The sequence below is a fragment of the Rhinatrema bivittatum genome, chromosome 7 (genome assembly GCF_901001135.1).
Source record: "Rhinatrema bivittatum chromosome 7, aRhiBiv1.1, whole genome shotgun sequence".
Classification (NCBI taxonomy): domain Eukaryota; kingdom Metazoa; phylum Chordata; class Amphibia; order Gymnophiona; family Rhinatrematidae; genus Rhinatrema; species Rhinatrema bivittatum.
Genome location: NC_042621.1, coordinates 49,916,525 through 49,988,613, shown reverse-complemented (window position 1 = coordinate 49,988,613; position 72,089 = coordinate 49,916,525). Strand labels below are relative to the sequence as shown.

General features: G+C 46.3%; 1 long non-coding RNA gene across 1 annotated transcript; it reads left to right on the top strand.

The window, feature by feature from the left end:
- Positions 1-32,365: 32,365 nt before the first annotated feature.
- Positions 32,366-57,426, top strand: LOC115095105. The gene is made up of 3 exons (XR_003857690.1): positions 32,366-32,505; positions 50,822-50,885; positions 51,340-57,426. It is a non-coding gene; the product is annotated as an uncharacterized LOC115095105 (long non-coding RNA).
- Positions 57,427-72,089: the final 14,663 nt, after the last annotated feature.

Below are 72,089 nucleotides of genomic sequence, written 5' to 3'. Positions count from 1 at the left end.
GTCATGTGGATGGAGGCTATGCCTTAACCCTTAACTAGCACTGATGTGCCAGGGCAGTTTTAGATTAGCTGGCCCCGTGTTGCAAGCCCATATTACCCCTACTCTGCTCTGCTTACAGGCCATAAATGTTTTACCTCCTATGCTCAGAAACATCCTAGAGAGAGGGCAGGCGTTGAGAATTACTTGCTGAAAACCAGTCCGATGTGTGGGATTTTCCGGTATGGTAAAATTGCTCAAGGGCATGGAAAATCCAGTTTAAGAGACGATTTTTGGCAAATCATTTTCTTAGGCTTAAGTGACCCAACTTTGCAAGTCACCAGGTTATTTTATAAATTAGAAACTTAGAAATAGGATGGCAGAAAAAGACTGTATGGCCTATCTCGTCTACACATCCACCCAATTCCCTTCACTCTTTCAGAGATCCCCTGGGTTTATCCCATGCTCTCTCGAATTCAGAAAGATTTTTGTCTCCACCACCTACACTGGGAGGCTGTTCCATGCATCCACTCCCCTCTCTGTGACAAAATATTTCCTAAAATTAATCCTGAGAACTCCCTTTCACCCTCATCCCATGACCCTTCATACCAGCACCTCCTTTCTGTTGAAAGACTTGACTCCTATGCATGGAAACCCTTGAGATATTTAAACACCATGTCTTGCCTTTTCCTCTAGGGTACTTATGGTTAGATCTTTGTTTATCCCCATATGCTTTAGAACGAAGATCACTGACCATTTTAGTAGCCATTCTCTGAACTGCCTCCAACCGTTTGTATATCCTTTTGAAAGTACGGTATGCAGAAATGCACACAGTATTATTCCAAGGGAGGTCTTACCAGGGACCTCTGCAAGGGCAATATCACCTTCATTTTTCTGCTGACCATTCCTCTTCCTCTGCAGCCAAGCTTCTTTCTGGCTTTTGCCTTCACTTTTATCTGCCTACTTGGCCACCTTAAAATCATCGGATACAAACACCCCCACATCCCACTTTTCTTTCATGCTTAGAAGACTTTCACCCCCAATAGTGTACCTGTCCCTTGGGTTTTTGCAGCCTAAATGCATTACTCTCCATTTTTTAGCATTAAATCTTAGCTGCCAGATCCTAGACCATTCCTCAAGCATCACTAGATCCCTCCTCATGTTTTCCACACCTTCCTGGCTGTGTACCATGTTGCAGATTTTGGTATCATCGGCAAAAAGACACACACTTTTCAGACAATCCTTCACTATGTTGTTTATGAAAATGTTGAAAAGAACTTGTACTTGAGTCACATTGCTAATAATACCACTCCTTTCTCCTTAGGATGAACTCCATTTACCACTGCCCTTTGTCGCCTCCCATTCAGCCAGTTTCTAATCCAGTCAATCACTATAAGACCCATACCAAGGGCACTCAATTTATTTATAAGTCACCGATGAGGAACTGTGTCAAAGACCTTACTGAATTCCAAGTACACTACATCTAGCACTCTCCCATGATCCAACTCCCTTGATCCAGTCAACAAAATTAATCAGATGCATCTGACAAAAGCTACCTCTGGTAAAACCATGCTTCCTCGAATCTTGCAATCCATTGGATTCCAAAAACTGCACTATCCTTTGTTATGGCAGCGATTCCATTAATTTGCTCACCTCAGGTCAGACTAATCAGTCTGTAGTTCTTTGCGTCCTCCTTGCTTCCACTTATATGAATAGGAACCACATCTGAGCGTCTCCAGTCCTCCAGAACTATTCCCGACTGTAAAGAAACTTTCTGGCCGCGCTGGGCCGGCTCCTCGCGGCCCCCGACGTCACACTGTCGTCCTGCCTACCCCCGGACCCTCCGCGCCGCTTTCCTGCTGCCCGGCCTCCATTCCTTCCTAGCCAGGTCTCTGTCGGAGTGCGGGACTCCGCCAGTCTCTCCGCCTGTCGGGTCCTGTCTCTAGGCGCGCGCGGGCGGCTATGGCCTCCAATTAAATGGCCGGCGGCTGGAAATTCCCATGGGACCGCCCGATGACGTCACCACTCTTGGCCTGTTTAGGCCTGCTCCCACTGCACCTCCCCAACTTGGCAACGAGTCTCCTGCCTTGCATTGGTGTTTCTGGTGCCTCTTCTCTTCAGTTCCTGCCCTCCGTTCCTGGATCCGCTCCTGTCCTTGTCTCCAGCTCTGACTCCCTCCTTTCGCTCCTGTCCCGGCTCCTCGCTCTTCGCTCCTTCACCCCTCGGACGGACCGTTTGGCTTTTGACTTCAGATCGGACCTCACGCTGTTTGCTTGTTGCCTGCCCAGGACTTCGGATCAGACCTCACGCTATTTGCTTGCCGCCTGCCCAGGACTTTGGTTTGGACCTCACGCTGTTTGCTTGCCGCCTGCCCAGGACCTCGGATCGGACCTCACGCTGTTTACTTGCTGCCTCCCCAGGACGACAGACCAGGACTTCTTCCTACCTGGCCACGCCACTCCTTGGATCCTGCCTCCGATACTTCATTGGAACTCCCGCACAGGGGCCCACCTAAGTCCAGCCGGTCCCGGCACCCAAGGGCTCAACCTGCGGGGAACGGGATTGGTAGTGGCGAAGCTCCAGCTGGCCCCTGTCTTTCGCCAGCCTCGCCGCCTGTCGTTGGGAACCTGCGGCAGGCCTTCCTCCCAGGTTGCGTCAATCCCAGCACAGGCCAGGGGTCCACATTTCACGTCGAGGTCCCAACAGAATCATTGAATGGTTAATTGGTAGAGGTGCCAGGACTTTTCTAAGCTCGTGTAGTACCCTTGTATATATCCCATCCAGCCCCATCACCTTATCTACTTTAAGATTAAGTAGCTCTTTACGAACACACTGTTCTGAAAATCGATTGAATTTTGTCTCACTTTCAGTCTTATTTGTGTTTGCTTTATGCAGTCCTGTTCCTGGCCCTTCCACAGTGAACACTGAACAGAAATAATTTGTAAAGCAATTTCCTTTTTCCTCCTCAACTTCTACATATTCCTCTCTTTCACTTCTGAGTCTCACAATGCCTCTTTTGCACTTCCTTCTTTCACTAACATTTCTAAAAAAAAAAAAAAGTCTTGTCCTCCCGTTTTACCATATTTGCTATTTTTTCTTCTGTTAGAATTTTTTGCATTCCTGACTACTTTTCCAGCTTTTCTTAGCTTTTCCAGATATTGTCGCCTGTCTTCCTCTTTCTGTGATCTCATAGTTTATGAACGCTAACCTTTTTTCTCCCTTATCTTTTCAGCTACTTCTTTAGAAAAACATAGCGCTGGCTAAGATTTTCTGCCTTCCAGCACTACTGAATCTCATTCAGTAGAGAACAGTCTTCTGCTACCCTGCAACAGCCTCTTATAGGAGATGGATGGGTGAAAGCATTAAAAGTGCATAGTGACGGCTAAATCCTAAATCCGTCCCTGCCATCATTCAGTGGCGACGTGCAGTGGCCAGACTCGAGATATGCAGAAAGTCATTGTTACGAGTGCCGCCTGCGGCGCGGCTCTCTCACCTTCTTGTACAGACTCCAGCTCCTGGTTCCTCTTCACTGGTGGTGCTGGGCCGCTAACTCCGACCTCGGGTTGCTTCCGGTGCCTCCGACTCTGCCATGGCCCCTGGTGTTGCCAGCCAAGATGTCCCTGCTCGTCGGGCCTCTCTGCGTGGCCCACAGAAAAACGCTGCCATTGGCACCGTGCCCCTCCCTAGGCGTGCATGCATCGCTGATTCTTTTAAAGGGCCCAAGGCGGGAACCTGGTCGCGGCCCTGTATGCTGACGTCAGACTCTTCAGCGTATATAAGTTCAGGCCTCGCTCCGTAATGTTGCCTTTGCAACAGGTCTCCTCGTACTCATTGCTGATAGAGAATCATCTCTACGTTGTGTTCCTGTCTTCTGTGGTTCTCGGTTCCTGTACTCCTTGTTCCTGCCCTGTCTATATGTTGGACTGACTCTCTGGATTTCGACTCAGCTTTGTTTGACTAGTCTTCAGCCTCCAACCCTGGATCTTCGCTATGTTTGACCACATCTGCCTTCTCCATGCCCTGACCATTGCCTTGATTGACTACGCCTGCCTTCTCCGTGCTCTGACCATTGCCTTGATTGACTACGCCTGCCTTCTCCGTGCTCTGACCATTGCCTTGATCAACTACGCTACAGATTACTCTGCATCCAGAGTTCTTCATTAGTTGCCACGACCTCCGCTTGTCGCCAGCCTTGACTCTAGCCTGTCAGTGACGCCTCCTCCAGCCTACTTCCTGGACGTGGACTTACAAGGCTTCGGCCTTCCTTTGCTCAGGCGCCTCCAGTTACCTCCTGATCCATTGCTACCTGACTTCCCGTACCGAACCCAGTCCAGGGTAGGACTACACCACCTATCGACTGCTGTCAATCACCTTACTTCATGAACCAACCTCAAGGCCCACCTATGTCCTGCCGGCCCCGGCACCCAAAGACTCAATCCGCGGGGAACGAGGGCTGGTATAGGTGAAGCTTCAGCAGCTATCTTCAGCCCACTCGACCTGCTGATGGTGGGGACCCGAAGGTCCCTACCTACGGGTTGCATTAACCCCACCTCGGCCCAAGGGTCTACCTCCGACGCAATAGTCATGGTCTGGGGCCCCTGGCCAATGAGCATCACTGCAATGGCTGGGTTCAGTTGGGTGGCAGATATAAAAACAGAGAAAAAAATCCCTAGGTAGTTGCTAATGAAGTTTTATAGCACCAAAGCCCAATAGAGGTGAAGTTCAATTGGCCTGAAAGCCCAAAACAGGAGGAAGTAAGTAAAAAATAATTTTACAAAAATTCAGATGATTTACATTAACTTCAAATTCCCATTAATGTCCATTTCATTACAAATCTTGTACTATCCATTCATTTTCTTGCCAAGCCATGCTTCTTTCCATCTTATCTATTCCCATCACTAGGGACGTGCATTCATTTTTTTGCTGAAAGAAAAAAATGAGATAAAATGCCCGCATTTCATTTTGTTTAAAAACAGAATGGAAGAAAAAAAATCCCTCTGGATTTTTTTCATTGACATTTGTTTCAGAAAGTTAACAATAACAAAAAACTGAGAGCTTACCCTGTCTCCCTGTAGGCCTTCCCCATAAGCCCCTTCCCCTCCTCTCTGAGGTCTCTCGTCCCCCAATGCTTTTTTCTAATCAGAACATGGCAGGGCAAGAGCAACTGGAGATCACTCCTGCCTCTTTCTACTTAGCAAACCCCAGCAAGAGAGAAAGAAACCTCTTTGGTGGGGAAGGGAGGATTTTGCAGTTTATCCTCTGGGAAGGAGCCAGGTCTTTTTTTTTCTTTTAATAATTAAATGTTCATTTAGGTTCAGTAAAGGAAACAAACCGAAGTAAACATTATACATTAAACAACCGAAGTAAACATGAAACAAACTCAATAATAAATATACCCTTCCCCTAAAATAAAAAAAACCCAAAAACATTTTCCCTGCACACCCCCATCCATCATTACTTCAACATGTGCTTCTCAGGTTATTAGAATAGGAAAAGGCATAGGTCTTCTTGTTGGATGTCTGTTCGTGTGCATAAACATTTCCTGCCTGGGGAGGGATCCCACGTGAAGAGAAGGCTATAAAGTCAAGTTTTGGTGCCATATGAGAACTTTCAAACTTTTATTTGTCTAAACTAGGAATTATCGTGGATAACCAGTGTCTTACTTCAGTTGCGTCCACCCATCAGTGCCCGTCCATGCATCCGTGAGAAAGAAGTTTCTGCTTCGCATTAGTGTTATTTCCCAGTAAACTTTGTTGATGAAAGATTAGATGGACTTCCATTTTTGGAACAAGATTAATTTGCTTGAATGAGCATACTGTTGTGCTCCTGCTATTTATATTGTTTGTTTACTGAGTACTGTCGACATATATGAGAATGGAAATAAAAAACAAAAGTTATACCAGATGTGTAAAAGAGAACATTAATAGGAACTTGGTGTCTACACCTGTTTGTTTTTCGTGCTATCCACAATGAGGCAAATATGTTTTTCTGGCTCCACTGTAAAGCATAAATAGAAACAAAAGAAAAAGACCAGTGGCATCCATGTTAACTGTCCAACAGGTAAAGCCAACAAAAAAAAAAATACAATAAGTTTAATATCTACAAATTCAGCATATTGGGCCACAGGTTGTCTGAGTAAGTTAGGTGCTATATTTAGTGGAGAAGGCAAACCCAAAGTTATCTGGTTCTGGTTATTCGGATTACTTTAGGACTGTATCTCAGGACATCTAAAGTTTATCTGGCTAACTTATCTGAATGACTTTGAATATCCGAGTTATGCGGCTAAGTACCTGATTTACTAAGGGTTTTTCCCATAGACACAAAATGGGAAAAAAGCCTTAATGAATCTGGCCCTAAGTTAGCTGATAACTTTGACTTACCCACCAATGCACCCTGCCCAATCCAGATAAATCTTGCTCGGGAGGTGACTTACCTGTTTAAAAACGGCACCAGAACACCGGGCGCCCGCGCTCAGGGAAGCCACCCACCACCACCATCAGGCGCCCTGCAACACCCACAGCCATGAGAAAATAAGAAAAAGAAAGTAAAGAATTCACCTGGAACTGAGAAGGGAAGGGCCATGTAAGATCCCCGAGCGGGAGACCCGCCCCTCCCTGACGTCACTGATGACAACGCTGGACTGTTAAATGGCGCCAGAACACCAGGCATCACACGCCAAAGGGGCACCCCCATTTGTGCACCCCTTCGTGCAATCTGTAGTGCTAGTTCTAGTTAATATCTTTGTAATCGGAGTTCTCTCATGTGTGTTTAATATGCATCCTATTATACTTTTTACTCAATTGTTAAAAGTATTGCAAGTTGAACCTTGTAAACTGTTATGATGGCTTTACCGAATTACGGTATATAAAACTCAACAAACAAATAAATAAATAAAAATGTATCCAGTTAAAGGGACTGGAATTTAAAACTGGATAACTCGAAAAATAACCCAAACAAACCCCTTTGAATTTTTATGATTTTTTTTTTTTTTTTTTGCAGGTCCGTAGTGCACTTCTATTAGCTGAATTGGTCCCAGAGAAAACTGGAGTCTTGGTACTTTGTGATGCCTTTTGAAGGACCAACGAACAAAATACAGAAGCACATGAGCCCTGAAAACTACACAGGTCCTTTCTTTGGACAGCAAGTTGTATTTATGTGCTACAAGTATCGCTGTTAAAAATATGCTATTGAAGGGATTTGCTTGCTGGTTTAATTGCACTTATTTTTCCTTCTTCCCCGTCAGCCGTGTGATGCTTGTTGTTTATTATTTCTAACATGGGAACGCCAGAGCAGGATGGAGAAACAGATGGGGAAAAAAAAATCGCAAAACACCCAGAAGGATTACAGCATGCCACATGAGAAGATAACGCGTCATCTGGAGCCCAAAGGCCTTTGCTGTTCAAGCCCCCTGGTTATGATTTTCATTATCAGAACGAGATGCAAGATATTCGGTGTCAAGCAGAAGCAGAAAATTCATCCTTAAGTGTTATAATGGTGATACTTTCACAATGCTATTTTCCTTTTCGTTCTACAAATGTTATCTTTGAGCTAGATGAGCACTTTGAAATTTATATATATATATATATATATATATATATATACATATACACACAAAAGGCAAAAAAAAAAATTCAATATGTTCCCTACTATATACAGTATAAAACACTTCCAATAAATTGAGAACATCAAAATTTAGTACTACAAAAACATTTGTAACTACATGCAAAACAAATGTATGGCTCATATACACTTTTATAATTTAAAGCAAAGGCTGAAAAAGCCAGTTCACAGCTTGATTTAAAGCCACCCTTCAGAAATCAGTATATGACTGACTGCTCCTTGGGCAGATATTGTCTGATAATGACGCCATGTTTCCCTGCTGAGTCTCCCTAGGAACGTGTGTACACTCCGTCGCACCTCTTAAGGACTCCGTGGTGGGAATCCCAGACGCTGGCGCCCTCTGATAATGTCAGCACCGCCCGTATTTAAACCTGGTGCAGATTCCCCACAGATGCCTCAGCAATGGGTCCTTTGCCTTGTGGTTCATATTGCTCCAGCACAGCCCAACCTCGCTTCATCTTGCCTTCCAGCTCTGTCAAGTCTTGGCCTAACTGCTAGCCCAGTTCAGCCTCATTCAGCCTTTCCTCTCCTTGCCTTGTCTTATTCCTGCTCCTGCCCCTGCCTTTGTTGATCCACCTTGTCTCCCTGCCTTGCCCTTGCCTTTGTCCTCTGGTCTTGTCATGCCTTGCCGTGTCCGTCTTGTCCTGTCTTGTTTCTTTGTTCCTTGTCTGTCTTGGCCTGTCTCTCTGGTTCTGATCTCAGCTTTGGATTTAGACCTATCGCTTGCTTGCCTGCCACCAGGACCTGACGTTTGCCTTGAACCTTGACTACATCTTGTTCACCGCCATCCCCCACTCTTGGTCCTCTTGGTTTGTCTCTGGACTCTGTCTTAGTTCCCTCAAACCACCTAAGTCCTGCCGGTTGCCGGAACTCAAGGGCTCAACCTGTGGGGGAGGTGGCTGGTACAGGTGAAGCTCTAGCCTGGCCCGTGTCAAAGCATGTTCTTCAGCTGCCAGTGTAGGTCTCATGGGCTCGCCCACAAGACGGCATTAACCTCGCTGCGACAAAAGGGGATCACAAGCACTCTGCTCCTTCAGGAGTTCTACAGGAAGTTTGGGTATTGTCTACTTATCTGTTGACATATGCAAACCATTTTTTTTTAACTAGTTCACCTTCTGACATCCCTAAGTTCCCAGCCCAGTTCAATCTTGACCAACCTTGCTCTCTGGCATTCATGGTGGGGATATCTGAAGCTCAGACAACAAAGGCTTTCATTCCTGGTAATCAGTGGTTTTATATTACTACCACTATTTATCATTTCTAAAGCAGGACTAGACAGTTGTACAGATGCACATAAGAGACTGTCCTCTTCCAAGGAGCTTACAATCTAGTTAAGAAAAACTTAACTGAAAGGGGGACAATAAGTAAATCTACAGCTGTAGCACTAAACTTTCAAAAAGGAGACTTTGATAAAATAAGGAACGTAGAAAAAAAAACTGAAAGATGCAGCTACAAAGGTCAAGAGTGTATAACATGAGAGGTCACATGATGTGATGGGCTGAGGAAGATGTGCTTTCTTGAGCTCTGAGCAGCTTTTATCCGCTGAAATGAGTCCCAGGAAAGCATGCTGCGGACTGAGGGGATAGTACAGACCTGGCCCCATCGCAGGCCACCCTGGATGCTCTTCAGAGAAAGTTACGCTAGCAGTAGTGGCGGCATTGGATGCTAGGTTTGACAACCTCTCCTCTCAGATATCCACGGTGCAAAATTTGCTGGAAGAATTACCTCTACGCCTGGAAGTATTAGAGGGCCGCATAGCAACCTTTGAGGATGACTCTTAACACCTCTTGCCAGGCAGCTAGCGACCCTGGAGACCCAAATTAAATCATGCAAGGAAAAGCTGGACGACCTGGAGAACAGATTCCGACGAAATAACCTGCGCTTCACAGGTCTCCCAGAATCTATCACAGAGGCTAATTTAGCCAGCGTTTTGGAGAAATGGCCACCTGAGGCACTAGAGATTCCATCACTTGCCACCTCTTACAGATAGGGAGAGCCCACAGACCGGGAATCAGAAAACCTGAGGATTCCAGACCCAGAACCACCATTACCAGATTTCTTAACGGAGCTCACAAGCAGGAAATATTGAGAATTTACAGACAACGTCGGGAGCTCAAGTACCAGGGAGCTCAGGTACGTCTTTTTCAAGATTACTCAGCGACTGTCTCACGAAGCCGCAAACTCTTTACTCCAATCTGCTCTACACTCGTGGCCAAACAGATCACATTTTCGCTCCAATTTCCAGCCAAACTGAAAATCTGGCATGCCAAATCTACGCACCTTTTTGAGGACGCCAGCCAGGCACAGACATTCCTCAAGGGCTTAGCGTAACCTGGGGCACCGGCGAAGGAGAGGCTCAGCAAGGACACGTTCCTCCTCTCAATTCGGAACTGAATAGTCATAAGCGCAAAGTTGTTTGCGCTTATGACTATTTTTCTCTTTGCGCTTATGACTATTTTTCTCTTTGCGCTTATGACTATTTTTCTCTTTTTTTTATCGCTGAGTTGCGTTGACTTTAGCCTCAGTAAGCAGTTGTTAATTTATATGTTAACTGGCTTTTCAATAAAGCTCATTTAAAGGCCACGAGCTACCTCTTCTGCTCAGGTGTCACGAAACCTTTGGATAACCTCGCCAGTCCCTTCTACGGGGGGGAGGCGCGGCCACATCCTCCCCCCAACCGTATCAGTACTGTGCGAGGCCGGGCCCGTGCCTGCCACCTCAACCGGAGCCTCCATTAAAGAGATCTAACATAGCCGCCCGAATCCAACTGACTGAACTACCTTACCGCGTTCCTACTTTCTGGCGTGCAGGGCAGACCTCCCCAATGTCCACAGTCACCCGGAAGAGACAGAGCTTTCAGTTTGGTGAGCCGCGGTGCAAACTGGTCACATTCTCCAGGGTGACCAGGTTCCAAGGGATGCGGTCTGGCGGCCCCGGGGTCGTTTTGCAGCCTCGGTGGTATCCTCCAAACTATAGCAGGGAAGCCAGGACATTTTCATTCTCAATTTTTCAAAGACTGTGGTATTGGACTTGGGGGTCGGTGGGGGGGGGGGGGGGGGGGCGCAGGTGACTCTGCCCTTTTCGGACTTTCTGTCCCTGTCCAGCACGGGAGTGTTCTGATTTCCTCCCTGCTGGGGGAATGGATAGTGACCGGGGGCACACAGTAAGAGGTGGTTGGACTTTATTAAAAGGAAAGAAAAATATATATATATATAAAAAGCAATCGCAACTCCGGTTCCTGATTTAGGCTTCCTTGGTTACATTTTTGGTGTGCTGGTGCTCACACATCAGTTAAGGTACCTCCAATTCCTATGTGCTTTTTACAGCACAAAAGGAAGTAACACATGGGGGAGGGGAGGGTGGGTAGGGATTATGTTACTCTGTTTCATTATGGTTTTTCAAGCAAGGGATCAATCTTAAACGTTTTAGGTTATTTTCTGCTGTCTATCCGCAGCAAGGGGGCGACACAATGGGTCCAAACTTCACCATAACCCCTGGGCTCAGGCTGGGAGGCTCAGGGTTCTACTATCTCCTGTCAGCTGTCTAGTCCGCTAGTCTTGGCTGGCATGCATGCCTGACACTATTAGATTGGCATCCCTAAATGTTAACGGCCTAGGCTGCCCAATTAAGAGAGCCAAAATACTACAGTTTCTAAAAAGGCACAACGTTAAAATAGCTTGCCTACAGGAAACCCATCTTTCCGAAACAGAACATAAAAAACTGCAAAGGGATTGGGTAGGCTCCTGGTTTTTTTTCTAATGCCCACGACAAAAAAGCGGGTGTAGCCATCCTTATCCACAAATCAATTTCCTTCTCCATAACCCGAGAGATTAAAGACCCTGCAGGACGTTTTATAATTCTAACGGGTTCCATTAAAGATCGAAAGATAACCATTTGCAATCTCTATGGACCTAATAACGACCAGCACACATTTTTTTAAAAATTGGGTCAAATTTTGTTACTTAACCAGCAAGGCTGGCTCTTTGTAGCTGGCGACTTTAACTGCGTAGCTGATCCCCTCCTAGATAGACTCCCTCCCCAAAAATCTCCACAACCTTCAAACTCTTCAAAGGGCATATCCTTTATGTGTGAACATCTTCACGTTCTTGATTATTGGCGAACTCTGCACCCGACAGCCAAAGACTTTACCCACACTTCTTGGGCACACACCTCTTTATCAAGGATGATTACATTCTTGGATCTCGTCGCTTTCCCCCGCCCCCCACGGCATCAGAGCTGACATAGGTCCCATGGCCATATCAGACCACTCTCTTATCTGGATTGATCTATATCTCTCAAACGCGACAATCATTAAGATTATGGAGATTCCCTGCCTCTCTTTGTGACGACAAAACCCTGCAGAAATTCTTAACTGAGAAATGGGAAACCTATTCTTGTCATAATAAAGAGCATGCCCACAATCTCTCTCTCTTTTGGCACACCAGCAAAGCTGTGCTCAGAGGAGAAATTATTGCATTTGTCAGAACTAGGCATGCCAAGTTAAATAAAGCTATTCTTGATTTATTTATTTATTTATTTATTTATTTATTTATTTAACGCTTTTTATATACCGGCATTCGTAGGACACATCATGTCGGTTTACAGGTAACTATGAAAGGAAATTACAATGAACGATCATAGAAGGTTAACTAGATAATATACGAAAGTACAGAAATAGGGAGTCAACGAGCAGAAATACAACTTTGTTGAACAAAATGGATTTTGATTATCCATATTAAAATAAGATATGCATATGAACTTATAAATAGTGTTAAGGAAGCATGTGCACTTGTGAACTTAGCATATGAACTTATAAACAATATAAAGGAGGCATGTGCACTTATGTACAATTAAATACAGGGGCGGGGGTGCAGGGAGGGCGGGAGCGAGGAGGGAAAAAGCAAGGGGGGGGGTGGGGAAGGGTGCGGGGGAAGAAAGTGGGGCAAGGGGAACAAGGGTACTTTAGAGCAAAGGTATTTTCAAGGAAAAGATGCTAGGGGGTGAAAAGGGCGGTGTGGGGGGGAGGCTACGGGGTGCTGGGGAGGGTGAGGGGGAAGGGGGCAGGGAGGGTCTTAACTTTGCAGGGATGAGGGTGTGGGGAATGGATTTAGTGGCCTGCATTTGAGATTTAGAATCTCAAATGCAGGCCACTAAACTCAAAATGATCCAATCCTTAACAGAAGAGTCCAGAGCAACATATCTTTCCATTCTCACCTCTCTAAATATTTACCTGCATCAAAGAGCACAATATGCCCTAAGAACTCAAGAAATTCTCAAAAGATTTTAACGATGCCCATATTACAGTTTTGCCAAAACCTGGAAAAGACCCAACTCTCCCAGCATCATATAGGCCAATATCTCTTCTGAACTGTGATCTTAAAATATTCGCTAAGGTACTAGCAAATAGACTGAACCTTTTTCTCCCATCCATTATTTCTCCCCACCAAGTAGGATTCCTCAAGGGCAGATCAGCTGGTTCCCACATTATCAAACTTATGGCCATGCAATATTGTGTAAAAACAGGCCTCCCGGCAATGGCCGTGAGTTTCGATTCAGAAAAAGTATTCAATGAGTTTCCTGGCCTTATTTATTCTCAGTCCTTGGTCGATTTGGGTTCTCGGGTGATTTTCTAAATAAGGTAGCCCTACTTTACAATAGCCCAACCTCTTACATTTTAGCCAATGGTGGCAAATCTGATCCCTTCCCCTAGGTCGTGGGGTGCATCAGGGCTGCCTCCTTTCTCCTTTACTATATCTTCTCTCAATCGACCCGCTTCTTCGGAAAATCACGGAGGATACTTCTATTACAGGGCTCGAACGGGGTAGCACCTCCTTTAAGGTAGCCGCCTTTGCGGTTGATATGCTAATTTTCTTAACATCCCCATCCCTTTCCCTTCCTAAACTCTTCACACTTAAACACCAATTTGGCAGGTTTGCTGGTTTAAAAATAAACCAGGACAAATCAGAAGCTTCTAGCCGGGCTCATTCCCTCCTTTTGGACCGGAGCGGCGGCTGTCAGTGAGTTTGACAGTCGACGCTCAATTTTGCCTGCGTCGATTCTCGAGCCCCCTGACAGCCATGGGCTCGGAAACTGGACGCCGGCAAAATTGAGCGTCCGGTTTTCGACCCGACAGCCGCGGACCGACTTCAAATTTTTTTTCTTTTTTTTTTACTTTTTTTACCCTTCGGGACCTCCGACTTAATATCGCCATGATATTAAGTCGGAGGGTACACAGAAAAGCAGTTTTTACTGCTTTTCTGTGCACTTTCCCGGTGCCCGAAGAAATTAGCGCCTACCTTTGGGTAGCCACTAATTTCTGAAAGCAAAATGTGCGGCTTGGCTGCACATTTTGTTTTCTGAATCGCGCGGGAATACCTAATAGGGCCCTCAACATGCATTTGCATGTTGAGGGCGCTATAAGGTTCGGGGGATTGGACGCGCGTTTTTGGCCCCTTACTGAATAAGGGGTAATGCTAGCGCGTCGAAAACGCGCGTCCAATGGTGGGTTAACAGTGCGCTCCGATTGAGATGGGTAGTTTCTGACATGAAATACCTTGGAATTCATATCACAATTCCACACGGTTAATGTCCACCCACTTATACGGTCCCTTCGAAAGAATATCCAAAAATGGATAAACCTCCCGCTTTTGCTATTCGGCAGAATCCGTCTTCTAAAAATGATTGAACTCCCTAAGTGGCTCTACCTGTTACAAATGGCTCCCATGTAGCTCTTGAAGAAAGACATTCGAGAAGTCAAAAAAGAATTCTCCCGCTTCCTGTAGCAAGGGAAAAAAGCAAAACTCCCTTTAACCATTCTTCAATCCCTGGGAGCCAATGGGGGACTCAAATGTCCAGACCTTCGTCATTACAATTTGGCTTCCATGTTCCTTATCATCAATGATTGGCTACATGCCTCTTCTTTATTTTCCCCCCACAATCTGCTAAGAATGTGGCTACGTGGGTTTGCTCTCTCTGCCCTACTCCAATGCCCAGCTAAATCTGTACCACCTTTATTTTCTGCCTGTCGCAAGGCAAGGTCCGCCTTTTGTTCGAAAATGGGACTCAGAAGCATCACTATGGCCCTCACAGAAATTAGTGCAAACTCGGATTTTCCTCCTGGTACCACACTAGGAGTTTTCCAGCGATGGCAGAGGCAAGGTCTTCAGTATATTTCACAGTTGTTTTTGCCCTCTTCGAAAACTCTAATTTGTGTCCTGGATCTACAAAAGTCATTCCACCTTCCCCATACTGATTTTTTTTGCATATTTACAAATTTGCTATTATATCAATTCTCTCCTAACGGAAAACCCCAACCTAGGTCATTATGATAAATTAATAATGTTCTTTTATTTCATTAAAAATCAAAAACCCTCTTGTGCCTCCTTGGCGAAGTGCTTGGAGATACCCTCCCCTTCATTTCTTACGATATTACTCGCTGGTCTCGGTGGCCCGAAATATCTCTTCCATTACCTGATATGCAAACATATTTCTCCCAACTTCTGAAAATGCAATATTATGTGAACTGCAAAACAGATTTATTTGGCAATTACACATTTCACAAGCGGCGGCCTTTACGTTTAAATGTTGCCCTTCTCCAATTTGTGAAAAGTGTAAAGAGACTACAAACGATTATTTCCACAGTTTTTGGGCTTGCTCAAAGGTCCAGAGTTTATGGGACTCCATCTGCCAAAAGTCCTCCAATATAGCCCAGGTTCCTCTCCCACTGGATTTACGTTTCTGGTTATTTGGGCGCACCACATCTCTTCCCCATCCCTTAACTAAAAGCACTAAACTGTTTTTAGATAGAGCCAGCCTTGCTGCCAAACAAACTATATTAACTTGCTGGATTGGTCCAAACCCCCCCTCTCATTCAATTTGGGAAAGAAAAATGGTCAAAATGTATGCTATGGAAGCCATCTCGGCATCATTGTATTCTGCTAAGAAGAAGGAGTTGACCCGCACTCACTGATTGCCCTTTCTCCTACATCTTCCTACTGAGATCTCAGCAAGCCTTCCCCAGGTCTAATCACCCCAATCCATCTTATCCGTCTCATTAGTGTTGGGAGTCTGGGACAGGGATATCCAGTCTGGCCATGCATTGAGCTGTAGGCCCCACTCTCAACTGTCTCCTATATGTATTTTAAGAGTCTGTACCAGAGTGGCTCCCACAGTAATTTACTTTAATATAGGAACAGAGGTGTCCATCTGGCTCAACTCAAAAACTATTACTGTCTCTATATAACACTTCACTGTTATATATTTTGTTATATTCTTCAGCTGATGTATGTGTGAAAATATCTTAATAAAAATTATATATATATATATATATATATATAAAGAGTGTATAACAAGCCTGAACATTATTTAAAAGTTCCATTTTAGAAGCGTATTCTAGATGTATTCCACACATTAAAAAAGGTGGAAGGAAGGACAAATGACTGCTAGCATGGATAAAAGGCGGGGTGAAAGAGGCTAGTGTAGCCAAAAATACTTTCTTCAAAAATTGGAAGAGGGATCATTCTGAAGAAAATAGGAAAAAGTATAAGCATTGGCAAATTAAAGGTAAAAAAAACTAATAAGACAGGCTAAGAGAGAATTTGAAAATAATTTGGCCTTAGAATCAAAAACTCTTAATAAAAACTTTAAAAAATATATCTGACGAAGGAAGTCTGAGAGGGAGTCGGTTGGACCGTTAGGTGATTGAGGGGGTAAAAGGGGCACTTAGAGAATAGAAGGCCATCACGGAAAGACTAAATGAATTCTTTTCTTTGGTGTTTACTAATGAGTATGTTGGGGGCTACCTGTTCCAGAAACTTTTCAAGGGTGATGATTCAGATAAAGTGAACCAAATTATAGTGAACTAGGAATATGTAGTAGGCCAGATTGACAAACTGAAGAGTAGCAAATTGCCTGGACCAGATGGTATACACCCCAGAGTTTTTAAAGAACTCACAAGTTACATTTCAGATCAATTACTAGTAATTTGTAATTTATCATTAAAATCGTCCAGTGTACCTGAAGACTAGTGGGTGGCCAATGTAACCCTGATATTTAAAAAGGGCTCCATGGGTAATCCGTGAAAATATGGACCGGTGAGTTTGACTTCAGTATTGGGAAACATCGTAGAAACTATTCTAAATAACAAAATCACAGAACATACAGATAGATATGCTTTAATGGGACTCAGCCAGCATAGATTTTCCCAAGGGAAGTCTTGCCTCACAAATCTGCTACATCTTTTTAAGTTTAATATATATGTGGATAAAGGTGAACCAGTAGATTTAGGGGTAGATTTTTAAAAACTATGCCCGCGAGTACCGGCGCAAACAAAAGTATGCCGGATTTTAATAGATATGCGCGTAGCCGCGTGTATCTTTTAAAATCCGGGGTTGGCGCGCAGCCCGCCTCCCCCCACCTTCCCCTCCCTTCCCCTACCTAACCCACCCCCCCGGCCTAACTAATTCCCCTCCCACCTTTATTCCAAAAGTTACGCCTGCCTAAGGCAGGCGTAACTTGCGCGCGGCAGGCCAGCTGCTGGCGTGCCATGTTCTGGTCCGGGGGCTGGTCCGGAGGCCGTGGCCACGCCCCCGCCTGGAACCATGCCTGCGTCCCCCGCCCCTGGAATGCCCCCGATGATGCGCCGGCTGCGACACGCCCCCGACACGCCCCCCCAGGAAAGCCCCGAAACTTATGCGCGTCTCGGGGCTTTGCGCGTGCCAGCAGCCTATGCAACATAGGTTCGGCGTGCGCAGGGGGAGCTTGGGGCAGGTTTTCAGGGGGTATGCGCGTATCCCTTTGAAAATCTGCTCCTTAGTATATTTGGATTTTCAGAAGGCGTTTGAGAAAACTGAGAAAATTTCAAAGTCATGGGATAGGAGGTAATGTCCCTTTGTAGATTGAAAACTGGCTAAAAGACAAGAAACAGAAAGTACAATTAAATGGTCTGTTTTCACAGTGGAAAAAAGTAAACAGTGGAGTGCCTCAGGGATCTGTACTAGAATTGGTGCTTTTAAGGTATTTATATATGATCTGGAAAGGGGAATGATGGGTGAGGTGATCAAATTTGCAGATGACACAAAATTATTTGGAGTTGTTAAATCACAAGCGGATTGTGATAAATTGCAGGAGGACCTTGCGAGACTGGAAGACTGGGCATCCAAATGGCAGATGAAATTTAATGTGGACAAGTGCAAAGTGATGCACAGAGGGAAAAGTAACCCACATTGTAATTACACGATGTTAAGTTCCATATTGGGAGTTACTATCCAGGAAAAACAGCTGGCTGTCATAGTGAACAGTACATTGAAATCATCAGCTCAGTGTGCTGCAGCAGTCAAAAAAGCAAACAATGCTAGGAAATATTAGGAAAGAAATGGTGAATAAAGCAGAGAATGTCATAGTATCTCTGTATCGCTCCATGATAAGTACTGTGTGCAATTCTGGTCACCACATCTCAAAAAAGATATAGTTGCACTAGAAAAGGTTCAGATAAGGGTGACCAAAATTATTAAGAGGATAGAACAGGTCCCCTATGAGACAGGCTAAAGAGGTTAGGGCTGTTCAGCTTGGAGAAAAGACGGCTGAAGGGGGGATATGATGGAAGTCTAAAAATCATGAGAAGGTCGATATTCAGCCACGGAGCGCCTAGTTAAGTTAGCCGGATATAGCTATCTGGCTAATTTAACATGGATATTTAGAAACGTGCCACGCTTCTGAATATCCTCGGCTATCTTAGTTAGCTGCTTATGTCAAACTGGCTAACTTTAGAACAGCCCTATGGGCCGACCAGAGTTAGATGCATAGGTTAAGCAGCTAACTCCAAATATTGGAGTTAGCCACATAACTTATGCTGCTAAATCTGGCCCACCCCAAAATGCCTCCCGTCTGACCCCCAGAATGAGTTATGGGGCTAGAATTTAGCCGCATATGGCTCTCAATATAGCCGGGTAGCCATTTAGACGGATAACTTTTCAGTTATCCATCTAAATGGTTTCTGAAAGCCTCGAGAGAACTAGAATGTGTAAATGTGAATTAGTTATTTATTCTTTTTGATAATACAAGGACTAGGGGGCACCTCATGAAGTTAGCAAGTAGCACATTTAAAATAAATCTGTTGGTAACAGAATGCTGGGCTTGATGGACCCGTGGTCTGATCCAGTATGGCAACTTCTTATATTCTTATGCATGACAAAATGAATCTATGGGAAGCTAAGTTATTGTTGAGAAGTGGTTAGGATTTAAAAGTGGCCTCAAAAAATACATTTTTAGACTGGATTTGAATAGGGCTAGAGAGAAAGCATGACACACAGACTCAGGAAGCTTGTGCATATGGCATAGCCAGGTGGAAAGGATGGACTTGGGAGTTGGCAGTGGAGGAGAAGGGGACAGATAAGAACAATTGGTGAGGAAGTTCATGAGGAAGGGTGTAGGGAGAGAGAATTAAGGAGGGATGATGACTGAGTGTATTTGTAGGTGAGTAAGAAAGTTTGAACTATATGTGTAAGTAAACAAGGAACCAATTTAGCAACTTGAACAGTTATATGGTCATAGTGATGGTTAAGGAAGTTGTGCAGCCAAGCTTTGAATAGATTGCAGTGGAGAACGTTGCTTCAGCAGGAGGCCCATAAAAGCCAAGTTGTAGTGGTCTAAGTGGGAGGTGATAAGAGAATGGATGAGCATTGTGGTAGCTCACTCAGAAAGGAAGGGATAAAGTTTAGTAATATCTTAGAAAAAATGACACAATTTAGCAATGATTTGGATGGCAAGGAGAAGGATAGAGAGGCATCAAAGATGACCCAAGTTCATGGGCAGAGGAAATCGGGAGGATGAGCATGCCATCCATAGAGACAGAAGAAGGCTAAAGGGAATAAGCCTTTTTTTTTGGTGGGGGTGAGGTAGTGAACAAGAAAATCTGTCTTGCTCATGCTAAATTTAAGGTGGTAACGGGATATCCAACTGGCAATGTCAGGCAGCAGGCTGAGATTTGGGACTGGATTCTTGGTGACATTTCTGGAGAGGTAGAACTGGGAATGATCAGCATAAAAGTACTGAAAGCCGAGGGAGGAGATCAGAGCACCAGGAGAAGAAGTGTAGTGAGAAAAGAGAAGAGGAGCCAGGACTGAGCCTTGAGGCACACCAACTGATGGTGGAATAGTGATGAAGGAAGAGCCACCAGAGGATACAGTAAAAGTGCAATGGGAAAGGAAAGAAGAAAAAACAGATTTTCTCCAGTGAAGACCCACCCCCCTCCCCCTAACTCACAGGGACAGTCCTCGCTAGGAGGCCTCAAATGGCAATTCACTTCAGCATCAAGTATGCATTTACAGCTTGAATTCCACCCATAGATTTTCCTGGGATTCCCACCCCACGGGGGCTGCGAGTGTTGCCTTTCCACAGCTTTTGAAAACTCTTTCAAACACGGAAAGTGAATTGATCAGAGACTCAGGATCACGCCTTTTCCCATGGTGCTTTTAATTGTAAAGTAAACTACTTAAGGCTGAGTATAAGTGGTGCTGACTGTTGAATGCTAGTTCTTAGTGGGTTACAGACAGGAGCTTTTTATGTGCATGGGTGACAATATATCAAACATAATTTAACAATTTTTATTGGTAGTTGATATGCTTCTTGTTGGTCCATTTTCCCTGAATGGGGTGCTCCCATATCTGTCTGTCTTGTTGAAAATTGTTAGTACCATTTACTTATTACTACAACAGAATATGAATGATAACGACAAGTTATCTAGTTAATTTAACCTGTTTTCACTAGCTGTAAGAAGAATCTATTAGGGTTACTACTTTTTTTTTACAACAGCAGTCACGAGAGATGAATGGCAGCAAATCTTAGTGGTTATAATATATATTCATCAAATCTTTTCAAAAACTGAATTTCATTCCCCTCCTGCCACTCTCCAGGTGACCATTAGCAAATCACTTACCCTCCATGTGCTGAAACACAGATGGACATTTCTTTACAGAAAGGAACTTAAAAGCATGTAATTGATCCTTTATGGTGCCGTGTACATTGTTGGTGCTCCATAAAAAATAAATGCTTTATTTCTCTATTGCCATGGTTTTCAACTTTTTCTGTTGAGACACACCTGACAGATGGTTCTCACATGCATGATATACTGAACACATGACCATCACGGGGCTATATGTAAACATATTCTGTTCTGCAACCCAACAATGGGTGCCAAGCAGAACTAGGACATTCCCCGTGCAACTCAAAAAAGATATTCTGATTCTGGTGTCATCTCAGTAACAGCAACATCAACTTCCTCTTCTACCAGGTGCTATAGCCCTTCTTATGAAAAGGCAGCAGTTCACCAACAATGCATGTCCTATTGAGAAAACACAACAAATAAGATTGGTACAAATGCCTACATGCTAGTAAAATACCTCACCTTGGTCACACACACAGAACTGACCTTCACCAAATATACAAAGACCACATATTAGAAATATGGAGATAGAAACTGGAATGGAAACCCAAAAATTTAACTCTGCATGCAGTGTAAAACTGGAGAAATGGAAACAGAAATATAGCACCTAACATACTCTCAGGATCTGTAATAATGCACACAAACAAATCCATACAAAGTTATACCTGCATTATGGAACGCACTCAAACAGTAACAACCCTACCTATGAAAAGGCAATGATACAAACATTACACCAGGCTCTAAACACTAATGCACCTCCTCTAAAGAAAACAGAACAAGTCAAGCTGCTATATATCCCTACACAGAAACTATAAGGGGCAGATTTTCAAAGACCTACGCGCACCGGGCCTATTTTCAAAAGGGACATACTCGCGTCCTGGGGCTTTTCTGAAAGGGCGAGCAGGGGGCGGGATAAGGGCGGGGCAGACAGTCCGGGAGCATGGTGTGGCGGTCCAGGGGTGTGGTGGGGCGGTCCAGCGGCGTGACTGGGTGCTCCAGGAGGCATGGTCGAGAACTCCAGCACAGGGGGATCGTGCACCGGCAGTTGGCCGGTGCGCGCAAGTTATGCCTGCCTCTGGCAGGCATAACTTCCAAAACAAAGGTATGGGGGGTGTTTCTTTAGGACTGGAGAGGTGGGACAGGGAGGGGAAGGGAGGGGAATGTTGGGGAGGAGGAAAGTTTGGAGGGAACAGGGAAAGCCAATGGGGCTCCCTGAGGGCTCGGCATGCGCAATTTGCACTAGTGTGCACTCCCTTGTGCGCGCCGACCCGATTTTATAACATGCACCCAGCTGCGAGCGCATGTTATAAAATCGGGCATACATTTGTGCGCGCCGGGTTGCATGCATATGTTTTAAAATCTGCCCTTAAGCTTGCAGAATACTCTTATCTTGGTCACAAATGCAGAACACAGATTAATCCTCACCAAAGACAGAATAAAATGACCATACATTTAATGTTTTTGTTTTTCCATTGTTGCACTGCATACAGAATATGGCTTCTTGCTAATTCCAATTTAATTTTTGTCTGCACATTTATTTATACATTCCTCATACAACATCAAACAATAAATTCAAGAAATATAAAACAATTATAATTGTAAAACTATATTAATGAACAGAACAAATGTTTCAAATCAGCTGATGAATAGAATAACATCCAATAATTAAAAACTCATAAAAATAAACATTTTCCAAACACCAATAAAATATTTCAAAATAGCAGACACTTCACATAATACGCAATAATTAAAATGGCAATCAATCAAGAAAAATAAATTTTAAAAAAGGGACCTTTACTTACCCTCTCCAGCAACTCTCCTACTTCTTTCCCTTGCAGGCCAGTAGCACACATACCAGAAGCAGCAGTGGCTACTGAAGCTCTGTCCTCATGGTCTTCTTCCTTAGGGCCCATGACCAGTATCTCTGTCTCTCTCTCTCTCACACACACACACACCAGTCACCTCTTTGACCAGTCTTTTTCTCTCACCCAAGTCACCTCTCCAACTGGCCTCTCTCTCTCTATATATATATCTCATACACACATGCACACCAGTCTTTCTCTCTCACACACCAGTCACCTCCCTGACCAGTCTTTCTCTCTCACACACACACATACCAGTCACCTCCCCAACCGGCCCCTCTCTCTTTCTCAGTCACTTCCCCAGTTTCTCTCTCTCTCTCTCTCCTTCTCTCACATACCAGTCACCCCCCAGTTTCTCTCTCTCACTTACACATACCAGTCACCTCCCTAACCAGTCTCTCTCTCATGTACACACACACACACACACACACACAGGCTTCCCACTCCCATGTTCTCTCTCACACATACACAAAGGCTTCTCAGTCCCATAATTACTCTATCTCTCTCTCACAGACAGCTTCTCAGTCCCATGCTCTCTCTTGCTTTCTCACACACACATTGGCTCCTATATTTTCTCTCTCTCTCTCACATACACACACACACACACACACACACACATTCTCACTCCCATGCTTTCTCACACACAGGCTTCTCACACTCATGCTCTCTCTCTCAGACACTCACACAAGCTTCTCACTCCCATGCTCTCTCTCTCTCACACACACACACACTCATCACCTCCCCAACTAGTCTCTCTCTCAATCACACACATGCTTTTTCTCTTTTACTTACACACATGCTCTCAATCACATACATGCTCGCTCTCTCACACTTAACACCATGCTCTCAATCACACACACACACATGCTCTCTCACATTTATTTAAAATATTTCTATACCATCAATCACCATTTTATTTATTTATTTACTTATTTAAAGACTTTTCTATACCGATATTAGTGGGGACATCATATCGGTTTACAGCAGAACTAAAGAATGGAAAATTATAATGAACAAGTATCGGGGAGTGGATCAAATAATAACAAATAAATAGCCAAGAATAAAGTGGATGAATACAAGGAAATAAAGAATACAGTCGCATGGGGCTGCTCAGGTACAATTGAGAGCCAAGAAACAGCAAAATAGTAATGTAACACTTGAGACTAACAAACTTTGTACAAGCGTTCAGTTAAATACTTCACAGGACGTTTACGTCCTGTGAAGTATTTACATCCTGTCAAGTATACGTTCAGTTAAATACTTGACAGGACGTTTATCCTTTATCCTTACCCCTGATAAGACAGGACGCCTATCCTATCCTTAGTTAGGGCCTCTCTTCTGATGACTGGCCCGGACACGCACGAGCTCTTATCTTTCAAATATGCTGTTACTCACTAGTATAATCTTCATCCTCTTTCCTTCCTCCCACGTGGCCCCGCCCTCCCATCCCCAGAAAAAAAACCATTTCTATTACCAGAATTATAGCAACCGCTAAGGCCCTGGTTGCAATCTGCTTGTAATCCGTTGTAATCTGCTTATTATCTGTTTGTTATCTTATCCATTAGCTCACCCTCTTGCTGTAACCCTCATGCCTACCTCTTTATCTTTCCCCTTCCCTCTCTCCTTCTCCCCCCCCCCCCCACCATAGAATTAACTCTGTATTCATCAGTGACGATGGGGCCCTCTCTGTTCCTTTTTACCAGTACACTTTATTTAAACAATTCTTTTGCTACCAGTTTACATGTTATCAGTTTAACTTATTAATCAGTTCATATTTAGTACCCTATTACAAAATAGTTATATCGCTGTAAACCAATGTTGATGTTTCGCTGTAAACCGATGTGATATCTATTTTTACATGAATGTCGGTATAAAAAAGTTCTAAATAAATAAATAAATAAATAAATACTAGCATGATGATGATGAAGGGGGGGCGGGGTTATTGAGGGTAGGTTTGTTTGAAGAGCCAAGTTTTTAAATTAGCTCTGAATTTAGACGTGCATGTCTCAAGCTGGAGGTTGAGAGGTAAAGAGTTCCAATGTGTAGGTCCAGTAATGGAGAGGACATGATCCCTCGTGGAAGCGAGGTGTGCCTTTTTTTAAGGAAGGCACGTGAAGGGTCTCATTGTTGGAGGCTCTGGTGGGTTGGTTGGAGCGTATGGGGCGGAATGGCTCATCTAGCCAGTTAGAGTTGTGAGTGTGTATGGCTTTGTGGATGATGGTGAGGGTTTTAAATAGGATGCGAGAAGGGATCGGGAGCCAGTGCAGGTTTTTAAGGATAGGGGTGATGTGGTCATATTTGCGGGCGTTAGAGATGGTTCTCGGAGGTTGAGGAGCCGAGAACAGCGAAAGGAGAGAGAGAAAACAACCAGGGCTTACCGGGGGTGAGGACTGCTATCCCGGCCCCGACGGCGTCCCTGACACCTCCCCCTCTGACGTCACTGGACTGGTGGGGTTTTTAAAACCGGGTCCATTTTCTACTTTCTCGAGGTTGAGGAGCCGAGAGCAGCGAAAGGAGAGAGAGAAAACAACCAGGGCTTACCGGGGGTGAGGACTGCTATCCCGGCCCCGACGGCGTCCCTGACACCTCCCCCTCTGACGTCACTGGACTGGCGGGGTTTTTAAACCGGGTCCATTTTCTACTTTCTCGAGGTTGAGGAGCCGAGAGCAGCGAAAGGAGAGAGAGAAAACAACCAGGGCTTACCGGGGGTGAGGACTGCTATCCCGGCCCCGACGGCGTCCCTGACACCTCCCCCTCTGATGTCACTGGACTGGCGGGGTTTTTAAACCGGGTCCATTTTCTACTTTCTCGAGGTTGAGGAGCCGAGAGCAGCGAAAGGAGAGAGAGAAAACAACCAGGGCTTACCGGGGGTGAGGACTGCTATCCCGGCCCCGACGGCGTCCCTGACACCTCCCCCTCTGACGTCACTGGAGTGGCGGGGTTTTAAACCGGGTCCATTTTCTACTTTCTCGAGGTTGAGGAGCCGAGAGCAGCGAAAGGAGAGAGAGAAAACAACCAGGGCTTACCGGGGGTGAGGACTGCTATCCCGGCCCCGACGGCGTCCCTGACACCTCCCCCTCTGACGTCACTGGACTGGCGGGGTTTTTAAAACCGGGTCCATTTTCTACTTTCTCGAGGTTGAGGAGCCAAGAGCAGCGAAAGGAGAGAGAGAAAACAACCAGGGCTTACCGGGGGTGAGGACTGCTATCCCGGCCCCGACGGCGTCCCTGACACCTCCCCCTCTGACGTCACTGGACCATTGGCCCTTTAAATTTGGTCTTTAAGCGGCGCGTCGCGTCCGCCGGCGCGTCGCTAAAGGCGCGTGCGACTTTGCTTCAACTTCGCTTCAGACTTCGGTGAAGGCTTTGAAAATAAAATGTTGTCAAGCTCTGAAACCTCCGTTTAAAAGGATACCAATTGTATATAGGAGAGGCCGGTTTAAATACCTTCATTTGTGATTTGATTTTTGCGATTGGAAATGCCTCATACGAAGCGTAAGGGACGACTTCGTTTGGAATCCTCTGTTCCTTCGATAGTAGTTCGTTCACAGCCTTTGATTGAAGGATATTTTACACCGGTAGCTGTTTCATCCCCGGGAGAATCCGCAGAGAGGTTAGGTATGGAGCATAACCAGCCTCTCATGGAAGAACCATCTTTGAGTCCCGGGGCTCCTGTAACACCTTCACCCCCGTTCCATACCAATTCTCAGAATCCAGTTCGGGACTTCTCACCAATGGTAGGAGAAAGAATGAACTCAGAGGAGGGCCTTGGGACTGAGGTGAATGGGGAAGTACTGAGGGGGGAAGGTGATCCTGCATTAGAAATCAGTAAGATTTCAGGAATATGTCGGGAGGGAGGGATAAATGTTGACCTCACAATGCCAAAATTGATAAAACCAGATAAAATAACTTTAGATACTATATGGAATGCATTGGTAATATTGGAGGGTTCCATTTCTTCGTTAACAAATGTAGTGAATAATTCACAGAAAATGATAACGGGATCTCTATCAGGGGTTAATAAATGTGAGGAAAAGATAAAAGAAGTTTCAGATCAGTTAAAGGCTGTCCAACAGGTCGAAGTCAATTTGATCTGCTCTGATAAATTAATGAGAAGGAAAGTAGAAAATTTAGAGAATAACAAGCATTACTTAAATTTGAGAATATTAAATTTTCCAAGTATAAAATTGATATCACCGAAAGAACAACTTAAGAAATACTTAATGGAAATACTGTTAATATCTGCAGAAAAAATACCATTAACAACTAAGGTTTATTATGCCCCAACACTAAAAGATACTTCAAAGTTAGCAGATGGGGGCTTAAATGTAAATATCGAATCAGATTTAACGGCCTTCTTAGAAACACCAAGTGTGGAACAAATAGATTTTAGGGGAACGTTACTAGTATCATTTGTTAACCCCATAGATAGGGATACGGTGTTAAGATTATTCCTAAGAAATCGGAATAAATTGTATTGTGGGCAGAAGGTATGGATTTACCCCGATATAATGAAAGAGACCCAAAATCGAAGAAAATTATTTGTTGGAATGATCCAAGAAGCTAAATCATTGGGTGCTATTATAAAGATAAGGTATCCTTGTAAATGCATTCTTCAATATAAAAAGAATAGTTATATTTTTTATGAGCCATTAGAATTGAAGAATTTTCTAGGAAATTGCAAAAGTGAAGTTAAACTACCTGATCCTAACAGGAGTTAGAATTAAGATTCAGAATTGATATCCTCCTAGTGAAGTCTTTAAGATATAGAGAAGTAGTTATTATGCTCAAATGTGTTTGGTATCACTTTTATCTTTCTTTATGACTTGGAATGGAAACATATGTTTGTTTATGTATTTCTTCTTCTATTGTATTGCTTTTTGGGAAATATTGTTAATGTTTCCATCTTTTTGTTGAGGATTATAAAAGTAAAATCTGTAAGAGTATTTGAAAATTGAATAAATAAATAATTAAAAAAAAAAAAAAGAGATGGTTCTCACTACCACATTCTGCAGTATTTGGAGAGGTTTTAAAGAAGAGTAGGGGAGGCCTAGGAAGAGGGCGTTGCAGTAGTCCATTTTTGCTGAGAGGGTGGCTTCAATGACGGTGCGGAAGTCCCAGGCGTGAAGTAAGGGTTTTAGTTTTTTCATCACATTGAGTTTGTAGAAGCCTTCCTTGAGGATTGAGTTGATATGTTTTTTTTAGGTTCAGTTGCTGGTCAATCTGAACCCCGAGGTTTCGTGCATAAGGCTGCATAGGAAAGGTGTTATAAGCCGGATCGTTTGCAAGGGAGGGTTTAGGGGGCATGTGCTGTGAAATGAGGAGCAATTCCGTTTTAAAGGTGTTTAAAGCAAGGTGAAGGTTGGAGAGGAGAGTGTTGATGAAGTCAAGGCAGTTTTTCCAAAATTCAAGGGCGTTGGTTAAAGAGTCCTGAATAGGTATGATGATTTGAACGTTATCAGCGTATAGATAGAATTTAAGGCCGAGATCAGATAGGAGTTGGTATATGTTGAATAGGGTAGATGAGAGGGAGGAACCCTGGGGAACTCCTTGGGAGAGTGCATAGTGGGTATATTCAGCATTGCCTATTTTGACTGAGAATTTTCTATGGAGAGGTAGGAGGTGAACCATTGGAGGGCAGTGCCTGAGAGGCCAATGTCGGCTAGGCAGGATAGGAGTAGATTGTGACTTATAGTATCAAAAGCGGCAGAAATGTCCAAGAGGGCAAGGATGTAGCAGTGTCCTTGGTCCATGCCTCTGATAAGGAAGTCAGAGAGAGAGAGAGAGAGAAGGAGGGGTTTCTGTGTTGAGGTGCTTACGAAAGCCGAATTGAGAGGAGTGGAGTATCTTGTTGTCTTCAAGGTAATCTGTTAGTTGAGAATTGACTAGCTTTTCCATGATTTTTGAGATGAGAGAGAGGCGGTTTACAATAATATATTCATAAAAGGTAAATATAACAACATAAGAAATATAAAACAAACTTAAAAACAAATCATTAAGAAATAAATAAAAGAATAAAACACATACGTGAAATTGAATATAAACATAATAATTTGTCCCTTCTCATATAATATATCCAATTACTGCTCAACTAAAAAAGATCAGCTCCCCATTTCCATAAATCGCCATCCCATATGTACACACTCTCAATCACACATATGCTCTCTGACACACATGCTTGCTCTTTCTCTCACTCACTTACTTACATTCACACATGTTCCCTCTCTCTTTTGCATCCATGCTCTTAATCACACACATGCTCTCTCTCTCTCACTTACACACACACTCAGGCATATACATGCTTTCTCATATATGCTCTCAATCACACACATGCACTCTCTCTTACATAGTCTCAGTCATACCCATGCTATCTTTTACACTTACACACACATTCTCACATACACACATTCTCAATCACACACATGATCTCTCTCATATTTACACTTTTTCAATCATATACATGCTCTTACTCTCTCTCTTACTTACACACACGCACTTACACACTCTCACTCATGTCCCCCAACCCCCAAAGCACAAATGGCAGCTGCAGCAGCCTCCTCCTCCAGCCCCCTTGGCCCAAGAAAGAAGAGTCCCATCAGCTGCAGGGGCTAACACTGCTCTGTCTCCTATTACTGATCACTGGCTGCTCCTCATTTTGTTCCAGACCCATGCTATGTCTCAGGGCTGCTGCCGCTGCTTTTGAATACACCATGGTATTTTCTTCTTCCTACTGCATGCTATTTCCTCTTCTGGGCCACAGGGATGGAAAGAAGAAAAGGCCATGCCACTAATGTCGCGAGCTTCCATGAACACTGCCACCATTCATGCTCGGGCTTGAAAGTGCAGATAGACCAGTTGGGAACTGCATCAGCGTTAGTGGAAGAATTGTCTGCATCTCGCTGGAGCAGAAGAGGGGGGAGGGAAGAGCAGTTGAGCCAGCAGGAGACTGAAAAGCATGCAACACATCTGCAGGTGCCTGGGATACATTGGAGTGTGGTGCATACCTGTTGAGAATCACTCCTCTGTTGTATACAGGGACTTTGCTAGCCATGGGAACACAAGGTTGGTGCCTAAATCTATTGCCTGAATCTTAAACAGCTGATCTATTTACTGCTCCAGCCCCTCCCTTTCAGACAGCCTGCAAGAAACAGGAAGGGAGGGTGGTTGGAAAAGGTAACAAGAGTAATTGTTTATCTGCAGTTCCTGCTCTATGCTCAAGGGCTGGATAGGAGGGGAGGGGGTGAGACTGGACAGACACTGCAGGCAGCATGTGAGGAGAAATAGGAGGAGAGGAGCTGGACAAGTGAACAGACCAGATTGTTTTTCTGTTCTGCTGTATCCCCTCTGATCTCAGCCCCCTCCCACCCTCTCTCTTTGTTTCAACAGGAGAGAAGGAGCTGGCTGGGCCAGACTCATGCAGCCACAGCCTCTGATGCCTGGACTCAGTTCCACTGAAGGCAGAGTATGGGAGGAGGGAGGAGGAACCCTTGAGCGTAACTAGGGAATTGTAAGTGATTCTTGGGGAGACAGAGGAGGTAAATGCTGAAAGGTTGAGGGGCTGAATGCTGGAGATGAGTTGTGTGAGAGGAAGGGGAGGTGATGAGAGGGTTGACCCAGAAGGGGGTGAATGTTGGGGAGGGGAGGAGGAGGTTGAGTGCTGGGGCGTGTATGAGGAAGGGTAAATACTAGAGGGAGTATGAGAAGTAGAGGTGAATGCAGTTTCCATTTCTTTGAAATAGGCTATACACCCTTTGCTATTTGAGATGATGAGAGAGAGAGAGAGCCAGGATATAGGGATGCATGACAATTATGTGGGAGGAGGAGATGTATGTGGTGGAGTGCATGGGCACATTATTTGAAGAAGCGGTGCAAAAGTGCTGGTGGTAATGTTAGCAGCGTTGGCCGCGGCGGGCCGCAGCCGGGACCGGGTGTCATGGCCGGCGGCCGCGGTCGGCCGCGACTGCGGCAACCCAGAAGAAGTAAGGCCCATGAGGATAGCTTACCGGATCGCCGGGGTGGCCTGCGGAGGACTGCTTGGGCAGGCAGCTTCCTCTCCTTTTTTCTTCAGTCGCCGCCATCGCTGATCCTGCAGCATGGCTCCGCGGCGATTCAGCTCCTCCCCCTCAGCCCTTAGGGCCACGCGCGCGGCTAAGAAGATTTCTTAAAGGGGCCATGACAGGAAGTGTCATGGCCCCTCCTGAAGCTCCTCCTCCTGCTTCCTGTACTTAAGGCAAGGGCTGTGCAGTCAGTCCTTGCCTTGGTATTAAGGTTCCTGTTTCAAGTGTGTTCCTGGCTCCTGGTTCTTGTTTCTTAGTCCCGGCTTCTTCCCTGCTCCATGGACTGATTCTTGGCTGCTGACTTTGGACTGGTGTTCGTGTATTCTCCCGGCTGGTTCCTGGTTTGGTTCTGGATTCTTCTTTGGCTTGACCCCGGTACGGATTTGGACCCTTCTCCTGCCTCGACCCTGGTACGGCTGCGGACCCTTCTCCTGTCTCGACCCTGGTACGGCTGCGGACCCTTCTCCTGCTTCGACCCTGGACTGGATTCGGACCCCGCTGGTATTCTGAACATTGGACTGGACTTGGATTTTTCTTCTATTTTGTCATCCTCAGACTGTCACGACCTGCTGGAGGCGCCAGCGGTCTGGAACCCACGACCTGCAGGAGGCGCCTGCATCCAGACCTCTTACAGTCTTCAGAGGAGTCGCCTAAGTCCCAGCGGCCGGACCCCTACGGGCTTCTCCTTGGGGGGGTCGCGTGGCTTCCAGGGGTGAAGTCTTCTAGCAAGAGTCTTCAGTTCAACAGGCCTCGCCCTTCGACGGTAGCTGTTACCGCGAAACAAGGGTCCACATTCATAACAGGTAATGGGGTGTGAGAGAAAGCTGAAGGAGAGGGGGGATGTGTGTGAAAGAAAGCCAGAGGTGGTGATATGAGTGAAGAGAGCCACAGATGGCAAAGTGGGAAATGATGACAAGAGCTAGAGGTGTGATGAGGGTAGGGCAGGTGAGAGAGACCCAGAGGTGATTGGAAGGAGAAAGTGAGTGATAGAGAGGAGGACTGGGAGGAGATACTGGGTGAGAGACAGAAGAGTTGATGGGAGAGTGTTTATGATAGATAACCAGTGTGTGGGTGAAGGGGGCTGGAATGGGATAGTACCGTATGCATGGAGAAGACTGGAGGTGAGATTGAATCAGAGAGAGGGTGGTGAGGATAAGTAAAACTGGAGGAAAAGGAGTTGGTGAGAAAAGTGGAGGGGATGGGAAACATGAGGTAAGATGAGTAAAATGAAATGGATATTATTATTATTATTAATAATTTATAGTGTGGGAATGGTGAGAGGGGAGTGGTGGATGTTGGGGGAGAACCAGATAGGAAATTGTTGGGGGGGAGCAACTCAGAGAGAGGGAAAGAAGAGAAATAGAGGGGACTGAAATGTTGGGACATGGAAAGCTGGAGGGTGAGAGATGGGCGTGAGGGAGAAGGAAGGATGAGATTCAGTTGTGAGAGGGAGATAAGAAATGGTGATGTAAGAGAGAAATTTACAGGAAGGAGAGAAAGAAGGAAGTGATGAAGTCAGGAGAAAATAAGTAAAAAGCCTAGAAAAGGAGTTAGGAAATGATAGGCAAGAGGAAATCGGAAGAGAGAGAGAGAGAGAGAAAGAACAATGCAAGAGAAACCCCACCCAGATAACAAAAGTAGAAAAAATATTTTTATTTCAGTTTAGTGACTGTAATATGTAAGGCAGTGCTGTAGTAGCTGCAGGCTGTGAAGGCTTTTATTGGACTGATGTTGGTATTATCGAAAAAAAAAAAAAAAAAGCTATACATGAGTGTGAGGGAATAAACAGAAAACTCCCTCAGACCACCTTAAGAGACCAGGCACAGCAGTCTAGCCCAGTCTTCCTTAAGGTTCAGACTCCTAGGGAATCCTGGGTGAAGGGAGGTGCCCTTCACCAAAGTGTAAGACCTCAGGGCCGAGAAGGATTAAGTGAGCCCTGGGGAACAGAAACAGTTCCACATTATGCTAAGATCTGCTATGTTTAAGGTTTGAGAGTGACAGGAATTTTAAAACCTGCTATGTTTAAAGATTGTGACTTGCCTGGAGTTAAGGTGAGTTGCCTAACTTGTTTGTTTTGCTATTAATCAAGTTGACTTAGGGAATGGCCTCTGCTATTACTGGCATCAGTAGCATGGGATCTTCTTAGTGTTTGGGTAATTGCCAGGTTCTTGTAGGCAATTTAGATCTAATTCTCAGAGGAGCACAGGATTTGGTGGGGCCGCTTGGCAAGAGTGACCATAATATGATCAAATTTTCATTAATGACTGGAAGAGGGGACAGTAAGCAAATCCACGGCTCTAGTGCTAAACTTTCAAAAGAGAAACTTTGTTAAAATGAGAAAAATAGTTAGAAAAAACTGAAAGGAGCAGCTACAAAGGTAAAAATGTCCAAGAGGCGTGGTCATTGTTAAAAAAATACCATCCTAGAAGCACAGTCCAGATGTATTCCACACATTAAGAAGGTGGAAAGAAGGCAAAACGATTACCGGCATGGTTAAAAGGGGAGGTGAAAGAGGCTATTTTAGCCAAAGATCTTCATTCAAAAATTGGAAGAGGATCCAACAGAAGAAAATAGGATAAAGCATAAGTGTTGGCAAGTTAAATGTAAGGAGATGCAAGCAAAATAATTGAGTCCCAACTTTAAAGTAATTCGTGAAGAAGATCATTTTAATTTCACATTCAAAATGGCAACTCCATTGCTCATCTGTCAGGACAACACAGTTCTCATAGGGTCCCCCGATAACGGACTCGTGTTTCGCCGAACACGGCTGCGTCCGGAGGGACAATGAATTTTGATGGGATTCTTAACAACTAAAATAAAAAAGATTTTTAACAATGTAAAATAAGGGACCAAATAATAAAGATGGTATAACCGTTCAAAATTATTTAACCAAATAGAGCATACCTTATATACGCTGTTAGACATTCGAACAGTCAAGTAGCAAGGAGAGCAAGCAGTGAAACAAACCCAGGCGTTTAAAAGGACTGAAGTTTAGGGCGCTAAAGACATAGCCAATGAGAGAGCAACAACTCAGAACAGCATTAACCAATCACAAGACAATGTTAGAATGTACAGCGGGAAAGCAGAAAACAGAAATTAAAGAAAATATTTTGCCATTCTATTTCATTATTTAAACCATGGATGTGAGACAATTCAGTTTGTAGATCCATTTCTGCTCCCTGCGGATCAAAATTTCAGAAAAATTACCCACCACGGGGCGGAGGAGGCAACACGTCAATTACATAAAATTTTAAATCGTGTTCAGAGTGTCCAGATGCAAGCCAATGAGACACTAAGGGGGGCTGTGTTACGTCCAGTCTTGATATTTGAACGGTGTTCAATGATCCAAGTACGGATCGGACGAGAGGTTTTGCCTACGTATAGCTTAAGGCCGAAGGAGAAGGTACAGAGAACGGTGACCAAAATGATAAAGGGGATGGAACGCTCCCCTATGAGGAAAGACTAAAAGAGATTATGGCTGTTCAGCTTGGAGAAAACGATGGCTGAGAGGGGATATGATAGAGGTGTTTAAAATCATGAGAAGTCAGAAACAGTTAAATAGTGAATTGGTTATTTACTCTTTCAGATAATAGAAGTCTAGGGGGCACTCCATGAAGTTAGCATGTAGCACATTTAAAACTAATCAGAGAAAATTATTTTTCACTCAATGCATATTTAAACTCTGGAATTTGTTGCCGGGGATGTGGTTAGTGCAGTTAGTGTAGCTGGGTTTAAAAAAGGTTTGGATAAGTTCTTGGAGGAGAAGTCCATTACTTGCTATTAATCAAGTTGACTTAGAAAATAGGCAATGCTATTCTAGCATCAGTAGCGTGGGATATACTTAGTGTTTGGGTACTTGCCAGGTACATTTAGCCTGGATTGGCCACTGTTGGAAACAGGATGCTGGGCTTGATGGACCCTTGGTCTGACCCAGTATAGCAATTTCTTATGCTTTACACTGTGTTTTTGTTTCACTGTAAATAAACTACACTTAAGGAACAGCCAGAGTCTGCCTCCTTTTTCCTCTGGCTGCTCCCAAGCTGCTATCACTAGAGTTACTAGAATGAGACATTGAGCCACATAGTCTCCTTCTTCAGATGTGAATAATGACTTTGATGTGACATCTGAAGAGGCAATGTCATGTATAATATTTTTAGATAATTGATGCACTGATCCGGTTAAAGGTTTCAGAATCTGCCAAGGTATCCTATGACTGGAATGTAATTTTTGGTGTTGTTGTTTCTATGTACAATTTATATTTTTATTAATGGAGAGTTGATAGTATTAAATTAATTTTGTGAAAGCAAGGAGTGCTTCACTGAGTAGAACAGCACTGGTGAGGCACCCCTGGATAAGAAACTGGCAGCTCATCACTGTTACTGTAAGAATCAGCCAGTGGCCGTGCATCCCCTTGGCATTTCCAGTCTGATTGCCTGCCAATTTTTTAAAATGGTCCCTATAAGGCCAGCAGAATGTCAGTAGCATTAGTGTCCTGTGTTTTATACAAGATTGTTCTGGGGAGGGGGGGGGGGGGTAAGGGGATGTGTAACTAATTCCTGTGTTTAATTATCAAATTGGGGAAAGAGGGAGACTCCATGGGCCCAAGCTCCATAGGTTCCACGCCCCAAGTTTTTTAAGTACCCAGCAATGCCAGCAGTGACAGTGATTTACTACAACACGCATAAACAAAGAAACAAAAATCTCAAGAAAAAGAAAAAAAAAAAGATTAAGGCAATTAAGAAAGCTGTCACTTAAAATCAGGAGAATATTCTTTTTTTTTAAGAAACTTCAGGATTCATCAATCAACGGGTATTAGGGCGAGTCCATGTTTGCATTTGCGTGGCACCTTTGTGCAGATTCCTGTGCCTATTATAGCTCCTCCAGGGTTCTGCAGAACGTGCTGAAAGCTCTGACACAGAAAAGCTCACAATATTAGACCTTTCCTTCCTGCATGAAGCAAATGTTTTGTAATAGAAGGCTTTGCGTGGCAGGCTTCTCTTGTTCTGCTAGACAGATCAGGGGAAACCTTTTGTACAACCCCCTCCGAGAGCCTTGAACTTTATTTCATTACTGAATATAATACCCAATAACAGAAACAGGTAATGGCAGCACTAGCAAGACAGAGACAGCATGCTGGAGAGCTTGTTCTAGCACAGGAAATACAATTTTAATTATTCTGTTCCGTATAATTCAGCAGAACGCTTCATAGCAACGTGCTCTGGAAGAAGGGAAGAGACCGGTGGGAGGCAGAGAGAAGGAGATTGTATATAAACACACAGTTTTCTTCTGCAGTTAAATTCTGCTTCTGTGCCACTTTAATATTTCCTTTTTTTTGAGGGGGGGGGGAATGTTAAAGTTTAACACCACAATATTTTCTTCTTATATCATCCAGTGCATTTCATGTAAGTTGTGTGCATTTCTCTTTCAGCTGCATGTGGGTGTGTATTTGGTTTCCTATTAACACAGCCCACCAATCATAAAATAGCAAAATGCCCGCCCAGGTAGCATCGATGCAAAGCTGTTGAGACTCAGTTTATAACAGATGCAAATTCATCTGGCGGCTCGGGGCCACACGCCGACGATTTGCACGGCAAAACTTGAAATAGATGCCTTTCAAATTCTCCTGCATTCAAGCACAATACGCGGGGATGTTTGAATTAAAGTTTATTCTGGATGCATCTGGTTTGGGACATCTGCACATTTTTGAAGGCTTGCAAGTGGAGGGCATCGTACTCTCTGGGGACAATTTTTCAAATAATATATAAATAAGCAAGCAATAAGTACAAGGGCACTCTGAAACCTAAATCAAAGCTATGAGACAAAACTTAAAAGAAAACAGCTGAACATTTATTCAAATTAAAAACATAAAACATAGAGACAAGTAATATGCAACCCGACATGCTTGTGTTTCAGCAACTGTCTGCCTCAGGGTTAATAGACAATTGATCCATAAATGGTGCTTATACACTGTAATGATGCCTTAAACCAAGAAAGGAAAGGAGAAGAATTATGTTCTTGATCAAATGATACAAAAGTACCTTACTTGGACAAATGATGCCAAATTACCATGGCTGGGTGGCACCCCCTGGAACCCACCCGAAGAAGCACAAATTGTGCCACCCTAAAGTTGTTGCACTCACCGGCCGCGGAGCCCCCACGGCTGGCTCCCCCTACCCTCCAGCGCCTCCCTGACGTGCTACCGATTCCCGGGTCCTTGACTGCGGCGGCTTGTCTCTCCTCTTCGGCCCCGTTTGCTCTCCCTGTCACCGGGGATTCCTCAACCTCGCCAGCGCACGGAACGTCACCGGCTTCCGGCCCTGCCCGGGTTTCCCCTTCACATGCTCCTGGTGCCTTCTCCCTTCAGACAGATCTCCCTGGCTTCTGACCCTTGGACTGGACTTCACCTTGCCTATCAGCCGCCTGCCTCTGACCCTCGGACTGGTCTCCACCTTGCCTGCTGGCCGCCTGCCTCGGATTCGCCGGCTGTACTGCACAGCATCTCCGCAGGGATCACCTAAGACCAACCGGCCCCGGTACCCAGGGGCTCAACTTGTGGGAAACGAGGGCCGGTAGTGGCGAAGCTCCAGCTGGCCTCTGCTGTCCTCTGGCCTTGCCTCCTGACGTTGGTGACCTGCGGGGGGTTCCCCTCTCGGGTAACGACAACACCAGCTTAGGCCAAGGGTCCACATTCTATGTCGAGGTCAGCAACAGATTGCAAAGCCCATGGATCCGGTGGAGACCTCCGCCCTGCAGGCCATACCGGGCCTTGCCCAGAAGATCCTTGAGCAGCAGAAAGTGCTGGAGTCTCTTGCCTCAGCAGTGGAGCGGCTTGGCCAGCGCCTGAATTCCACGGTCCATCCGGGTGTGTCGGCTCCTCCTGCGGTGGGCTACCCCGCTCCCTCACCGACCGCAAGATCCATCTTACAACTCCCGGCTCCTCCACGCTTTGCCGTGGACCCCCAGCACTATCGCGGCTTCTTGAATCAGTGCAACATGCACTTTTGCCTTCAGTCTGCACTCTTCCCCGATGACCTCACCAAGAACACTTACGTTCTCTCCCTCTTGGACGGTAAGGCCTTGGTTTGGGGCTCTCCTCTGTGGGAGCGCACCAACCCAATGTTGCAGGACCTACAAAGGTTCTTAACCCTCTTCCGCACTGTCTTCAATGATCCTGGGTGGCAACTGACTTCTAGTTCCTAGTTCCTCTTTTCTTCACCCGTTCTCTAATGGACTATGTGATTGAGTTTCGCACCCTGGCCTCAGAACTTCATAAGGGCGAGGACTGCCTACGCTCTATCTTCTTGAATGGCCTGACCTCCCAGATTAAAGACGAGCTGGTGGCTCGTGAGCTACTCGCCTCCTTGGACGATCTCATAGATTTGGCCGGCCCTCATAGATCGCCGACTCCAGGAGCGGTCCCAGGAGATACACTCTTCAAAAAGGCCTCCACTGCTTTTCCGGCCTTCCCAGCATTCACCCTCTCCCAAGCAGGGTCCCGGGTCGACTAAGGCCACCACAGAAGAGCCCATGAAGCTGGACTGTGGCTGGCTGGCTGACCCCCGAGGAACGCCTCCAGCACCGACGCTCTGGGCTCTGCCTATACTGTGGGGAGGCCGGGCATGTACTGGCCCATTGTCCGGTGCATCTGGGAAAATCTTAGGCCTAGGTCATGCTGGGGCCTGCCCCTGGGCCTGACGTCTCCAGCTCCACTGCTCACACTTCCAGTATCACTTTTCGTGGATGACCGTGACTTTCACACCTGTCTTTCCCCAGTGCCGCTCGTGCTGTCCTCTATTTCCGGTGAACCCCTACCAGGCAAAATCACTCACACCACTGTTCCTATCATGCTTCGCATCGGCACCCTTCATGAGGAAGCTTTAGCATTTCACGTCATAGATTGGGCCAACCATCCCATAGTGCTCGGCTTGCCTTGGCTACAGAAGCACTCCCTTCAATTCAACTGGGCATCCTTGCAACTGTTTCAATGGGGGCCCTCCTGCCATGCCTCTTGTCTGAAACCACTGACCACCCAATGCAGCCTCACTACCGGGTTCATCCCTGCCGGACTGCCATCCCACTATGCATCCTACATGGTTTTTTCGAAGCAAGGAGCGGACACTCTACCAATACGACTGCGCCATCAACCTTCTGCTTGATCGGAGCCCCCCCCCCCCCCCCCCCCCCGGTGCCGGGTCTATCCATTATCACTCACCGAAACTAGGGCCATGTCCGAGTATGTGCAGGAGAACTTGGTCAAGGGCTTCATCTGCAGGTCCACTTCCTCCCACGGGGGCTGGCTTTTTCTTCGTAGCTAAGAAAGACAGGTCTATCCGCCCCGTATTCATTATAGGGGCTTGAATGCCATCACCCAAAGGATTGCTACTCCCTGCCTCTTATTGCAAAATTGTTTGACCGCCTGCAAGGAGCAGAATCTTCTCCATAGCTTGATCTTTGTGGGGCCTTGCAACTTGATTCGCAATCTGGCAAGGCGACGAACTGGCAAGTATCCAAAAACTAAGTCAATCCCATGTTACTGGTTGCTAGTAATAGCAGTGACTATTTTCTAAGTCAACTTAATTAATAGCAGGTAATGGACTTTCCTCAAGAACTTATCCAATCCTTTTTTAGACACAGCTACACTGCCACTAACCACATCCTCTGGCAACAAATTCCAGAGTTTTAATTGTGCATTGAGTGAAAAAGAACTTTCTCCGATTAGTTTTAAATGTGCCCATGCTAACTTCATGGAGTGCCCCCTAGTCTTTCTATTATCCGAAAGAGTAAACAGATTCACATTTACCCGTTCTAGACCTCTCATGATTTTAAACACCTCTATCATATCCCCCCTCAGCCGTCTCTTCTCCAAGCTGAAAAGTCCTAACCTCTTTAGTCTTTCCTCATGGGGGAGCTGTTCCATCCCTTTTAATCATTTTGGTCGCCCTTCTCTGTACCTTCTCCATCGTAACTATATCTTTTTGAGATGAGGTGACTAGAATGTACACAGTATTCAAGGGCGGTCTCACCATGGAGCGATACAGAGGCATTATGACATTTTCCCGTTTTATTCACCATTCCCTTTCTAATATTTCCCAACATTCTGTTTGCTTTTTTGACTGCTGGAGCACACTGAAACCAATGATTTTAAATGTGTTATCCATTATGGACCGCTTAGATCTCTTTCTTTGGTGGTAGCTCCTATATGGAACCTAACATTGTGTAAGTATAGCAATGGGTTATTTTTCCCTATATGCATCACCTTGCACTTATCCAGGCAACCTCTTCTTCTGCTGCCCATACCTGCTGACGGTACCCTTCTTCAGCAGCCTAATTGATGGCGCGGGAATTGCACCACCTTTGGGGGCGCACTCACGTCTCCTCCAGGAAGCTGGTTCGTAGAGCCAAGAAGACTGCTGATGCCCACCAGAGATCAGCTCCACAATTCAAACCCGGTGAAAAGGTCTGGCTCAGCACCCGATTATATATGCCTTAAACTTATGTCCATGCGCCTAGCTCCACGCTATATTGGACCCTTCCCAGTGCTCCATCGACTGGGACCCATGACCTATCAACTTCGTCTACCTCTATCTCTAAGGATCCACAACTCCTTCCACACCTCCCTCTTAAAGCCGCTGGTACTGTCATGGCCATCAAGGACGCTGCCCAACCCTCAACCGGTAACACCGCGAAGAATGACACCACCTACCAGGTACGTGACATACTGGATGTGAGAAGAAGAGGTCGAAGGTGAGAATACTCTACTCGCTTGGGAAGGCTTTGGCCCAGAGGAAAATTCCTGGGAGCCCGCCGCTAACATACTTGATAAGGACTGATTAAGCAGTTCCATACCCGCCCATCCTACGAAGCCCAAACCTCCTGGAGGGGACCTAGAGGAGGGGGTTACTGTTGCACTCACCGGCCGCGAAGCCCCACAGCCAGCTCCTCCTACCATCCAGCACCTCCTGATATGCTGCCGGTTCCTGGGGCTTTGGCTGCAGTGGCTTATCTCTCCTCTTCGGTTCCGTTCGCTCTCCTGTCGCCGGGGCCTCCCCAACCTCGCCGGCGCACTGAACGCTGCTGGCTTCCGGCCCTGCCCAGGATTCCCCTACATGTGCGCTGCTCCTGCTGCGATTTAAAGGGCCAATGGCAGGAAACCAACGCCGGCCCCAGAGGATGCATTATCGACCCTGGCCTATTTAAGGCCCTCCCGGGCTCCCAACAGACGGTTTGGCAACAAGTCTCTGTGTGCTGCATTCCTCTTGGGGATCCTGCGCCGTACCGCCGAAGCACCTGCTCCTGATTTCCAGTTCCTGATTCCTGCTCCAGTTCCTGATTTCCAGACCTGGGTTCTAGTCTCAGTTCAGGTCTTCGCTCTGTGGGCTGGCCAGGACTGAGGGACGCTGTGGAAGCAGTGTTCACAGCTCTGAGACCTGGAGGAATGGGTGAAGGAGTCAGAGTCATCGCACATGATGCCATCTAGTGGTTGGATTCGGGACCTTTGATTGTAGGGTTCTGGAAGAATCCCTGAGGCATGGCCGCCAGCCGAGGACTGTTACTGCAATGACCGGACTAATGTAAGTTGGGAGTGGATATAAAAATAAGGGAATGAAACCTCAGAGAGCTGTAAATTTACAGATGTCAGCCCTGGAAGAATTAAAGGAGGAAACGTCTGGATAAAAAAAAAAAAAAAGATTGTTGGTAAATCAACTCACAGCTAAGGATTAAGCTGAAGCAAAACTCTCAGATGCCCTTTCAGAGGATGTTTGCCTTTCACCATAAATTGCCTTGACTTATAATTCAGTACGCTGCTGGTATTCTTAATATAATAGGCCACTGTCATTGCATCCTTCAATCATTGCCTAACGCTGGTTATGCCCTTCAGTCGTAGCCTAATGCTGTCTTGCACGCATGCGTGGTCCGTGTGACTGGAGTGTCCGCGTGCGTGTGTGGGCAATGATGTGCGCCTGGGCAGCCAAGCCGTGGCCCAAGAAACTGGAATGGGACTCAAGGCCATCGTGTGCAGCGCCGCTCATGGGGAAGCCACAGAAGAGGTTGAAGCAGTGCTATTCAAGGATTACAGCAGGGGCGAGCCACGGCATCCGCTTGCCACAGGGGCAGCAACAGAGCGGACTGGCTGCTAGGAATGACATGCAGGAGCCCTGGGAGCCAAAGGAGCAGGAACAGAGCGCGCTTGTGCGGATGTGGCTGCCGGAAAGGGCACACACCCCGTGAGCTGCCTGGCAAGTGCTGAAAGAGATTGTGAGCGGGACGCCCTGCGACCCAAGAGCAATGCTGTGGAAGAGACAGTGAGTAGTGAGCCAGGGAAAATGTCTGGGCCCTACCACTGCTGCAGAGGAACAGGTACCCCTGGATGAGGTGGGGGATGGGGAGGGGGGAGGGAGGAAAAGAAGGGACGGTGTGAGAAACTGTTGAGGAAGGGAGCAGAGAGGTGACAGAGGAAATGGTGTGGCAGAAGAAATTGGGTGAGGCCATGGAGGTGACAATCTGTCACCTACTCAGTCATACCCCGGCCTACTCAATCGCTCTAATTCCAACTGCTCTCACTCACTCTTACACACACCCTATACCTTTTAATACTGACACACACAGTCGCAGACACGCCCTCGGCCTCACACAAACCTACACTCACACAGACAGAACCCACCTACCCACAGGCACACACTCAGATCCACTCACATAGGTTCACACACACACATTCACATTACCCAGTCACTTCCATTCCCCACACACACCTACAGCCCATGCACCAACTCTCCCAGATGCACACACTCCTCGCTCACACTCACACACGGCAGCAGACACAGACCCTTCCTATGTACATGCACTCTCCCACCACCAAACATGCTCCACTACTCCCCCTAACTCCAACATGTACACAGTGACACTGCCCAGAAGATAACTGACCGAGGGGCTCAGAAAGGATGCTACACATAGCAGCATGTGGAGGGAGGTAGGACAAACTGAAACAGAGGTGAAGGGAAGGGGATGGTGGTAGGAAATGGCTAGACAAGGGAACAGAAAAATTGTATGGGGTGCTCACAAGAAGGTGAGGGAAGAACAGTGTGGCAGAAGAGAACAGTCCGCACACAAATCTCACACACACACACCTACACTTGCAAAAACAAGAGGCCACACTGCACAGATACACTGACATTCACTTGCTTACATACACTGTCTTCCATGCACACACACCACCTATAGAGGCGATGCCCCAAGTCACACAGATACACAAACTCTGCAGTCACACACACACACACACCAGCAGACACAGACCATACCTAATTAGAGAGAGAGACAGACATGCACACCTCTGCACATGCAACCCCACCAACCCTACCCACAATATGTATGCACTGAGAATCAGGGCATGGAGCAGCAGTGAAAGCACATCAGTTGTGGACCATAGTTACCCACTTGCCAATTTCAACCACGGGAGAGCCGATAAGTGCTGGCTTGCACTACAACCCAATTCAGCTACTGTACCCTCATGCCATAACTCACTATACAATACAAACAGCCTCTCACATGCAAATAAACGCCTCCAACGCGTTAGCCACAATCACCACACCCAATAAGCAGAACCACTAACACCAAAAACAAATACAGCATTCAGACTCACCATCAACCTTACACATGTAAACATGTACCCTCACGAACCTTTCATTCCAGCACTATGCACTTTACAATGCTTTTCATCCTGTCATTATCAATGGGCTAATCACTAGTTTTCTCTACTTGTACGTGGAAGGTCCTTTGTTCTTGAATTGTTATTTTGGGTTACTCCCCTTATTTCATATTTTACTTGGGAAACGTAAGGCTTCAGTATCTTCCCTATCAGATTATCAAGAGCGCTTTTAGATGTGTGCCTTGGTGTGTAGATGTAGACATGGGCGTGTCAGAAAAAGTATGCTCGCACATGTACATGCATGCAGATGTTTCCAGACAGGATCAGATTGGCTGTTCTGCCTGTTCATGAGTGAAACTTAATTGAGCAATATGCCATTCCAGCTACACGAACCCAGACTGCTCTCTTTTTTTTACTCTTTTTTTTATTAGTGCAATATTTCTTGCAACATTAAATTGGGATTTACACTGGAATCACTGAACTTATCAGTTTCTATTCAGAGCCCTTCATCCCAGTAAGTGTTTTAGTGATTAAAAGCTATACTTGATTTGCATCAAGCACTTTTTATTTATAGAAAGTTCAGAGCATGTGCGAAGTTGTAAAACTGGAGCTGTTATTACTGTTCACTGGGGGATCATCCTCAAAGAACGGAATGGCAGAGATCTCAGTCTGAGAGCACAGACCTGTGAAACCGACCCAGCTTTAAATCTCCAATCACTTTAGACCTTGAGCACATCACTGAACGTCTTGTGCTCAAATTTAGATATATGTTCAATTATGTGGGGGACTTATTAGTGCCCCCTGGGGACCGGGAGAAATACCTACAGTACCTGCATGTAATCTGCTTTGAAAGTGTCTGAAAGGCGGAATATCAATAAATAAATATATTTTAGTATGTGATTTATACTTACATAGCAGTGTCTGAGGTTACATGGGCAATAAACCATCATCATCATCTTTCACGGATTAGGCAACTCTGCCTCTTCTGACTTGATTGTGTATCACCACCAGGCTCTCTTTCCTAGGCCTGCCTGTCTCGTTTTCCTGCAGGTCGATATCGAAGGCTTCTTTTAGGAACCTTCCACACTCCATTCTTTCATCGGTTTTGTTTCCATTGTTCTTTATGACATCTGCATTTCCCATTCACAGACTGAGTTAAGGTTCTTTTCTTACCTCTTCATTCTAATCTTGTCTCATCTATTACATTTGTATAACAAATCTTAATAATTGAATTTCTGATGCCTGAATTCTGCTAAAATCTTTATAAACCATACTTCAGATCCATAGAAAAGTGCTGGTCCTGTCTTCACTTTTTAAAATGCAAGCTGTGTTTCTGTTATGGGCCTGTAACCAGCAGCACTCACCTCTAGACACCAGCAGTCCTGGCACGGCAGGAACGCCTCCATGACACTATCACACCTTGTATTCCCCCTAAGCGCGGGCAGCTCAACGCTCTTTAAAGGTCATCACGTGGCACACTCTTAATGTCATCCCTAACTTTGCCTCAGCAAAAGGCCTTCTGCCTTGCCGTGCAGTGCGTGTTGCTCGTTGAGTTCCTGTTTCCTGCCGTGCCTCGTCCTTGCTCCAGCCTCATTTGTTTCGTCCTTGCCTTGCACTGCCTGCCTTACCTCTTCCAGCCTGCTCTGTCTCGTCCTTTCTATCCTGCCTCCAGTTTGCCCTGCCGTGTCTTGTATCCTTCCTCGTCCCAGCTTGTCTACCCAGCATTGACCTTGCATTGGACCTGGCTACTCTCTTGCCTGCTGCCTGCCACTGACCTTTGCTTCAGACCTGGACTGCGCCTTGACCTTTGGCCTGAACCAGGTATCTGCCTGCCCTGACCTCAGCTTGGACCCAGACCCTCTCGACTTGATCACCCTGTGGGACAGTCACCTATGTGCTGCCGCTCCCTGGAACCCAATCTGCGGGAAACAGGGTTGGTATAGGTGAAGCCTCCATTCAGTCCCGATGGCATCTGCCAGCTATCGGCATGGGCCTAGTAGATTTGCCTACCAGGCTGCACCAACCACACCACAGCACAAGGTTCACTTCCATTACTGAAGTAAAAAAGGGCCTTAGTTTTGTGCCTTTTAAACAGCCTACTTGAAAAAGTTGGCAAAAATGCACGTAATTTACACCAGTTTTCAGAATGGGATATGCCACACATAAGTCCACTTTGAAAATTATCCCAACAAATTTATCTGCACGATTTACAACTGCTAAAATGCATGCCCAAATTTTTCTTTCTCTAAAAAATTTCCATGCATACTTTTTAAAATCCAAAAGAACATAAGAAAACTGCCATTCTGGGTCAGACCAAGGGTCCATCAAGCCCAGCATCCTGTTTCCAACAGAGGCCAAACCAGGCCACAAGAAACCTGGCAAGTACCCAAAACTAAGTCTATTCCATGTTACCATTGCTAATGGCAGTGGCATGGGCAATAAGACATATTGCACATGTTCCATCAAGGCCATTGCACTCTGCTGACTCAAAATTACTTGCGCTACCCAATATTAAATGTACTCGTCTGCAGGTGACCCAGAAGTGTGCACTGTCTATTGTGGATCCCACAGGAGGTCAGGCAAGTCCAAGATGCTAAACTATTATGGAAGAAGGTGAAGAGCCTCCAGTTTTTATGAAAGGTTTTCTAGCTAATTTTTGATAATTGCTGTGTTTGTATTTATGTTATTTTATAATTATTTTTGAGTATTTTATGTAATATATTAAATTGTTGTAATATGCCAACTATGGCTACTTTAGGTGAAAATAAATATTTTAAAATTATAAATAAATACATAAATACATAAAATAAGTAAATCCAAACCCCTCCCCAATTCTGTCCCCAGGAACGCCTTCCTCTCGGTCCGGGTAAAATTATGCATGAATATGAGACACACATGCTTACGTTTGCCGATTATGTCAGGGATGGAGGTAATTTTGTAAAAGGCCATGTCTGCGAGTAAAACACTGTGTTACCCTCTTAATTTTCAGTAAATGGTTCCACAAATTGACTGGAACCAAAGGAATGTACTTGTTATATCATTATCCTAACTGAAAGTGATGTTGCAATCGAGGTCAGGAAAATGCAAAACTTGCTCAAGAACATAGTTGTGAATGTCAACCTTGGCTCTTACAGACGTTTGTCTACCATTTATATCATTTTGTAAATATCAGTCTATCCCAAGATCCTTGTGATTTCCTTTGTGATGTTTCTTTTCATTTTGTATATCCCTTTAGCTTCCTCTGTCTGCTTGTGTACATAATTACTATATACTCCTTGATTTTTTTTTTATGATTTTTTTTTTCAATTCATCTTTCTAGATTTTTAAACCTCTCTTCCTTACAAATGTATTTTTTTCCTTCCCTCCCGATAAGGCTAAACAAGTCTTTCTTGTGCTGACCAGGGATGGTGGCAGGCAGACCCTTATTGGGAGATCTGTCCTTCGGATCACTTCAATTGGCAGAATGGACTTTCATCAAGGACAGAATGAATTCCACCGGCATCGGCAGCTATAAAACCTGCCAGACGTGAGCACCAAACTAGACAGCGAATTTTCCTGTTAATTAATATCCCTGGTAGGCAGTTCATGAGCCTGTCGCAGTGGAGAATGATGTAAAGGAGGTAGAGGAGACTGACAGTTCAAGCGTCCAGTAGCCACTTAATGCCTCCTACTGTAGGAGGCTTTATTCCTCTTCCTTCAGGCATTTTGCCGCACACTTGGAGGCCCCCATAGCTTTAGGGGGCAAGGTTCAAGCTGTCCATTTGTGGGGCAAGTGTCCGTGGACACTTTCTACCCGATGACTTTGCCCCAAATTACCAAGCAAACGTACATGCGGGCTTTCACACTTGAAGCTTGCCGTGACCGCAATGTGCATGTTCAACAGTACGGGATCCATACGTGCCCATGGCATTGACTTTCTCAAATTGCACTCCCCCCCCCCCCCTCTCCAAAGGACTATGAGGAACTAGAGGTGCTTAAGCAAAGGGAAGGCCTAAGCCTTGTAAGTCCACGTCCAGAGGATAGGCGAAGAGGAGGCGTCACTGACAGGCTAGGATGAGAGCCGGCAGTGAGTGGAAGTCGTGGCAAGCAACATGGAACTCTGGACTCGGGAAAGTCTGTAGCGTAGTCGTGCAAAGCAAGGGTCAGGGCATGAAGAAGGCAGGTGTAGTCAATCAAGGCAGTGGTCAGGGCACGGAGAAGGCAGGTGTAGTCAGCCGTAGCGGAGGTCCGGGGCTGGAGAGAAGCTGAAGAGTAGTCAGGCTTTGCGGAGGTTCTGTGGTTGGAGAGAAGCTGAAGATTAGTCAGGCATAGCAGAGGTCCTGGGCTGGAGAGAAGCTGAAGGAGTAGTCAGGTGTAGCGGAGGGTCCGGGCTGGAGAATGTTGCGTTTGTGCCTGTTTTGGCCCTTCGCTCCACCCTCTCTACCTTTCTGGCGACTCCCTTCGGGTCTGACGGTCAGACTGCTGCTGCTGCGCTTCTCTTCGCCGTACTTTCTAGTATTCCCGGGCTGGCCTGATGCTGCGGATCCGCCATGTTCCTGATGGCGTAAGGGGGCGCGCGCGCGCGCTCTAGACTTTGTACCAGCAAGGGTGCGAACCTCGGGGCCGTCACCCGTAGTGATGTCATCCGCTTCCAACTTAAAAGATCTTTGCTTGCTAGTACAAATCGAGTTAACAAGGGGAATTCTTTCTCCGCTGCTCTGCCTCTACAAACTTACCTAGGGGTACCCGCTCCTCGGGGGCCCTGCTCTCTCTCTTCTTGATTTCAGATTTTTAAGATGGGATCCGGTACTCTCTCCTCGAGGGCCTATGTCCCTGAATGCTCAGAAGACTCCTGACTGCCTGGAAGCGATCGCAGACGTGAACACTGTGAGTTCTATTACAGATAGGAACCGGTACTCGCTCCACGAGGGCCCATGTTCCTAATCTCTGAAGACTCCCTTCTGTCTAAGAGTTTATCGCAGGTACGGAGATCGTGAGTCATTATTGTGGATTGCAGATAGGAACCAGTTCTCGCTCCACGAGGGCCCATGTTCCTAAAACCCTTTACAGACTCTCTACTATCTCAGAAGCTATCGTATATCTATATCTTATGAATTACTATTACAGATAGGAACTGGTACTCGCTCCACGAGGGCCTATGTTCCTAAATCCCTCCAAGACTCTCTTCTATTCCGGAAGCCATCTCTTACACAGCTATTGTGAATTCTTATTTCAGACTGCCTATAGGAACCAGTACTCGCCTACGGCTCCTGTTCCTGAATATACTGAAGACTCTCTGTTGCATAAGAGGCCATTACAGATATCTACAATTGTGAGTGTATCATCTACTACTGGTTATGTATCCAGCATACCCTGTCTACTCACTTCACTATAGTCTCTCTCTACAGCTCAGCAACCCAGAGATCGCCAATTCCAGTATCTGAGGGACTTCAGCCCTGCTGGGCACATCAGTTCACTACTGCCACCTCGGTGGTTAACTTCCAGTCTAATAAAGAACTATCTGTGTCAGTCTCAATACTTCAGCCTAGCTGGTGGTCCCTCTCAGGATCTCCTCCTGGGGGCGTTGTCAACTGCCATCGGCCCAAGGATTCACCATTTCTACTAAGTGTTTATTCCTTACACTACTAGAGCAGTATCATACAGACTGCCACTCTGTGGGAGCCATCCCAAATCAGCATTACTAACTCCGCCTATGAAGTATTACATATCGCTAGCTCCTCTCCTTGGGGAAACAGCATTCTACAGAAGACTAACTCTGCTTCCCTGGCAGTCAGCATCACTAACATATGCTACCCCTTTCTTCTCGAGGAGTGATCTATAACAGATTGCTGTCTCCCCTCTGAAGGAGCTAAGCCATATGTATAGCTAACTTCGCCCTCCTGGCGGGGTTATCCATAACAGATGTTAGCTCCTCCTTCTACAGGAGTATCCAGCAGCCAGATCGATACCAGATTGCTAGCTCCTCCCTCCGGAGGAGCAGATCCATAACAGAGAGAAGTTGAAGAGTAGTCAGGCGTAGCGGAGGTCCGGGGCTGGAGAAAAGTTGAAGAGTAGTCAGGCGTAGCGGAGGTCCGGGGCTGGAGAGAAGATGAGAATAGTCAGGCGTAGCGGAGGTCCGGGGCCTGGAGAGAAGATGAAGAATAGTCAGGCGTAGCGGAGGTCCGGGGCTGGAGAGAAGATGAAGAATAGTCAGGCGTAGTGGAGGTCCGGGGCTGGAGAGAAGCTGAGAGTAGTCAGGCGTAGCGGAGGTCCAGGGCTGGAGAGAAGCTGAAGAGTAGTGAGGCGTAGCGGTAGTCAAATCCAATCCCAATACATAGACAAAACAGGAACAAGAACCGGGAACCCCAGGAAAACAGGAACACAACGAACAGATGATTCTAGGATCAGCAGCGGACTACTCGGAGTATGAGGAGGCCCTGTTGCAAAGGCAATGCTTATGGAGCAAGGCCTGAGCTTTTATACGCTGAAGAGTCTAACGTCAGCATCCGGGTCCGCGGCCAGGTTCCCACCGCGGGCCCTTTAAAAGAATCAATGATGTGCGCTGCGCCCTAGGAAGGGGCGCGGCGCTGATGGTGGCGTCTCTCCACAGGCCACACGGAGAGGCCCGATGAGCAGGGACATCTTGGCTGGCAACACTAAGTAGCGTGGCAGGGCCGGAGGCACTGGAGGGAACCCAAGGTCGGAGCTGGTGGCCCACTGCTGCCAGAGAAGAGGAGCCAGGAGCTGGAGTCCATCTGAAAAGGTGAGGAGGGCCGCGTCGCGGGGCCTGCTGCTGCGGGCGGCATGCATAACAGCTTCCTCTTTCCCTCAGATGCAAGGCCAATAGTATGCCACTAATCCGGACATGTCCACCGGGTCCGCAGTTGCGAATAACCCCACCAGAGAGGAGGAGGAGGAAAGAGAGAGAGAGAGAGCAGTAACCGGGTGGGCAGCCAAACCTGGAAGAAATGACAGAAGCAATGTAAACACTTCCTTCCACATTATATCTGTTCCGCCAGCTCCCTGCATGTTAGTGCAGGCCTTCTAATGCCTGGGGCAGATTTCCCCAGTCCCCGTCCCCCCCTGTACCCCCTCACCCCCCTCAAGGACAGCCCTGTTGACCAAATCCAAGTTATCTGCTCCTTTGGTAGTAGCCGGATAAAACTTATCCAGATAACTCGGAGGTGGTCTGGGGCACTGCGGGTGGAGTTTGGTTAGCCAGATAACACGACAAGACTTATGTAACTAGGTCTGGTTATGCTGGGGAGCAATTGTAAAGTTAACGGGATATGTTTATCTGGCTATATTTAGTGACCTAATCAATAGCATTCCACTGAATATTACAGACAAGTTATCCGGCCTTATCATCCTGTTGGACAGGTCTGTCTGGCATATCGACGGTAGCCCTGTTGGTCCAACAGTCTGCACGCAATAAGTTAGGACATTTTGACTGTATCGATATGCGCACTAGTTAGTTGATCCTGGGATGTGTTAGGTTAGGATGTGATGCATTGTTGATAAAATGCAAAAAATTTTAATAAAGCTGTGGCTATTTTTCTTCCATTGAACCTGCCTCCATACTGTTTATTCTCTTACTGGCCGTGGACCCGCCTGGGGTGTGCAGGTGACTGGGAAAAGGTAGAGGGGACCAGGCTGGCCTTTGCTATGTCTTCGTTATATCAAGTGAGGATGGAAACCGCTGTGAACAATAAGACCTGAACATTTAATATACTGATTCTTTCCAGAAAACAAAATGATGATATATGTGTGCAGAAGAAGGCGACAAACAGAGATTACCAGAATGAGAAGGTGAGTTTTATATTCAGTTTTTCTGTTGATTTTTTATTTGCACTGCAATCGTAGTGAGGAACTAAAAGACTTTTTGGATGAGTTACTGTGCGTGAGTGAATGTGAAGCTTGTACACTTTGAGGGTTCCAGATCTGCAGGCAGATTTGTTACTGTGAAGTCTGCATATATTTGACAATTTACTTTATAAACAAAATGGAACTCTGTAATACTTCTAAGCAATGTGAAAATCTTCCAGAAATTTCCTGTAAAAGGTAATCAACACGAGGAGAATGCATGGTTAGCAATCCAAGTTTATATGGAAATCTTGCAGATATAGGCTAACACATGATTTAACTTTATATGTGAACCAATGACTTTTGCCAGTAACCTCTGACTTTAACAGATAATATGGAGAGGAAGATATGAGAGCACATGAAGTAATGGAGATCGTCTATGGCTTTTTTTTTTTTTCAGTGATAAGGAATATGAGAACGCGTGCATGGATTTAATGCATGGACTTAAGCAATAAACTTAATTGGAGGGGGTCAACGGTTATGGAAGCTCAGTGTTTTTCCTCTCAGGATGAAGAGACAGTTGGAGAGTTTCAGACAGATAACCTGAATCTGTGTGAAGAGCCTACAGTATAGGTGAAATTAACTGTAAAAAAAAAAAAAAAAAGAAGACGACCCAGCTGCTTTATTTGAAAAGTGTAAAGGCTTCCACAGATTTCCTGGAAAATGCAACAAGCACATGGAGAAGCAGCTTTCATGTAACTACTGTCAAGATATCCTTTGACTTCAAAGGTGACGCACTGAAGTTGGGTTTATGATCATTTGAGAATCCATGGGTGAGAATCCATGTGTGATGCAGCTTGGATCAGATTATGGGGGTATGTTCTGCGTTACAGGAGTTGTAGAAATATATGCATGGGTATTAAAAGATAACATAAGGCGAGATGATATTGCGAAATCTGCCTGTTTAATTTAGGCGATTCTTAGAGATGCTTAATGAAGTGTCCCTTAAGTTAAAAAGGGGTAACTTGAATGTAGTAAGTTAGACACTGGGATGTGCCAGAATACTGGGACCTGAGAGGGGTGGTAGTCTTAATATGAGGTTTGCAATAGGTGTTGATACATTTATTCTGGAGAACAGTGTGGAACTAATTCAGGGATATGGCTACGGGAAGTGGTGCTAGGATGCTAGTTAGACGGAGTGAATTAGATTACATGAATGGATGGATGTTTATATAGAGAGGAAAAGAACAAATGAGGAAATCTGTCTGAAATCAGTGAAATGGTGAGACTAGAAGGTGAATAAGTGGAAGAGCAATGGGACGGGATTAGATTTCTTAGGACTACTTTTGATTTAGAATTATTAGGAGGAAGTAAATTATTTTGTGGGAAATGCAGGGTGTGGGGGAAAAAAAAGTTGGATAACCGATTCCTCATGGGGGTCAAATGTTTGGTCTAGGATAACCTTACAACGTATATAGTGGGTTGGATGAGTCAAACGCAGATATTACAAAAGGCTTGACGTATGTTGGCTGTTGATTTTAAGGCTTGAATTTCAGTTGCCTGGCACAAAATCAAGTTTTACTAAGGGTCCATGGAACTGAAGAAAGATGCCTGGTTATGGGATCCTCTTCCTTCTCCCCCTTCCCTTGCCCTGGCGCGACCCCTGCTGCCAGCTACCAACCTCGAGGTGGGAGAAGAGAATCCATTTTGCAGCTGAGCAGTCGATGTCCTGCAGCCTGCTAGGTCCCTGCGTGCAGTTCCATCCTCTCCTGGCTTGCTGTTTGACCTGCCATTAGCCAGCGCATGTGCTCTCGCAGCTCGGCTGGCTTACCTTTGGCTGGTGGAGAGGAGCAGAGAGGCTTCCATTTTTTTTTTGGGGGGGGGGGGGGGGATTAAGAAGGGTTATCAGGAAAGGCGTAGATACTTTTCTCAGGTAATATTATAAAGTTGTGGCCTTTAATTATTCGACTCAGCCACATGTGTAGACATGTTTATATTGACTGTGTATTTTTTTTTTTATTATGGATTCATGGGAAAGGCTGGGAGGAGTCCGGCCTGGCCATGCTTACACATGTAGTTCAGTAGTTCTCAATCTTGTCCTGGGGAACCCTCCCACCAGACAGGTTTTTAGGATATCTGCAATGAATATGTACTGGAAATTTCTCTCATACATATTCATTGCAGATATTCTTAAAATCCTACTGGCTGGGATCACCTAGGACAGGTTTGGGAACCGCTGTCCTACAGGTTTAGTTGGGAATGATGCTTATGTTTAAGATCTAGATTCATTAAGCCATGACTTTGTCCTGGGGGGGAAGGCTGTCCCGTAATAAGTAGCCCCTCCCTGACAAACTGTCATGACAGTATCACTGCGTCCTTTTGTCTTATGGAAAAAGTCTGCAAGAGAAGAGAACATGACTAAGGCTTACAATGCATGCGATAGTGGCCCCAACTGCCATCGCTTTAAAGGCCATGTGGCCCAACGTGTACCCCCCCCACCCCCCCCAAGAGTAGAAAAAGGACACATGGGTTCCTGCTCTCCTCAGGGCCACCATTAAAGGCAGACCCATGAAAAAAATGGTTTAAAAATAGATAAACGCTCCCGTGTGGTGACATCCTGCCCCAAAACACCTCTCGTCCCAAAACACTAAATATCTGGCCCCTCACACGCTCCTTCCTCCTTTCCAATAATAAATACCCTTGGTAGGGACCCCCAACTCCCCAAAATAGGCCTATTGGCACCCTCTCCAGTCCCCCCGACCCTTCCCCCTACCTTACAAGTGGTCATTGGTGGCAGTGGAGGGCCCAGGGAGCCCCCTAGCTCCGGTCCTGGTAGACCCCATTTTCCAAAATTGCCCCATCATATGCACAGGTTATAAAACACTTGCGTATGAAAAGCATTTATTTATGAATTTATAACCCGCTTAGAATGGCAGATAAGCGGGATATGCATTTAATAAATATCTGTTCACAGCCATATATGCGTGTATGTGCTGCCACGCACATTTGTTTGAAATGTATCCTCCGTTTGCACGTTTAATCTTTATTGCTGGTGAATGGACACATTCCTTGGTCCACTCCCTTTCAACCTAAGAGATTCCTTACAAGAGAGATGCATGTATTATAATAATACTACATCAGAGTTCTCTTTACCAAAATCATTCAAAATCTGCTTTTCAGTTGGGTGATTCATCCCATTCACATTCAGACATATCCTGTATAATTTCTAGGGAGACTTATCAAGCCGCAGTAGGGCTATAAAATGCATGGTAAAAAGGGTCTATCGTGCAATAAGTGCTGCTTATCATGAGATATTGCACAATATTCACCATATCACATATGCCCGGATACATGCAGTGCATTGCAACCATGTATACCAATATACTGAACACGCATACTTTTCCCGCCTATTTTAAAAATAGATATGCATGGATATTTTATGTGCGAAAACAAAATAGGTCTTGCACGTGTAAGTCTCAATTTAATGCGCATCTAAATGAAATTAACCACTTTTACCAGTTAGTCCACCAGTTCGCCCCAGTCCTTCTTGAGGTCATCAAGAGCTTCCTGGACCTCCAGCCTGAGCTCTCCACCAGTTCACCCAGACCTCCCACCCGGTCAGTGCTAGACAATAAACACCTGTAATATCAGTTATGCCAGATAAGGTGCAGGTGTTAAAATACGCGAGTCAGTTGGCAAATGTTGACGCGTGTCTTTCAAAATAGCAACTTGCATGCCTACGTGTTGGCCCTGCTTAGGGATGCTCCTAGCTCACCCCTTTTTTACACGTACATATGTACGCCTGAACGTGAAAATACGTGCATATTTTTTACTTTTATAAAATACTGAATATGCGTGTTGAGGCTGCTAACGTATGCATATGCTAATTTTTATGCATGTAAAGCTTTGAAAATTCACTCCTAAGCACTGAGGCCTTAAAAGTGAATTTTAAAACCGGCGTGCGAGCGCACGTGTGCGTGCGTGTGTCGGCCCAGCCCAGGGACTCGGCTGTTTTATAACATACGCGTGTATATGCGCACGTCACAAAATAGCCTGGCCGCATGCACAAGGGCGCCCAGTTTTAAGTGGAAGCGCACCTGGGTACGCAAAAGCCGTTTCTACTGTGTAAATGGGGAAAACTTTAAAAGGGCCGCGTGCTGACGCCATTGCCTATTTTACCAGTTCCTTCCCAGTTTGCCCAGTTACCAGCTAGGCCCTCCAACCCCCCCTGGTTTGATAGCCTGTAAATCCCATGGTTACCCCAGATCCTTTACACCCCTCCAAAATGGCTTTTTTTTTTTTTACTTCCCTGCCATCCATAGCGGAAGTAAAGGTATGCGTGCATGCCAGATCGCGAAAGTATTTACAGGCAAATTTCTGTTTTAAGTTCCAAAAATGCCTAGGCCCACCTATGCCCCGCCCACTCCCCGCCCCTTTTTGAGAAGTTCCAATATGTGCACGCTTAGGGCCGGTTAGCACTGAGGATTTCCTGTCCCTCATGCCCCAGGCAAAAATCTTTATCCTCCTCAATTCTCCCCTTCCTGAGTACCAAAAACCAATATGATGGGCAAGGCCCCCCCTCCCCCCACCCCCGCCAATAAACATCTCTCCCTCTCCACACACACAGGCAACGCCCATAGGCAGTAACCCCCGCTCACCCGCTAGACATCATCCCGTCCCCTCCACCCTTCACTTCCGGCACCCTTTGTCTCACGAGGGGACTGGCTCTACCCGGGCAGGAGGGATCATCAGAGCCTCCCTACCCCTCGCCCACCACCACTGACGGCGAATGGCGCAGCTGTAGCCATTATGTCTTTTATCACATGAGTCACGAGAGGATGAATCCACATGGATCAGTTGTTACTTTCACAGATACCAGGCTTTGGTGGAATATCCTGCCCACAGCTAAAGAGGTGGGAGGTTCTAGCTGTAGCAGCAGGAGCATTTATTTTAGGTTTTAGATAGGTTTGGCTTTGGAAAATCTTTTCTGCAAATGATATGTATGCTTTACTGGGCCTCTGGAATGAGGTTATTGGGGAATAATATTTTTTCAGATTTCTTTGTTTTTATCTCCATTTCTGTTAGATGTAGGCCTAGAACCTTTAGCAATTGCCTTTAAACAAAGAAATTCATTGATTGTCCACATTGGAAGCTCTCCCCATTAATACTCATTACAGAAGAGCTATTTTAGATCTTTACATAGTTCAGTGGAAACAGGAGGGGATAAAGTATTTGGGGCTGGTTTACAAAAGTGCATTGTTGCATTGCCACATATTATTATTAACATTCGGTACATAAGTAAATAGGCCTCCTTTGCTGTAATGTAAACCATATTAAAATCGCCATTAGCATGTGCTAATAATGTGCATTATAACAGCCAATTTTTACTGCAGCTTAGAAAAGACAATTTTGACTAAAATGAGAAAAACTGGAAGTTTATTTCATTGCTGCAGAAGTGGACCCTTGGCTGAGGGGGAGTTGGAGCAACCTGCAGGGAGGAGCCCTGCAAGACCCCCACCGTCGGCAGGCAGAGCTGATAGGAGCTGATTGGAGTAGAGGCCCAAATGGAGCTTCACCAATACCAGCTCTCGTTCCCCTTAGGTTGAGCCCTCGGGTGCCGGGGCTGGCTGGACTTAGGCGCGGGCCTCTGGGCAGGTAAAGATCCATTGAGATGAGGATGTGATGGGCCAGCACCAGAAGCACAACCAGAATCAGATTCGGGCTGAGGGCTAGATGGGCAGCATTCAAGCGATGTCATGGTCTGGGCAGGCGGAGTTCAGCCAGGAGCGAGAGCAGGCCGTGGTCAGGGACAGGTGGAGGTCAAGCAGTATCAAGCTCCAAGCCGAGGTCAAAGCCAGAAGGTAAATCTGAGATGAAGCCAGGAGCCGATCCAAGGCAATACCCAGAAGTCCAATTCAAGAGTCAAGGAACGAAGAAGGGCGGAGAAGACGAGGGACTACGGGAGCATGACAGATGCTGAAGACAGACTGAGGAGGAGGCTGACCACGAAGACAGAAACTCAGAAGACAACCAGACTGTAAGGAACCAGGGTCTCAGGAACAAGCTCAGCACCATCAGGAGCCAAGAACAAGAGTCAGGAACAGGAACATAGAAGCAATGCATTTCTCAAGACGAGACGACCTACTGCCAAGGCAATGGAGGGACATCCAGGGAAGCCTAAATATCCTGGTGTCTGTGATGTCATCTGGAAGCGCCCCCAGCAGGATTCCCGCCACTGGCCCTTTAAATAGCAGGAGATCAGCGTGCGCACTAAAGGGGGCATTGTCTTGCGGTCTTGGCGCCCCGCCGCGTCTGGGAGAGAGAGGCAGGCCAACGTCGGGTAATTCCCGTGGGAGTCTGGAGGGCGGCCACGTCTCGCCGAGGAGGCCTGCCCTGGCATTGAAAGGTGGCAACGAAGGGCCCAGGCTGGAGGTAAGCAGGACAGGCTACGAGATGGGCCCGTGGTCCGCCGAGCACAACAAATGTGTTTTTGGAACGTAGTTACCATCATCCTTACTGTGCTGGGGAATTCTTGAAGCTATTAAAATGTGAATTACAGCACAGATAAAATTATACACTAAGTTGGTTGCTCTAATTTTTTCCAGATAACTTTTGTAAGAAAGCGAACTACATGCTTTCTGATTTTGTCAAACAAAAGAAAACAAACTTCGCCAAACCGTTCTTTCTCTATAACAAGCTGGCAGGAAGACAATAATCCTCGATGGCTGGAGGTAGAAAGAGAACGAGGTCTTTTCCTCTTCCCTGTGTCATGTTCCGTGGATCCTTTCTATAAAAATTCTTCAGGACAATTTAGTATTAACGTCAACCTGTAAAGCACTTTGGAAATCGGACAAATTATTGAAAATCATGCAGAAAGTCTCTAGCAAAATGCTACTGTGGTGCCACCCAATTTTTTAAATGATCAGTTCTTGCATTTATTTGCCTGGGTGGCAAAGACAGAGTGTATGGACGTTGGATTAAGTACGTGCTTGGTTATATGTAGTAAGGTCGATATTCCAAGGCTTTGACTGGCTAACATTTGGAGTTAGCTAGACAGAAAACCAAGATTGGAGTATCTCCCTCCCCCCTCCCCCGCCAAGCGGCTACCTACACTCCTCCATGAGACCAACCAGAAAAGCCTTATAAAGGTACCCTCCAAGCTCACCCCACCAAGTCCACACTCCACCCCTCCATAATGAAACGCCACCTTCTCTACCGCTGGACGGTCCCATTGGAACGCATGCCCACAGAATTACGTCAGGAACAATGCCCGCTTACCATTTAGGAAGCATTTGATGGTTTTTCAAACAAGCCTTTCCTTATCTGATGCGGCACAAATACTGACTCTGATTTGTCATCGGTTCAGAAAACATACAGTCATCCACGCTGTAATTATGCTGCTATTACGATTTAATCTTCGCTGTAATTAGGCCGCAAGCACCCCCCGCTATTCCGATGCTTACCCTCTCCCCCCCTCTTAGTTTTCCTACCCTACCTCCCTTCTGCACATAGCTCCTGCCCTGACAGCCCTGTCCTTCCTGAAGAACTAATTTAAGTTAAGTTCGGACCTAAGTTCTAATTTACCTTTATTCGAGGTTATCCTGAAGTTATCTTGATTACCCTACTTGTTCTTTGTAATGTATCTTGATATATTGATTACTCTTCTTGTTGTTTGTAACATTTCCCAGGTTTAAGTTTGTTGTAAACCGGTGTGATAAGACTTTTTGTCCTGAACGTCGTATATTAAAAAGCTGTAAATAAATAAAATTTGTGCGCACAACTAATGTGAGTAAATTTTCAAAGGGGCTACATGTGTAAAATTAGCATCTAAGCACATAAGCTGCCTGTATTTGCATATATGGTATTTTATAAACATCAAAAGCACACACGTACTGTTGCGATCCCGGTCACTGGGTTAGTGACCGGGTCCTTACCTGCGCTCCAAGACCCACGAAACGCCGGCTTCTGGGCCGTTCGGGCCGCGTGGCAGCGGCGTCTCCATGAGGGAGACGTCGCCGAAGATTCCTCCCCCCAGCAGGGGAACGCGCGCGAGGGCTGGGTTCTTGTAGTTTCAGCACCCAGATGTGCTGGACCGCCCCCGACTGACGTCAGACGCCGGCAGGAGATTTAAACAGGGGTTCTGCATTACTTCTTTGCCTTGCAACGTGGTCACTCAGATGAGTTTCTAGTTGCCGTTCCTGCTTGCCTAGTTCCTGACTTCTGCTTGCTCGCTCGTGATTCTGCTTGCCCGTCTGACTTCTGTTCCTGCCTGCCTGCCTGCCTTGTTACTCGGATTTCTGTCTGCCAGCTGCCTGCCTTGACTCCGGTCCGTGATTCCATTCCTGACTGCCTGCTGCCTGCCTTGACTTCGGTACGTGACTCCACTTCTGCTTGCCTGCTGCCTGCCTTGACTTCGGTACATGACTCCTCTTCTGCTTGCCTACTGCCTGCCTTGACTCCGGTCCGTGAATCCACTTCTGCTTGCCTGCCGCTTGCCTTGACTCCGGTTCATGTCGTCTCTCCTTGGGTTCTTCAGACCTTCTCCTAAGTCCCAGCGGTCCGGGTCCCTACGGGCTCCTCCTGGGGGGACCTCGGGCTTCCAGGGCGAAGACACCTAAGTCCTAGCGACCCGGGCTCCCACAGCTCTTCTGGAGGGGTCACGGCTTTCCAGGTGAAGTTCCGGTCCCTTCAGTGTGTGTCTGCCTCCCGACCGTCCTCCGGCGTCGATCGGCCCAAGGATCCACTTCCGGATATTTACAATCACAATAGTTTGCAAGGCCATGGATCCGGCAGACCTCGCTGGGCTCCAGGCCATTCCAGGGCTTGCCCAAAGGTTGGTACAACAGCAACAGGTTCTCGACTCCCTGGTAGCCACAGTGGAGCGTATGGCTACTCGTATGGATGCTGAGCCCCCCGCACCGGCACCAGTACCGGCGGCCGCTCCGGTCATCACGCTCCAGACGCCCTCGCAACTCCCTGCTCCCTCTCGATACGCCGGGGATCCCAAGGCGTGTCGAGGGTTCCTAAATCAGTGCTTTGTGCGGTTTGCCTTATTACCTAACCAGTTTCCTACTGATTCAGTCAAGGTGGCATACATTTTTTCTCTCTTAGACGGCCGGGCCCTGAACTGGGCCTCACCCATGTGGGAGAACATAAGAACATAAGAACATAAGAAAATGCCATACTGGGTCAGACCAAGGGTCCATCAAGCCCAGCATCCTGTTTCCAACAGTGGCCAATCCAGGCCATAAGAACCTGGCAAGTACCCAAAAAACTAAGTCTATTCCATGTAACCATTGCTAATGGCAGTGGCTATTCTCTAAGTGAACTTAATAGCAGGTAATGGACTTCTCCTCCAAGAACTTATCCAATCCTTTTTTAAACACAGCTATACTAACTGCACGAACCACATTCTCTGGCAACAAATTCCAGAGTTTAATTGTGCGTTGAGTAAAAAAGAACTTTCTCCGATTAGTTTTAAATGTGCCCCATGCTAACTTCATGGAGTGTCCCCTAGTCCTTCTACTATCCGAAAGAGTAAATAACCGATTCACATCTACCTGTTCTAGACCTCTCATGATTTTAAACACCTCTATCATATCCCCCCTCAGTCGTCTCTTCTCCAAGCTGAAAAGTCCTAACCTCTTTAGTCTTTCCTCATAGGGGAGTTGTTCCATTCCCCTTATCATTTTGGTAGCCCTTCTCTGTACCTTCTCCATCGCAATTATATCTTTTTTGAGATGCGGCGACCAGAATTGTACACAGTATTCAAGGTGCGGTCTCACCATGGAGCGATACAGAGGCATTATGACATTTTCCGTTTTATTCATCATTCCTTTTCTAATAATTCCCAACATTCTGTTTGCTTTTTGACTGCCGCAGCACACTGAACCGACGATTTCAATGTGTTATCCACTATGACACCTAGATCTCTTTCTTGGGTTGTAGCACCTAATATGGAACCCAACATCGTGTAATTATAGCATGGGTTATTTTTCCCTATATGCATCACCTTGCACTTATCCACATTAAATTTCATCTGCCATTTGGATGCCCAATTTTCCAGTCTCACAAGGTCTTCCTGCAATTTATCACAATCTGCTTGTGATTTAACTACTCTGCACAATTTTGTGTCATCTGCAAATTTGATTATCTCACTCGTCGTATTTCTTTCCAGATCATTTATAAATATATTGAATAGTAAGGGTCCCAACACAGAACCCTGAGGTACTCCACTGTCCACTCCCTTCCACTGAGAAAATTGCCCATTTAATCCTACTCTCTGTTTCCTGTCTTTTAGCCAGTTTGCAATCCACGAAAGGACATCGCCACCTATCCCTTGACTTTTTACTTTTCCTAGAAGCCTCTCATGAGGAACTTTGTCAAACGTCTTCTGAAAATCCAAGTATACTATATCTACCGGTTCACCTTTATCCACATGTTTATTAACTCCTTCAAAAAAGTGAAGCAGATTTGTGAGGCAAGACTTGCCCTGGGTAAAGCCATGCTGACTTTGTTCCATTAAACCATGTCTTTCTATATGTTCTGTGATTTTGATGTTTATAACACTTTCCACTATTTTTCCTGGCACTGAAGTCAGGCTAACTGGTCTGTAGTTTCCCGGATCGCCCCTGGAGCCCTTTTTAAATATTGGGGTTACATTTGCTATCCTAACTTGGATAACTTTGTAGCCAGTTTTAAAGCAGCCTTTGATGAGCCTGCTCATCAGTCCTCGGCCACCTCTGAATTGCTACAACTTCGACAAGGAGCACGCACTCTGGCTGAATATGCCCTGGAATTCCGCACGCTTGCGCTGGAGGTAGGATGGCGTGATGACGCTCTTCGAGGAATTTTCCTGGAGGGTCTTGCGGGTCGGATTAAAGATGTCTTGGCTGCCCGGGACATTCCAGAGGACCTCAATGCGCTTATAGACCTCGCCGGGCGCATAGATCGCCGCCTTCAACAAAGGGCAAAAGAGATACGTCCCCCACGACGTATGACGTCCTTGGCTCCTGTCTTCTCGAGGCCGCTCACGCCGAATCCTCGGACCACCGGGGCCTCCTCCGAATCTTCCACTGAAGAACCCATGCAGCTGGGGAGAACGTCCCTGACGGAGGAGGAGAAACGCCGTCGCCGAACGCTAGGACTTTGTCTGTATTGCGGTGGAAAGGGACATTTCCTGTCACAATGCAAAGAACGGGCGGAAAACGCTCGCGCCTAGGAGGATTGGAGGAGTGTCTCCTGGGCTGTCTTAATGCTGCTCCTCAATGTACAGTACCTATAACCCTGAGGTTTCCTGGGGGTATCTTTGAAACACGGGCTCTCATTGACTCCGGAGCTGGAGGGAACTTTATCACCCACGAACTGGTCCAGCAACTCCAGTTACCCATGCGACCTCGTGATCCACCACTGCGGGTTACCTCTATTCAAGGTACACCCTTACCTGGAAGTATTTCTGTTATCACAGATCCTCTTACACTCCAGACCGGGTTATTGCACAAAGAGACGATCTCCTTCCTGGAGAGGTCGGTACACCCGGTAGTCCTCGGTCTACCCTGGCTTCAGCTACACTCTCCAGTGATTCGATGGGACGACCTTCAGATTACTCAATGGAGCCCCCGCTGTTTCCGCTCTTGCATCAAGAAGGCAGTGGTTCCTCCCATTCCATTGGCACATGCTGGGTCTCTACTCCCGACACCCTATGCGGACTTCGCCGACGTATTTTCTAAGGAGAAGGCGGAGTTGCTACCTCAACACCGTCCCTTCGATTGTGCCATAGAGCTGCTTCCCGGTGCAACTCCACCCCGCGGCAGAGTGTATCCTCTATCACAGCCTGAGACTAAAGCGATGTCTGACTACATCAAAGAAAATCTCGACAAAGGATTCATCCGCCAGTCTAAATCACCTGCTGGGGCCGGATTCTTCTTTGTAGCAAAAAAGGATGGTTCACTAAGGCCCTGCATCGATTATCGAGGCCTGAATTCCATTACCAAGAAGAATCGTTATCCACTGCCATTAATTCCGGAGTTACTGGATAGACTTCAAGGAGCTCGGGTGTTTACGAAGCTGGACTTAAGAGGGGCCTACAATTTGGTCCGTATCCGTCCCGGGGATGAATGGAAGACCGCTTTCAATACCCGGGACGGGCACTACGAGTACCTGGTCATGCCGTTCGGCTTATGTAACGCTCCTGCTGTGTTCCAGCATCTCATGAATGAGATTCTCCGAGAACTCTTGTACTCTTGTGTTCATAGTATATCTGGACGATGTCCTCATTTTTTCCCAAGATCTGAACTCTCACCGACTCCAGGTCCGACAGGTGCTCCAGATTCTCCGTGACCACCATCTTTATGCAAAATTCGAAAAATGCCTTTTCGAGAAGGACACATTACCCTTTCTGGGCTATAGTATTTCTGCCACGGGATTTAGGATGGATCCTGAGAAAGTATTGCTATCAAGAAGTGGCCCCAACCTGTGATCTTAAAGCCTTACAGCGCTTCCTGGGCTTCGCGAACTTTTACAGGCACTTCATACCTGGGTATTCACAGCTGGTGGCGCCAACTAACCGCGCTAACAAAGAAAGGAGCAGACACTCGACAATGGCCTTCGGAAGCATGTAAGGCGTTTTGTGCGTTAAAGGAGGCCTTTCTTTTGGAGACCTGCTTACGTCACCCTGATCCATTGCGTCCATTCGTTGTGGAAGTGGACGCAAAGTGTGGCGGTAGGAGCGGTACTCTCTCAATATTCCAGTACAGGGAGGTTACTACCGTGCTCCTACTTTTCAAATAAATTTACCCCTGCCGAAAGCAACTACGGGATTGGCGACAAAGAACTTTTGGCCATCAAACTAGCTTTCGAAGAATGGAGGCAGTGGCTTGAGGGAGCCCAACATCAGGTCACTGTTTATACTGATCATAAAAATTTGGAATTCCTCTCGCAGGCCCAACGCCTTAATCCCAGACAAGCTCGATGGTCGCTATTCTTTAGTCGATTTGACTTCATTCTCAAATACCGGCCAGCCTCGAAGAATGTTCAGGCCGATGCCTTATCTCGGAACACCATCTTCGAGGAGAAGGATGATTCCCCTCAGTATATCATCGATCCTGCCAGAATCTCTTTAGCCAGTACCAGTGTGTCCACTCAGGGAAGAGTGATAGTTTCTCGACGGGATCGTAGGAGAGTCCTAGAATGGGCCCACGACTCCCTCACGGGGGGCCACGCCGGTCGAGAGAGAACTCTAACCCTCCTAAATCGATATTACTGGTGGCCTCGGGTACGACAAGATGTGCAAGAGTATGTGGCATCTTGTCCAGTATGTGCCAGACAGAAGCCTCTCGGGGGAAGACCATTGGGACTCCTACAACCCCTACCAATTCCCACTGAACCTTGGACCCACATCGCCACTGATTTCGTGGTGGATTTACCGCCATCAGAAGGTAAAACGGTAATATGGGTCACCGTAGACCGGTTTTCTAAAATGGTGCACTTGGTACCCCTGGCCAAGCTACCATCGGCACCAGAACTGGCACTTTTGTTTACACAGCACATATTCCGGTCACATGGTCTTCCACAGAGCGTTGTTTCCGATCGGGGACCTCAATTTACGGCCCGCTTTTGGCGTGCTCTGTGTAAAAAGTTTGGAGTACAATTAAATTTTTCCACCGCGTTCCACCCTCAAAGTAACGGGCAAACGGAACGAATGAATCGCTCACTCAAGACATTTCTTCGCAGCTTCATCTCTGAGAAAAGAGATAATTGGGTCTCTCTGCTTCCCTGGGCCGAGTTCGCTTACAATAATCATACACATTCGGTTACAGGACAATCTCCGTTCCAAACGGTTTTTGGCCATCATCTCAGACCGCCTGTACCAGTCCCTGTGGATGTTCCTTCGCCGGCAGCCCAGACAAGGGCCACTCAACTTCATCGGCTCTGGAGGACCCTTCAACGCCGCCTCAGTACAGCAGCAGAGAGGGCACAAAGAGGGGCGAATCGACACAGACGCCTTGCACCTGAATTGCTACCCGGCACTAAGGTATGGCTGAGTACCAAGCATCTCCACTTTCCGGGTCGCTCTCGCAAGTTGGCTCCCAGATTCTGTGGTCCTTTTTCAGTAGCGGAACGAATAGGTATGGTCTCCTATAGGCTTCGCCTCCCATCATCTTTACGCATCCACAATGTGTTTCATGTATCACTGTTGAAGCCTGTGGTGTTCTCTCGTTACCATCGGCCCACTCCTGATGCAGTCTCTGTCGAGTCTTCCGGGGAACCTGTTTATCAGGTTCGGGAAGTACGGGATGTGCGCTTTCACAATCGCCGTTGGGAGTACTTGCTGGCCTGGGAGGGCTGCGGTCCCGAGGAGGACTCTTGGGAGCCTGCACGGAACATTTTGGACAAGTCCCTGCTGAACCAGTACCACCTGGACAATCCCGGAAAACCTGGTCCTCTGCGGAGGGGGGCATAAAAGGGGGGGTACTGTTGCGATCCCGGTCACTGGGTTAGTGACCGGGTCCTTACCTGTGCTCCAAGACCCACGAAACGCCGGCTTCTGGGCTGTTCGGGCCGCGTGGCAGCGGCGTCTCCACGAGGGAGACGTCGCCGAAGACTCCTCCCCCCAGCAGGGGAACGCGCGCGCGCGAGGGCTGGGTTCTTGTAGTTTCAGCACCCGGATGTGCTGGACCGCCCCCGACTGACGTCAGACGCCGGCAGGAGATTTAAACAGGGGTTCTGCATTACTTCTTTGCCTTGCAACGTGGTCACTCAGATGAGTTTCTAGTTGCCGTTCCTGCTTGCCTGGTTCCTGACTTCTGCTTGCTCGTTCGTGATTCTGCTTGCCCGTCTGACTTCTGTTCCTGCCTGCCTGCCTGCCTTGTTACTCGGATTTCTGTCTGCCAGCTGCCTGCCTTGACTCCGGTCCGTGATTCCATTCCTGCCTGCCTGCTGCCTGCCTTGACTTCGGTACGTGACTTCACTTCTGCTTGCCTGCTGCCTGCCTTGTCTTCGGTACATGACTCCTCTTCTGCTTGCCTACTGCCTGCCTTGACTCCGGTCCGTGAATCCACTTCTGCTTGCCTGCCGCCTGCCTTGACTCCGGTTCGTGTCGTCTCTCCTTGGGTTCTTCAGACCTTCTCCTAAGTCCCAGCGGTCCGGGTCCCTACGGGCTCCTCCTGGGGGGACCTCGGGCTTCCAGGGCGAAGACACCTAAGTCCTAGCGACCCGGGCTCCCACAGCTCCTCTGGAGGGGTCATGGGTTTCCAGGTGAAGTTCCGGTCCCTTCAGTGTGTGTCTGCCTCCCGACCGTCCTCCGGCGTCGGTCGGCCCAAGGATCCACTTCCGGATATTTACAATCACAACACGTACTTTCAGTTTTGCACGCACATTTACTAGTGCAAAAAAGGGGCAGTGTAGGGGTGCGTGTGGAAGTTGCTATGTTATAAGAGATTTTTGCGAATATCTCCGCCAACATATTCCTGCAATTTTACACATGCTAATTGATTTGGACAAGTGAAAACTACTTTGCATATTGTCTCCTATTTTTGGGTGGGATCTCTGGGTGAATTGGGGGGAGTTCAGAGTGAAGTTTTAGAGGGTCCAGATGAACTGGAGATGGACTGGATGAACTGGTGACAGACTGGATGAACTGGCGGAGGTAACGTCGAACAGGTGATTTCAAGAAGACGTGCATATTTTAAAACATACCTGCCTCCACGTATAAATCAGGGTTTTATGCATACGTTATTTTATTTTCATGCATAAAATATATGCATATATGTTTATAAAATAGGTAGAGAAAGTAAGCGCCTTCATTCTCATGTACTGAATATTCGTATGTAATGAAACATACGCGCATACATTCAGAACTGAACTTCGCTGTGTTGTATAAAGTGTGCATCAGTCCATTACACAACTTATAAAACACTGCAAAAAAATCTCTGTGCATCCAGTTACAAGCGCAAATCCAGGAACTCAAATAGATTCGAAAGTTATCCTCATGGTGTGCACAAGATTTATCTGGGGAAAAAGAGGAGGGGCTGGAGGCGTGCTGAAGGCGTGGCAAAAAATGTATCCAGCACATGCAGGTACTGAGCACTGTCCAGTTAAAGTCATGCCCATAACATGCCCATAACATTGTGAAGATATCCAGCCAAAATGATGTGCACAAGTTTATCTGTGTATGTTCAGTGGCAGATTTAAGTCTCGATGGCTATCCAGACAAAATTTACACACTTAACTTTACCCGGAGAACTCATCCTCGTGCTGGCTCTCCGACGCAGAAATATGAAGCTGTTGGAGACAAAAATAGAAAATTTCAGGAAATCTGGAAAGCAGCACATTTTGATGTATGCCAGGTGCTACAATCACAACCCTTTCTGTTGTATACGATAGGATAGTGGTATCTTCCCTGAAAAGTTAATGTTGCTATATGTTCATGGAAAGGCAATTACATGAAACAATTTCTTGTGAATTCAACAAAAATTTCTGAAAGCAAAAAACACAAAGCTGGCTTCTGACTATTGCAGTACCACCTCAAAAATATAAATGATGGACTGAGTTTTAACACAGATGCAGCTTCAAAAGTCACAGCCTCCTACGTTAAGCACCAACAATTCTTATTTGCCTAACTATTCTCGAAAATAAAAATCACCTGTGGTTGTCCGCCTTTAAAACCAAATAATTGCAGATCAAGGGCAACCATAATCCCCTCAGTGAGCAACAAAACAAAATTCACATCTTAATAACTGCAGATCCAATGTGCTGTTAATTATGTTCCAGCATAAAACCCTCGGTGAAAGAGATTTAAAAAAAAAAAAAATCATTTTCATTTTGCTTAGCTCTTAACACCACCAGGTTTGAAACCCCAGTCTCGGCGCTACACTGCAATGCATCAGCTGTCAAAGGACCCAGAAGAAAATCCACTTTTATTAAAACTGAAAAGGTCAGTTTTGTTGAAGGTTTCCATGGTGAACACAATAAATTAAACATATGCAGACTGATGATATTCAGGTCTGAGAGACCGCCTGAGCTGCCGGTACAGTTTTCTGATGTTTTAAATATAATAACAGGCAACTTAGCTCACCTAAAACGTGCAGGGGGATTTGTGGGGGGGACCAAGGGGGTGGGAGGTGCAATAACTGCCAGATTCACAGCATAATTTCAGAGAGGAACAGAAATATCATTTTGTTCTGGGGGAAAGTCGCAGATCCGTAGGGTCAGATGTAACAAGGTGCATAAAACCCTCATTTTCCAAAGGGATTTCGTTTTATTCCGCATCTGTGCTTAACACAAGCCCTATAGGACCTTGCAAGGCGGCAGTAGGCATGCACGTTTTGTGTATTCTACTTCTTCCTTATTACCAATTTGGATTTAGATAGCAGCTGTCATCCGAACAGAACTGCAGCAGTCAGCTGTTCTTGTTTGCCCAGATATGTGTACAATTACCCCCTCGTGTGTGCAATTATTGTCCATAAAGATTTCAGTCAATACAATCCAGAAGGGTGATAACCCTAAATGCATCTCCCAAGATCAGAAAATCTAATGTAGATTTGACTATTTGATGAACCTAGACTGTGGAACAAGCTTCCCAGCAATGTGCACAGGTTGGTAATTCAGCGTTAAATTATGCAAGGCAATTGACTCTTCACCAGGAAAATACAGAGAGGAGTGAAGTTTCAAAGGAGTTGCACGTGTAAAGATAGCATGTGTCATAGCAATTTTCAAAAGCCCATTTATGGGCGTAAAACCTTCTGTAAATTCAGCCCTATGGAGTGAATTTTCAAAGGCGTTATGCACGTAAAAGTGGCAATTTTCCAAAGCTCATGTATGTGCATAAAATCCAGTTTTACCTGCATAAATCCTTTTAAAAATGACCTTCTAAGGCAGAGCTTTCCAAACTTTTCATGTTGGTGACACACTTTTTAGACCAGAGCTTTCCAAAGTGTGTGTCGCGACACTTTAGTGTGTCGCCTGCAGTTTGCCGGTGTGTCGCGCAAGCCCGGTGCACGTGACACACCGGCAAGTGGGAGCCAATGCAGCCGCCGGTGGAGCTCATCCCACAGGCAGCTGAGCAGTGAAATATCGCTGTGCTGTGTGCCGGAGACTCACAGCAGGAAGATCGGCATGGCCGTGGTGGAGCTCACCTCACCACGGCCCGAAGAAGAAAAAGGTCACGTCGAAACGTGCAGGTGCTCCTCCTTCTTCCTGCCCATGCGGCCTCGGAAGAAAAATGTTGCCGGAGCCGCATGGGCAGAAAGGGGGAGGAGCGTCAGCCGCGTGCAGAAGAGGAGCAGCAGCGTTGTTGCAGTGGGCGAGAAGAGGAGGAGGCCCAATAGCAGGGTCCCCACCGCGGATCGGCCCGAGAAGATCAGGGCCGCTGCCGTCGCCACCGCGATCGGCCCGAGAAGATCAGGGCTGCTGCCGTTGCTGCGATCGGCCCGAGAAAATCAGGGCCGCTGCAGAGCCCATCCTGCAGTGACCCGTGAAGAGGAGGCCCAGAGGTAAGAGAGAGGGTGAGGGCCCGTAGGGTGTGTGTATGAGGTGAGTTGAGCGATATCCAGCATAGCTCTCTGCTTCAACGGCAGGGGAGAAGAAAAACTGATACTTCACGCATATCCAGCATAGCTCCCTGCTTCAACGGCAGGGGAGAAGAAAAACTGATACTTCACGCATATCCAGCATAGCTCCCTGCTTCAACGGCAGGGGAGAAGAAAAACTGATACTTCACGCATATCCAGCATAGCTCCCTGCTTCAACGGCAGGGGAGAAGAAAAACTGATACTTTACGCATATCCAGCATAGCTCTCTGCTTCAACAGCAGGGGAGAAGAAAAAAGGATTCGCACTCACAAAGCGGGGAGTAGCTGGCTTGTTACGGCGGTTACTACCCCAAAACAAATAAGCCTGATACTTCACTTTCAATGCATATCCAGCATTGCTTCAACGGCAGGGGAGAAGAAAAACTGATACTTCACGCATATCCAGCATAGCTCTCTGCTTCAACGGCAGGGGAGAAGAAAAACTGATACTACACGCATATCCAGCATAGCTCCCTGCTTCAACGGCAGGGGAGAAGAAAAACAACCAATAAGGGCTGAATAACATAGTCTGGGTAAAACAAATAAGCATGGGTGTAGCTTGCTTATTGCGGCGGTTACTTCCCCTACTACCCCTAACTAATCAAGCTTGATATTTCACTTGGATGCAGCTCCATCACTGCTCTCTACATTAATGGTGGGGGTGGAAGGGAAATAGAACCAAAGAGCTAAGAGAAACAGATAAGTATGAGAAAAAAATGTGTGAAGCTTGCTGGGCAGACTGGATGGGCCGTTTGGTCTTCTTCTGCTGTCATTTCTATGTTTCTATGTTTCTATGTGTGCGTGTATGAGGTGAGTTGAGCGATTGTGTGCGTGTATGAGGTGAGTTGAGAGATTGTGTGTGGGAGTGAGGACCTGAATGTTTGCAGAGACAGCATGTGAGAGAGCCTGTGTGTGTGAGAGAGACAGCATGTGACAGTGAGAGCCTGTGTGTATGAATGATTGTATGAGAGAGAGCATGTGACAGTGAGAGCCTGTGTGTATGAATGATTGTATGAGAGAGAGCATGTGACAGTGAGAGCCTGTGTGTATGAATGATTGTATGAGAGAGAGCATGTGCCAGTGAGAGCCTGTGCTTGAGCAAGACAGCATGTGGGTGTGAGAGAGAGCCTGGGTGTGTGTGTCAGACAGCATGTGCAAGAGAGAGACTGTGTATGAATGATTGTATGAGAGAGAGCATGTGACAGTGAGAACCTGTGCTTGAGCAAGACAGCATGTGGGTGTGTGAGAGAGAGCCTGGGTGTGTGAGAGAGAGCCTGGGTGTGCATGAGAGAGACTGTGTGTATGAATGATTGTATGAGAGAGAGCCTGTGACAGTGAGAGCCTGTGTGTGTGTGAGAGAGAGCATGTGAGAATGAGAACCTGACTGAATGTTTGAGGGAAGAAGATAGATGGAGAGAAAAGAAATAGAAAAAAAGACAATATGAAAGGAATTGGCAAAAAAATAAGAAAGGGGAGGTGGAACAAAAAAGCCTGTGACCAACCAATTAGAAAACTAAGATCAGACAGCAAAGGTAAAAAAAAAAGAAATAAATTACTTTTGACTGATTAGCACATGTAATCTTTGGTAATGTGCAAGAGTAGCTCTTTCTCTATGCTGATTTCACAATGTACGAGATCAACATGGAGGAAGTGGAAATTCACGGGGCCTGCACAGAGGAGGCAGCAGAATGGGCTTCAGTGCCAATAGCAGCAATCAGCGCCTCCCCAATAGCCATGTGGCATCAGTGACAGTGGCAGCAGAGGAATGAGAGAGGCTCCGAGGTTGCTGGCAAAAGAAAGAGAGGGGGTTTACCTTTAGTGTGCATGTGTATGAATGGGAGTCTGCCTGGGGGTTTCTGTGTATGAGAATGTATGGGTGTCTTCCTGGGGTTTGTATGTGTGAGAATAGGTGCCGGCCTGTGTGTGGTGTATGTGTGTGTGTGAATGAATTGGTGCCTGCCTGGGGGTCTGTGTGTGTGAGAATGAATGTGTGCATGCCTGGGGGATGGTGAGGGAGTGGTGTGAAAATGAATGGAAGCCTGCCTGGGGGTCAGTTTCAGTGTGTGAGAATGACTGGGAGCTTGCCTGGGTGTGTGTGTGTGAGAATGTTTGGGAACTTGCCTGGGTGTGTGTGTTTGTGTGTATGTGAGGGAGCCAGAGAGTGTGTATGAGAAAATCCAGGGGAGTAAGAGTTTGTGTGGGGGGTGTGTGTGGAGGGAGAGAGAGTGTCTTAGAGCTTGAGAGTGTGTCAGTGTCTGTGAGAGCGAGAGGTTATGGTGGGTATAAGAGCATGAATGTGTATGTATGTGACAGTGTATGTGTGAGAGAGAATGGAAATGTGAGTATGTGTGAGAGAGAGAGGATAACCTCCTAATCCTTGACAATATCAGGGTGACTGGAAATCAAGAGCTCCCACGTATGGACAGCAGGGGCTTTTTAAAATCCTTATTAGTTTTAATTATTGGGTGTTATTTGATATATGTGCTGTTTTGAAATATTTTATTGGTGTTTGGGAAATTGTAAAAAATGTATATGATTTTTAATTAATAGAAATTCTATTTATCAGTAGTTTTAAAATATTCTTTTATTAGTATGGTTTTACTATTATAACTGATGCTTTATGTTTCTTGATTTTATTTGTT